Source organism: Chenopodium quinoa, unplaced genomic scaffold, assembly GCF_001683475.1.
Source record: "Chenopodium quinoa cultivar QQ74 unplaced genomic scaffold, ASM168347v1, whole genome shotgun sequence".
Classification (NCBI taxonomy): Eukaryota; Viridiplantae; Streptophyta; class Magnoliopsida; order Caryophyllales; family Amaranthaceae; genus Chenopodium; species Chenopodium quinoa.
Window position 1 is genome coordinate 3,790,221 of NW_018742345.1, and position 72,089 is coordinate 3,862,309.

Sequence of the window (72,089 nt, forward strand, 5' to 3'; positions counted from 1 at the left end):
ACTTGTGGTCACTAGATATATTGCTCAAGCTTTCTTGCATGAGATCCATTTGTTGTTGCTTCATAGGATCATCAACTTGGAGGGTTAAGGTCTTTAACGGTTTAGTAACACCAGCCATTTGCTTCTTGAGCTCATTAACTTCTTCTTGACTTTCCATTATCTTCTTAGCTTTCATTTTTTGAGCGATTGGTTTGTCAAAAAGTTGTACTTGAATGAAAAGGTTTTCTCTGATCAAACTCCCTTCCTTTCTTGACCACGCGCTGTAAATTAAACCATTTTTGTTTTAATGTCTTGACTCAAATTGACTTTGACTTTACGGGTTTATAAAGAAAAAGAAAAAAGCAAAAATAGGGTGTATATTTTTAGGAATAAAATATAAGGTTCAAACAAGTGGTTTAATTGGAGGATTAATATCCGAATTACCCCCCTAAAAAAATGACGGAAAATACGCGCATACAATACTCTCTTAGACATGGTTAAAGTGTATATACATATTAGTGTGTGCTTTAATTTGTGAGTGCAAGTGACATGATTTGACTCTTGTGTAAGACCATGGGACTTAGTGTCTAGACTCAAATAAGGACTTAAAAAAGGTACTGTTATTAACAAAATAATCGAAATGATAAGCAAACTATTTAATTAGTCTCGTCGTGATGACTCGAGCAAAATGTTGAACTGTCGCCAAAGCAACAGGACTGTCGCCGCACTCTGCAATGCAGCGCCAGTAGACAGAGTTGTCTCCAGGCGTTGCACAGCAGCGTGTGGCGTTGCAGCCCAAATCGTGCCGCCATTACTGGAGCGTTAATCTGGGATTGTTTTTAGTATTTTAATTCTAGGGGACATGCCTAAAGTCGTACTAAGTCAATTCCGATTAAATTATTATAGTTTAATTACTCGAATTAATTAGGCAAAGTGCTTTTAGTCATTAATCAGTTTATTTTAGTCTTAAATACAAGTCAAACAAATGGTTAGGAAAAACACATAAAATATGCACAACAAATAATGTACAATTAGGCAAGTAGGCACAATATGATGCATAGAGAGTTCAATCAGGTAGATGGAGCATGAATTCCTAGAGGGTTATGTCCATATGTAGAACACATATGGGTTTCAGAAAAGTGAGAAAACTCAATCAAGAAGTAGAATCGAGCAAACAGTGCAAAAACTGGTGAAAATTAGAACTCATATTTCTGGCTCAGTATTGGAAGAACTTGGCGCTAGCGAACAGAGGCTGTCGCCGCAATAAAGTTCTGTCACCTGGCGACAAAGTCATATCATCGGCGACAAACTCTATTTTCTAGACGCCAGTTCCTACATGCCTCAGCAGCTTTCTTTGTTCGAAAATTTTTTCCAGTTTTTCGCAGCATTATTTCGATCCTAGTTGTGAAAGATATTCCTCAAATTTCCTAAGTGTAAAAACCCTATGTTTTTAACTCATTACGGATGGTCTTTCCAATGAGATCTTTTTTATGCATACGACAATAATGTTAATCAAAATTACGCACATGAAATACTTAGAACTTTTCGAGTCTCATCCACTCATTCTAAATCATTGCCGAAATAAATTTCAGGGATTAAAATAGAAATCCTCCCCAGTGAAGTCGCCAAAAACTGTAGGGAATATTTCAAGCATTAACCTAAACTTGAACCCCACTGTGATCATACACTAAAGTACGGTGGCGTCCAAAGGGAAGGAAGCTAGAGCAAAAGAGTTCCCAACAAGTTTTACGAACTTGTAAACCGTTCACAGGGTGAAGGTTACACCCCTTTACGATCAAGAAGATCGTTAACTCCAATAGGTCTAGAACCATGACTGGAAATTCGGGGACGAAGGTACAAATCCAACCTAAAAGAGATTGAACCTGCCCTAAGAATAAGCCTCTAATTTATTCTTATCGTATTCTTGTGCGCTTTCTAACTAACATGAAATCAATAGGTTTACCCTAAACCTGTTTATCTATGTTGGTTGAATATTAATGAACAAATAAAAGTATTATTGACGATCACTTGACTTATAATCACATTAACCCTAAACAAGATTATTAATTATCTTATTAAGCGTGATTACAAGTACCAATTCCCTTTAAACATGCATAAAAGGGGTGATCAAGCAATAACAATGATATATATCATGAAACATAATAATAATCATAATAATCCAAATAATTATAATCATGTTAAAGCATAATAATAGCAAGATCCTAGGCATGGTACTAACAAGATTAATAACAAATCCTAGCATGTCACTAAGCAATAAAGATCAAAGTTTTAGCCCTAACATGAATATTAGGAAAGAAAATAGGAAGCATCATAGGAATCATAATAAGAATATTTGATATTATAACCTTTTTCCCTAAACATGATACTAGGAATCATTGTTGTCATTCAAAACATCAAATTAAGGAAAACATCCTAACATGATACTAGGAATAAAAAAAGGAACCTAAACATGATTTCTATATCATAATAACAATGCAAACAATTAAAACACTTACTTGGATGCCTCGTATCTCTTTCTAATAACAGAATACACACGTTAGTAACTTCAAGGAAAATATAAAACTAAAGAATTAAATTAAATAATTGAAAGAGAGATTTGGGACCAAACCATAAGAAATTAAACCTTTCACGTCTAGGGCAAAGGCAAATTCGAACTTGGCTAGGTGTGTCTAGATCTTGTGAATGCGGAATTTTATTTGACAAAAGCTAGTTTAGAAAAGAGAGAGAGAGAGAGAGAGAGAGAGAGAGAGAGAGAGAGTAATCAAGAATTTCTTGATGAGAGTTGGTGATAATTAGTGATTGAAAACGGAGATTTTAGGAGGCTATTTATAGAGAAAATTATCCGGATATGATAAAAAAAACGAATCAGAGTTTAGAAAAAAATAAAACATGACGCTGTCGCAAAACACTCGCCTGTTGCCAGACTTCAGAGCTGTCGCCAGGCGCCATGCGTGTCGCCAGACGCTAGGTCTTTCGCCGGGCGACAGACGTGTCGTATGGCGCTGCAATCAGTTTTCCAAGCGTTTTCATATTTTGATAAAATTTAAGCGTACGAGGGGGTAATACTGTAATTTCCTTAAAAACATTTCTTTTATTCTAATTAAAACTCCTAAAAGTCAATTTATCAATGCTAATCAAATTAGGATTCAAAAGAATCTTTTAGAAGATTGTAGCAGACTATAACCAATCCTAATCGCATTAGGAATGATAAATCAATAATAGGCCCTCCTCTAGATCATTGGGCCGCATGTAAAGATCAAACTAGGCCTAATTTAGTAATTTGGCCATAACTTCCTCACTATTCATCGGAATTGGGCTTATAATATATCGTTGTAAAGCTCTTTTTGAACCTGACCCAACTACACTATTACTGGACCCTTGCCATGGACCAAACCAAACTGGATTGGCTGTTTCCTTAAAATAGGTTTTCAAAAACAGAGAGAAAGAAAAGAAATAAAAACTAACCGCAACACTAGACTTTCCACACTTTCACTTCATTCGATTATGATTCGACGTAAAAGGTACTCATCACTGGGTTTTGTTTTGGGGAGACACAAATGAGTGTCTATAATATAAATATCAAATCATACAATAATAGTTTAAAGCAATAATTAATCCATTTGATTACATATAATAAATAATACAATTAAATTATAAACAAACAACTCTAAAATATTAATAGTGTGATTACCTTTTCGATGAATACAAAAACTATAATGAAACAGTTGAGAACCGAATATGAAACTAGTACTTTAGCATTCCAAGTAGAATGACGCAAATTACATTGAATGATGATCAAATTAATTTAATCAATATGATGCACGCACTCGAAACCCACTACTAAAGGATCAAAATAAAGGGTAATGGTGTGCTCCCATGAAATTTGTATCAAGGGTAATTAAATAATAAATGGTTGATGATAAAAGTTGGTTGAGTTCATGAATAATAATAATAATCAATATAGATTTAGAGGTATATGGTGCTGGTTGTTCCAATTCCAAAGGCAAAAGTGACGGGAAAACGGTAGAAGTAAGGCTTGAATCATAAAGCAACAAAATCAATTAAAACAGTTAGGGTTTAATAATACTTAGATGTTGATAAAAAGAGTCCTATTTAAATTAAAATAGGGTTTTAAAACTTTTTGAACTCTAAATAAAAAATATGAGATTAGTAAAGTTATTTAATAAATAAAAATAAACTACTTTCATATAAAAATGTATTATATAAAGTCATAAAATATTCGGGTATTGCAATTTATTGCAATGTTGCAATAATGTTAAAAAAAAAGTTTAATGTGTTGAATAAGCCATAAATTATTAATGGCTCCTTGACCACCGCCTTGAAGAAGAGTGACTAGATTATACTATGAATTAGTATATACAATAGTGGACTAAAGGTTAGAATTCAAAGCCCATTGTAGCCTATACAAACATGCAAGCGATTTCAAATTAAAAGTTTGTACTTGAAATTACTACCTCCAGTAATCTCGGTATAACTATTGGCACGTAGTTACTATGGGTTTAGAGAAATCTATAGGATGGTAGTATATTGTAATAAAAACAAATGAAGTTGATGAAAAGTGGGCCATGGTTTGTAACGGTACAGTGAAACAAAATGGGGGTTGATAAAAAGAAGAGGGAGTTGAAATTTTCCCTTTAGAAAAAGTAAAAAAATAAATAAAAGGGAGTGGAAGCTCATTCACTAATAATAGCAACTTCATTGTTCCCCAAATCATCTCCAAACCATGAATTCTAAAGACCAAATAGCAAAAGTTTTGTGTTGAAATCGATAATAGGGATGAGAAATCCTTTAGCACACATTTTGGGTGTGGATCTAGCTGTCGCTGCACCAGCGCACACTGATACGTGCTGTCGCCTGGCGCTGATGTCGGGTTTTTTTGAATAAAACTCCTTTCTTCTTCATTTTGTCGTGGCTGTTGCTGTTGTTTTCGCGATTTCGCTCAAAACTTCAAATTGCTTTTTCTCTCTCCTTTATCAACCAAATTTGCTCAAACTTCTTGCAAATCGAAGCTTATTTCATCTAGTTTCTCGATCCATGTAAGTTTTACTCAAACTTGTCTCAGTTTTTGCTGAATTTGCGCCTGTTTTTCTGCGGGTTTTTGAAAATTTCAAACCCAATTATGCTTGTTTTGCTTTGTTTGTTTAATCTTATGCTTTGGAATTGCTTAATTATGTTTATATATTGTCTTTGAGCATTTTAAGACTTGTTTTACTCAATTTGGTGAAGAAATGAGCTAATTGCTATTGTTGAACCTCTTGAGCTCATGAGAACAATGCGACTTGTTCATTAGGTTTTTGCTAGACATTCTTGTCCAATTTGTCACAATATTTGTCATAGTATTTCAAGAAATTGTTTGATTGCTGAAAATTGATATTTATGCATGTATTAAATTTTACTTTGTTTTTGTACTATTATAGACATCTACTTTTGGCCTCCTATCCCGAAAGGAAGTGCAATGGCTATAAATAAAGCCATCTTTGTTTTGGATCGAAGTGAAGAATGCTTATGGATTATTGGCTAAACAGCAAAGACACAAATAGACTAGCCTAACAAAAAACAAATACAAAACAAGGTCCAATTAACTAAACTCGATAATAATTAGGCTTAAGCCTGTGCTTAAGACCCAATAATGACATATTTAGAATCGCCTAGGTTAAAATTAAAGCCGCCGCAAAAAAATCCGCGCGCATCTCAAAGAGACGCGCTGATCTGGCGAGTGCAACTAATTCAGTTGTGCGCAACACCCAGCGCAACGTCTAGAGATGCGCTCGCGAAAGATTAAGAATTTTATAAAATATAGAATGGAATCTTAACATAAAACCGCGCAAAAGACATTCAGGGCAACGTAAATAAATCACTTGCGCTAGGATGCCGCGCGCAACTCATCTAAATGCGCGCGACACCTGCTGTGGCAGAATGCTTAATACCCTAATTTCACCCATTCCATATAAATAGGGGCTTAATATGAGGCTTAAAGAAAGAGAAATTAACCTAAAATCCTGTCTGAAACTCTTGTGAACTTGTGCTTCCAAACCTTATTATCCTAAACACTCACCCCTCTTAATCTTTGTTACTACGGTGGAGATTCCCAATTAAGGAGTCCATAAGTGTTCTAAACGAAGATCTAGCAAAGAAAAGTGGTAAATTCCCGAGCACTTAGAAAATCACATTTACTTTTCTTATTTAAAAGAACTTTAATCAACAAAATAGTGTTGCTTGACCACATTAAAAGAACATTTAATTAATTGATTCCACATAGTATCTTGTGTTAAATAAGATTATAATTGAATAATTAATTGATTGATTGATCACCTAAGAAAAGGCGAATCTCGTTTACTTTTTCTTCTTTCATGATTTTGAATTAAATAAAGAATAACGACTTTGCAATGTAATTCCTACGTGATTAATGGTTGTAAATAAAATCAACTAAATTTGTTTTAGGTATCACGTTGCATATATTGTTTGTTGATGAAATTGTAAAAAAGGAAGAGCTAGTAGAGGCCGCACTAGGGCTAGAATAATGATTCTCCTTTAAATGGAACGTTATTTTAGTAGCCTCGCTCCCGAACTCATTTCTAGTTTATGTAGATCAATTTCGGCATGGGTAAACTTATGATTTGTGCTAAATATCCCATGAACTCCACATGGAAGAAAGGCATGAACAAGGTTTATGGGTTTTCCCAAAACTCATTGGCGACACCTACTTGTTTCTTACAAAAAAGCTTGATAATAGAATCAATTCTAATTCAAGGTCCCCCAAAACAGTTAGGAATTCAAATCCTAATACACCCTAACAAGTGTAAAGTTCTAGGTTTTTAAATGGCCATGAGCATCTAAGGAAGGACCCCCTGTGATGGGATCACCCTCCTTACAGTGGCGACTCCACTGGGGACTTAGAGGTTACATGATTAGTTCTTTAATTATGGTCCAAGGTTTCCAAGACCAGGTTGCCTATGGGTTGTAACGGGAATTAACTTAGATAATCTCTAGTTAGAGAGCGAGACTTGAATGCATAATATATTCCTTTTGCACAAAAGTAAAAACCAAACAAGAACCATTGCATCATGCATAATCATAGCACACTTTAACCTTTGGGGATTGGCTCATTGATTAGGGGCTGCCAACACAAGGCTTTTATCCCGAAATCAATAACAATCTTCCCACCCATATTGTGAACAAAATGTTGAGAGAACAATTTCATGAGTCAACACGTTGAATGATTTATTTATGCATTGTTTCTTAAGATATGGTACCCTTAGACACCCAAGCCTTTGACCTTAGAATGACATTATGTGTATCTTGGCTTATGGTATGCTTATGTGATTACGTGACTATATGCGACATGTTAGGATAGCTTTCTTTTTTTTTCTTTTAGTTTGGTTTAGGTTCCCAATTACGAAGTTGTCTCTTCATAATTTTGAGTCATATTCGAAGGCTAACATAAAAAAAAATCGAAAAAAATGATGACAAATAAAAAAAACGCTCGAAATAAAAAAAAATTGCGAAAAGGTAGCGCGCTCAACTCAATGAGTTGCACGACCCCAGCTAGCACCAGTGATTCAGATGCGCGCGATAGCCGTGCGCAGCTTAGTCACTTGCGCGTGCCTACTGTTACGAGCCTTTTTGATTTTTGCAAAAACAAATTGGCTCGTTCAAACAATATCTTCATTGAAGAGTTGTTTAAAGGTGATGTTATCCATTTGAATACATTTTGCGTTCTTTATCCTTCTTTTTCTAAAACAAGCGTATCGATTTACTTATCCTTTCGTACTTATTTTCAGGCAAGTTCAAGCTTTGGAACGAAGACTCCCGGACGCTCGCATTCTACGTTTACCATCAAACATTCCACCCCTTTCAAACCACCTTCCCTCGACAACTAGTCCTAGTCCAACAACAACGTCAATCATTGAGCAACTCTAAGAAGAGATTGCTCGCTTGAGAGAAGAAAAGGCTCAAGAGGCCTAGGAAAGAAGAATTAAGAAACTTCAAAAGGCTGAAAAGAAAAATGCCGAGACCCTAGCCCTGCAACAAAAGATGGAACAATTATCTGTCAAGGAAAATTCGTTGGAGAAGCTCGTTCTTCGTTCTACCATGGGGAACAAGTAGTTTGACGAAGAAAAATTTGCTCCTCCCTTAGGACTTGCTTTACCGGAAAAGTTAGTAGCTACGGACTTGCCAATATTTAAGGTGACCAATAATCTACAAAACCACTTAACGTGTTTTACTGGCACCATGTCATTAAAGGGTGTTGATCCTAAGCTTTATGCTTTAACTTTCCCTTTATCTCTAGACCCAACCGCGAGAGAGTGGTACTATGGGCTAGATCCAAAATTCAAAACAACATGGGAAGATGTAGTTTCGGCTTTCATTACCCAATATGAGAGTAACGTAGAGTTCAAATTGACTCTACGTGAACTTGAAATGCTTAAGTAAGGCGGCGATGAAGGTTTCCTTGATTTCTATGGTACATGGAGAGAAAAGGTGAATCACCTTGCCTAAAGGCCACCTGAACTCGAGTTAGTACAAAAGTTCATAAAAAATTGTCATGAAAAGTACAACAAGCATCTACGTTACCTTGGTTTAGACACTTTTCAAAAGGTCTATTCTGTGGCTACTAGGATTAAAGATGATCTTGCTAAAGAAAAAGAAAACAAACCTTATCATCATCAACCTAGGAATAACTACAAAAAGGGGAATGATAATACGTCATCCTCTATTGATGTATTTGCGACTTCCACGCAATATAATAACAGTAATGATCCGCAAAGTAGATGGACAAAAGAAAGAAAATTTACACCATTTCATGTGAGCTATAAAAAATTATTAGAAAAATTGAGCAAAAAAAGGTCTACTTACACCAATAGGGCCAACACCACCCACTCCACCAGAAAAAAGGTACGCATAATGGGATGGTAGTGCTTATTGTGCTTATCATAGGGGCGTTGGGCATGATACCAAACATTGCTATGTCTTAAACACAAAGTACAAGATTTAGTAGACGATGGGAGAATTCCCACGCCTAAACCTTAGAACAATATATCCCCACTAGGGATATTTCACATTGATGAGGACCATATGGGAAATGATACGTTCATTTTTGGACTATATCACACCTATAGGGAAACCTCTAACCACAACACTCATAGGGGCAACTAATGAAGTGTGTGGGTTATGGGACGACGACTTTCAAGACTTATATGTCTCTAAGTATGCCGCCGTCCCACCTCCATCTTGTTTCCAAAGTGAAACAAATGGAGCGCTTGATTGAGATCATTTCTTGGGTAAGTCACAAGACTTATCGAATCTCTCCTTGGATGAACAATGACATCAAGCACAACTCATGAAAAATCTTGAAATGGAGGTACATTCAAAGCCTCTAGAAGAACGTTGGTTCACGAGTCCTACAACTAACCCAAACGAAATAGATCATCTAACTCGTTCTGGGCGAGTTTACCAAGCACTAGCAAATAGATCTTCGACCACACAAAATAAAACTCAAGGTCAAGTACAAACCCCAATACCACCTCCACTTGAGGTGGAAGATCCATTGGTCAAACAAATTTGCCAATACAAGGCGAATGTTAGCATTTGGGATCTCCTAAGTACTTCAAAGAACATAGGAATTCTATTATGAACGCTCTAACGGCTTTGTCTGTAAGCACAGACACAACCCTCCAGGATCTTGTTAGCTTGCTTACTAGAGAAAAATCCGAAAAATCAATCATTTTCACTAATGATGATTTGCCTTTAAAAGACACTACCCAGAATAATGTATTATACTTAACTGTGCAGTGCAAAGGGTACAATATCCCTCTCACATTAGTAGACAATGGGTCGTCTGTAAACGTGTTCCCATTATGAACTGCAAAATATCTAGGCCTTATTCCAAAAAAAATTTCATTCAACAACACAAAGCATTAGGGCCTATGACAATTTGAGGAGATCGGTGTGTGGAGCTGTTAAGCTGCCAGTCACCACAGGCCCAATTCAAAAGATGGTTGAATTTATGTCATGGATATTAAACCCACATTCAACCTTCTACTTAGACATCCTTAGATACATGAGCTTGGTGCAATACCATCCTCACTTCATCAAATGATTAGGTTGAACTATTAAGGGCTTTGTATGACTATACATGCTTCTCCTCTCAAAATAGCTATAAATGACTAATCACTTCTAGAAATAAACCATGATAATGATGAAGAGGACATGTGGGGATTAGCCACTGAGCCAATCTGCACAATCAAAATGGAAGAGAGCCTTGAAGAATCATTCAAGCTTGATCCATATTCCACCTGGATAGTAAACAACATCTTGTTTAAGAGTAGTAACTTTCCTAGGATGACTTAGGGAATAGGAATGAAGAAATATCTTTTTTTTTTCCTATCCTAAAGAAAAGTCTCCCTTTTGGATTAGGATACAAACAAACGAAGGATGAACTAGAGTCTCACGATGCTAAAAACAAAGCACATAGAGACAATAATAAAAAGAGGATAATCACTTTGCTCCCATCTTACCAACAAACCCTTAGTGGACAATTCATTTTGGAGGGAGAAAATTACCCTTGCTATGACTTTCTGGAACCATTAGTTCTGGGAGGAAACAAGAAGCCTAGACTTGAGATATTTCATGATTTCTACTTCTTGAATGACGATCTCAAAATTGTTGAATCAAAACACCCAACCCTAGGGTGCTATGATAGGCAAGCATTCAACTTGCTATTTGGACTAGAGCAAAACCATGTTGCTACCATGACTAATCAAAATGCCATCCAAGATGAAGCTTTTGACCCAACCTCGTTGATCACCCCTTCTAATGAAACCTTTGAGCATGGATGGAGGAAATCTTTTAAGTGGACTAATCATAAAGGTGACAATCTGGAGATTGCCACAGGAGAAGGGAAGATGTTTGAAGAATCGGATGATGAGTTTAGCTTAGACTTTAAGGAAGCTGAAAATTTGAGCCTTCTGGCTATTACTTAGTCTTTATTTTCTATTTCTAAGGACGAAGATCCTAAAAATGATTCTTCTCTTGATGTACTCCCTTTTTAATTCAATAATATGAGCTCTATTTCCGAGTATATGCCTTCTCACGAATCTTTCGAATGCTATAACAATTTATCTAATGAAGATGATAATATTAATAAATTGGTTGAACTAATGAATGAACGAGAACAAAGGAACCCTATAATTGAAGAAACTTAAACAGTCAATATAGGGACTAATGAAAACAAAAGAGAAGTTAAAATTGGCTTAACTTTGAATCTGGAAGAGCGATCGATTCTTATATCGACGCTCAAAGAGTTCGAAGACGTGTTCTCTTGGTCATACAAGGACATGCCTGAAATAGATAGGGAAATTGCGGAACATACAATTCCCTTGAACCCTACCTCTAAACTAGTAAAACAAAAACTTCGACGAATGAAACCTGATGTTGCTTTGAAAATAAAAGAAGAAGTTCAAAAGCAATTAGACGCAGGTTTCATTCGCGTATGTAATTACCCAGAACAGGCAGCGAACATCGTCCCAGTCCCTAAAAAGGATAGACGAGTTTGCATGTGTGTTGACTTTAGGGACCTTAACAAGGCTATTCCTAAAGACGAATTTCCTCTACCTCATATTGATATATTGGTAAATAACACGGCTGAACTTGCGATGTTATCCTTTATGGATGGATACGCCGGTTACAACCAAATCCTAACGGAAAAAGAAGATGAAGAAAAGGCATGCTTTATCACCCCTTGGTGTACATATTGCTACACAGTCATGCCATTTGGTCTGAAAAATGCAAGAGCTATGTACCAAAGAACTGCTAAGACTCTCTTGCATGATATGATGCATAAAGAAATAGAAGTGTATGTGGATGATATGATTGTAAAGTCCAAAGATAGAATGGGATACATAAAAGCTTTACGCAAATTTTCACTCGCATAAAAAAATATAAAATGCGCCTTCAGAGTAACTTTGAAAAAGCCACAAAAAAATATAAAAAAGCTAACCGTGAAGGGTTGGCGCGAGCAGATGGGACACCGCGAGTTTTAGAAAAAACTCGCTTCCATGATTTGGTGAATTCAACATTCTCGGATGTACCCTTTGTTGCTCAGAGCGTTCAATCAGGTAGATGGAGCATGAATTACCAGAGGGTTATGTCCAAATGTAGAACACATATGGGTTTTAGAAAAGTGAGAAAAAAAATTCAATCAGGAAGTAGGATCGAGCAAACAATGCGAAAAACTGGTCGAAATTAGAACGCATATTTCTGGCTCGGTATTGGAAGAATTTGGCGCCAACAAAAAGAGATTGGCGCCAGGTTTTAGCTATACCTCAAAAAGGTCTTTTTAAGGGTTGTAACGTGGTTAGGTGAAAGGTTATAGAAGAACTGGATAAAGGCTCAAGACCCTCGATAAGCCCCCAAAATGTGCAACCTTGCTTTTGAATATTTGTATTTTTATGCTTGAGTTTCTACTCTTTTTTTAGCTCTTTATTTTGCTTTAGCATTTATTTTTATTTTTATGAGTGTGGGCAATCCCGATCATGCGGTCTATTACTCACTTGGCATTCATGTTCTCAGGCACGGTACCGAGCACTCGATAAGAGACGCAATATGAGACGTGTTCTTATCAAAGATATTTTCATGTCAAAGACATTAAACACTTGCCCTTTGTTACACTTTTATTTATTTATTTATTTTGCTTATTTTTTTGCTATTTTAAGTCACTCAATCTTTTTATGAAATTGAAATTTGCATAAGTTGCACACTATCCTATCCCAAGGTTAGGTAGATATGGGTTGAAAAAAGAAAGGTCTATCGTTAGACAAGGCTCAAAGTGGTTTATGAAGAAAGGATTATAAATTAAAAGGGTGAAAGGAAATATGATGTGGCTACAAGGGGTGCCTCAAATCATTGGTATACCTTGTGCTTAATTCAACAATGAATTTTTTTGTTTTTTATTTTTTTATTTTTTTAATGTAATATAATGAAATGATCATATGTAAGAGAATAAATGCTCATTTTATTAAAAAGGGAAAAGAAAGAATCTACAAAATTAATCTAAGAGAAAAGAAAGTTGTATATGCTAGACTTATTGGGGAAAGGGTAAATAAAGAAAAAGAAAAAAAATGATGTCATGCAATCTCGTCGTTGAAGCTCGCCTCTTATCTTGTATTGTTTTCTTTATCATCACTCGCTCTTCTTGTTAACTGGAGGTATGGGAAGCTTGTTATTATCAATCAAATGTTGGATATCCTCCTTTAGCTTCCAACAGCTCTCAGTAGCATGACCCCTACCTTGCTGGTACTTGCAGCGCACATTTGGATTCCAACTAGGCAACCTCTTCTCAAGCGGAGGATCTTGAAGAGGTCCAATAGGAGTAATGATTCCCTTGCCATGAAGTCGATCGAAAGCATCATTGTAGCTAATTCCAATAGGGGTAAAATCCCTTTTCGGTTGCTTTCTAAATCCTAAGATCTCATTAAAGTCGAAAGTACTAACATTGTTGCTAGAGTAGGTGTTTTTGGAAGAAGAAGGATAGTCGTTCTTCTTTCCTTTACAGCCACTGTTTCTATCGTTACATTTTTCAGTAGTGTGACCGCGACCTTTATGGTATCAACAATAGGGATTTGAAAAACGTTTTTCAGATGGAGGATCTTGACTGGGACCAATAGAGTGAATATGACCTTGATCATGAAGACAGTCAAAAGCTTCATTGTAAGTCGTTCCTATTGGTGTGTATTCTTCAATGGTCCGTTTTGCCCGTGGCTTAGGAGCATTGAGTTCTTCATTAAACCCTTGGCGAGAATTTTATTCGATGGCCATCACCCGATTTGCTAATCCTTCTACCACATTCAAGAGCATGGTGACGACATCTTGCAGTTTTCGAACGTCCTCTTTTAGACTTGGCGAGTCTTCCCTGGTATTATCTAATAAAAGACTTACATCTTCCCCAATCATTGCTACTTCATCGAGAGAGGTTATTTAAGTTGTCTCGATCATGAGCTCTCTTACAGGTGTGATAAGAAGTGTTGAATCGAAGGGTGTTTGATCATCTTCGATGGCTAGAATCTCGGAAGTTTCATTGTTATCGATCAGATCTTGAATAGCTTCTTTGAGTTTCTAACACTCCTCAGTGTCATGACCCTTTCCTTGGTGATATTTGCAGTGCTTATTAGGATCCCACTTAGGTGGTCTGGCTTTTGGAACTGGATCTTTGATGGGCCCTATGGGCATGACTAGTCCTTTGTGATGTAGCTTCTCGAAAGCTGTTTCATAACTCATAACAAGTGGAGTGAACACCCTTTTTGATCTTTGGATTCGTGATTTAGAGGCGTTCGTGGTACGTACCTCATTAATGGGAGAGGAAGACTAATATCTTTCAGAAGGTCATCTTCAATGTCAATGCCTATATTATACACAGCCTTGAAAGTATTCAAGTTGTGTTGGTACTTTAAGTGTCTTGAATAATTCCCTTGGAGATTCTTGATAAACATCCACACAGATTCTTTTCGGTAGGAGCCTTGACCATATTAGCGGAAGTATCCCTCCATTTGTTGAAGAAAAACGTGAACCCTTCATTTTCTTTTTGTTTTAACATCTCGAGTTGTCTATGGTCTGTTTGGATGTTGCACTTGTATCTATCAATGAAAGCATTTACTATTGATTCCCAGGTAGAGGTTTTCTCTTTGTTAAGGGAGAAGAGCCATTGTTGGAAAACGGTCTCGAGAGATAGTGAAAACAGAGAGGGGAAAACCTTCTTATCGATACCCTTAATGCTCATTATAGTTTCAAAAGCTCATAGATGAAAGTAAGGGTTATTTGTTGCCTTGAATTTAGGGATGTCAATGGCGTTGAACTTATTTGGAAGAAGTTCCTTGTCCAGCGAGACCCCTTGTGAACTAATGCCCTGAAATTTATAGTCACTAGATAGCTTTCTCAAACTTTCTTGCATGAGGTTCATTTGTTGTTGTTTCACAGGGTCATCAATTTTGAGGTTAAAGCCTTTAACACCTCAGTCACGTCATTCAATTGATTCCTAAGTTCATTGACCTCTTCTTGACTTGCCATTATCTTTTTAGCCTTCCTCTTTTGACGAATTGGTTTATCAAAAAGTGAAACTTGAATAAAGTGGTTGTCCTTGATTAATCGCCCTTCTCTCCTCGACCAAGTACTGTGGAAAAGGAATTTGGGGATGTTCATTGTTAATTATTTGACTCAAACTTTATTCAACATGCAATGGATGGAGGAAGTGAAGAAAGATTGGAAAAGAATGTGAAGAAAAATGATGTAGATGGAGGGATATGAAGAATTAGGAATAGAATGTACCCCCAACTTAAATGACGGAAAAAAAACCGACTCATGCATGAACCTAAGACATGGTCATGGTGACATATACTCAAAGTGTGTGCTAAGACTAGTGAGTGTAGGTGATATGTTAAGACTCGTGTCATGACCATGTGGCTAGACTATGTGACTAGACTCAATTAATGACTTGACAAGGTATTATTGACAGCAAAAATTAACAGAATTAATTAGCAAACTGGTTAATTAGACACTAGGCGACAGAGCTGTCGGCAAAACGACAGGACTGGCGTCGCACTTTGTAGTGTAGCGCCAGACGACAGAGCTGTCGCCAGGCGCCACACTCCATAGAGTGGCGCTACAGTCCAGACTTTGGCGCCAATGCTGGAGCTTCAATCCGAGATTGTTTTCGGTGCTATTAATCAACAGGGGTATGCCTAAAGTCGTACTAGGTCAATTCTGATTAAAAAATTAGACATTATTGACTCAAATTATTTAATCAATTAATTAATTAGGCAAAGTTCTTTAAGTCATTAATTTATTTAATCTCAACACAAGTCAAACAAACGGTTAAGAGAAACATAAAATATATGCACAACAATTAATGCACAATTAGTCAAGTAGGCACAATATGATGCAATGAGTTTGCAACCTAACCATGGCTCTAGTTCTCTAAAGTTCGGGATATGGTTTAGTCAATAGAGGGTCCATGGTTAATTGTAGGGATGCACCGCGCGGAAGCATAACCGTGAAGGGTTGGCGTGAGTGGATGGGACACCGCGAGTTTTAGAAAAAACTCGCTTCTATGGTTTGGTGAATTAATCATTATCGGATGTACACTTTGTTGCTCAGAGCGTTCAATCAGGTAGATGGAGCATGAATTACCAGAGGGTTATGTCCAAATGTAGAACACATATGGGTTTTAGAAAAGTGAGAAAAAAAATTCAATCAGGAAGTAGGATCGAGCAAACAATGCGAAAAACTGGTCGAAATTAGAACGCATATTTCTGGCTCGGTATTGGAAGAATTTGGCGCCAACAAAAAGAGATTGGCGCCAGGTTTTAGCTGTAGCGCCTGGAGACAAGCCTATCGTCTGGCGCTACAGTTAAATGTCTGGCGCCAATGCTCTGGTCGCTGACGCTAATTCCTACATGCCTCAGTAGCTTTCTGTGCTCGATAAAATTTTCCAGTTTCGCGCAGTGTTCTTTGGGTGCTAGTTGTGAAAGATATTTCTCAAATTTCCTACGTGTAAATTCATTACGGATGGTCTTTCCAATGAGATCTTTTTTATGCATATGACAGTAATGTTAATCAAAATTACGCACATGAATTACTTAGAACGTTTCGAGTCTCATCCACTCATTCTAAATCATTGCCGAAACAAATTCAGGAAGTAAAAGAGAAATCCTCCCCAGTGGAGTTGCCAAAAAACTGTAGGGAATATTTCAAGCGTTAACCCCTAGCTCGAACCCCTGTGATCATACACTAAAATACGGTGGCGTCCAAAAGGGAAGAAGAAAGAGCAAAAGAGTCACCAACAAGTTTTTTAGGAACTTGTAAACCGTTCACGAGGTGAAGGTTACACCCCTTAACGATCCAAGAGATCGTCAACTCCATAAGGTCTTGAACCAAATAGGATTCGGGGATGAAGGTACAAATCCAACCTAAAAGAGATTGAACCTGCCCTAATAATAGGCCTCTACTTTATTCTGATCGTATTCATGTGCGCTTTCTGATTAACATACAAGCAATAGGATTAACCCTAAACCTATTTATCTATGTTGGTTGAATATTAATGCACAAATAAATCTATTATTGGCGATCACTTGAGTTATAATCACATTAACCTTAAATAAGATTATTAATTATCTTAATAAGAGTGATTACAAGTACAAATTCCCTTTAAACATGCATAAAAGGCATGATCAAGCAATAACAACAAATATATATCAAGCAACATAATAACAATCATAATCATAATAATAACAATTTTAATCATAATTAAAATAAACATGTTCATGTTAAAGTATAATAATAGCAAGATCCTAGGCATGATAATAGCAAGATTAATAACAAACCCTAGCATGTCATAAAGCAATAAGAATCAAATCTTTAGCCCTAACATGATACTAACATGCTACTAGGAAAGAAAATAGGAAGCATCATAGAAATCATAATTGATATTAAATTTACCCTAGACATGATACTAGGAATCATAAATATTAGGAAGAACATAGGAGGCATCATACTTTTAATCATACTTGATATTAAAGTTACCCTAGACATGATACATGGAATTTATTGTTGTCACCCTAAACATCAAATTAAGGAAAACATCCTAACATGATACTAGGAATCAAAATAACAATCTAAGCATGAATTCTATATCATAATAACAATTAAACTATTAAAGTACTTACTTGGATGCCTCGTACCTCTTTCTAATAACAAAATACACACCTTAGTAACTTCAAGGAAAATAATAATTAAAACAATTAAATCAAATAATTGAAAAAGAGATTTGGGACCAAACCCTCAGAAATTAAACCTTTCACGTCTAGGACGAAGGAAACTTCGAATATGGCTAGATGTGTCTAGATCTAATGAATGCGGAATTTTGTATGTATAAGGCTAGTTTAGAAAAGAGAAGGAGAGAGAGTAAGTAATCAAGAGAATCCTTATGAGAGTTGGTAGGTTGTAGATGAATGATAATTGATGATTGTTGATGAAAACTGGTGATGATTGGTGAATGAAAACGAAGTTTTTAGCACGTTATTTATAGAGAAAATCAGCCAAAAAGATAACATATCAAAATAGAGTTCTGGCGCACATAAAACTGAGTTGGCGCCAACGCTGGCTATTGGCACCAGACGCCAACATTAGCGCCAGGCGCCAATGCTAGCGCCAGGCGCTACAGCTGGCTTTTGGCGCTGATTTGGAAATTCACGCGTTTTCTTAAAATCAGATAAAAATTGCCGTACAGGAGGATAAAATCGTATTTTTCCTAAAAAATGCTCTTTGATTTTAATTAAAACTCTAAAAAGTCAACAAATGTCAATTTATCAATGCTAATTGAATTAAGAATGAAAAGAACCTTCTAGAAGAATCTAGAAGACTAAAACAATTCCTAATTGCATTGGAAATGATAAATCTATATTTGGCCCTCCCCTAGATCATTGAGCCGCATATAAGGCTCAAACCGGGCCCAGTTCAGTAAATTGGCCATAACTTCCTCAATATTCATCGGAATTGGGCTTATAATATATTGTTAAAGCTCTTGTCAAGCCCTATCCAACTACACTACTGTTGGACCCATATCATGGACCAACCAAACTAGATTGGCTGTTTTCTTAAAATAAGTTTTTAAAAACAGAGAGAAGAGAAAAGAAATTAAAACTATCCGCAACACTAAACTTTCCACACTTTCACTTCATTCGATTATGATTCGACGCGAAAGGTACTCATCACTGGGTTTGGTTTTGGGGAGACACAAATGGGTGTCTACACATAGGTGTGCAAAAATTAGAGGTATTTGGAGATTCTAATTTGATTATAAATCATATACTAAAAAAATGGAAAATACAGAACTCCACAATGATATTATACAAGCGCACCTAGAGCAACTCATCGAGCATTTTGAACATATTGATTGTAAATACCTCCCAAGGGATGATAATCAATTTGCCAATGCGCTAGCAAAATTAGCCTCAGTGATCAACATTCCAGATCATTTAAATATGATGTCATCATGCGTTGATAGAAGAGAAGAACCGGCATATTGCAACACAATAGAGGAAATAAATGACATTTAGGGAGACAATCCTTGGTATGATCATATCCTTTAATATATTACCCATGGCACATATCCTGAAAATACTTTATTGAAAGACCAACGAGTCCTAAGAACACTTGCGGCCCAATATGGTCTATTAAATGGTCAATTATGCAAAAAGGGGCCTAACGGCCAAAGCTTATTGTGTATACTCAAAAGGCGTTTGTGGTCCTCACATGAGTGGTAAAATGCTTGGAAAAATAATTTCACGACAAGGGTACTATTGTTCCACCATGGAACAAGATTTCATACAATATGTTAAAAAATGTCCAGAGTGTCAAATGTTCGCTAACTTACAACACCTTCTACCATCCGAATTATATAATCTCACTTCTCCTTGGCCTTTTTCGACTTGGGGAATTAACATAATTGGGAAAGTATCTCCAACAGGAGCAGGAGGGTACAAGTACGTATTAGTAGCCATCGATTACTTTACTAACTGGATCGAGGCCGCTTCTTACAAAATATCACTTTTAAACATGTCGCAAAGTTTCTCGAAAGAAACATATTTTTTAAATATAGAGTTCCACACAAACTAATTAGTGATCAAGGATCTCAATTAAAAGCTAAAGTTTAGACCCTCTTAACTCGTTATAAAGTAAAACACCATCATTCATCCCCATATAGACCTCAAATGAATGGAGCTGTAGAATCGGCAAATAAAAAATAACAGTCATCATTAAGAAAATGGCAGAAATTATAAAGACTAGCTAAATAAACTATACTTTGCTTTATAGGGTTATAGAACGTCCATACGAACATCAATAGGAGTAACTCCATACTCCTTAGTTTTTGGAATAGACGCAGTTCAACCAGTTGAACTGGAAATACCATCCTTACGCATCGTACTCGAAAGTAAGCTATCGGAAGCCCAATGGGTAAGAGCGAGGTATGAAGAGCTGTTATTCCTCGACGAACGACGATTGCATCATGTACAAGTCTACCAACGATGCATTGCGCGTCATTTTAACAAACGGTTACGATGCAGAAATATCAAAGAAGGTGATTTTGTACTAAAAGAGGTAAGAGGCCCACAAACCGATCCAAGAGGGAAATTTAAACCTAATTGGATAGGGCCCTACCACGTAATTGAAATTATACCAGGAGGCGCTGTTAGATTAATGGGTATTAGAGGTGATGAAATTCGCCAACTAATAAACATTGATCGACTTAAAAATATTACATATGAAATCCGGATAAACTCGTTCATTCATTAAATAAATCATTTTTTTTAGCATTCAATAAAAAGATTTTAAGTGTTAAGCAATCTACCGAATAAAACGGTAAAGTTCATAACACTTGGAGAGGTAATTTAAAAACAAAACATATGCCATTAAAGTGATCAGATTTTTTGGAACACCACGAAAAAACTCTTCACACTTGGGGGGTTATAATGCGAAAAACAATATTTTAACACTCGTAGCACAGGTGTCGCGCGCAACTAATACAGTTGTGCGCATATGTCACGTGCAACTTAATCGGTTGAAGAAAAATATGAAAAAAAATAATACAAACATTGGAAAGATCTACGCAAAGACCTGATTCTGTAATACGAATACGTAGGCAATATTTATGATTCGGTCATATAAAAAAGATATATATATATATATGTGTATATATATATTTATATTTATATACATATATATACATATATATATACATATATATATATACACACACACAAACACACACACACACACACACATATAATAAAGCTCATTTTATTTCCATTCAAAATTCAAAAAAAATAAAAATAAATAAATAAAATAAAACAAGAGGCATTGTTGAACTAGATAATAAATTAAAAAAAAAAACATAGTAGTGATTACACTTTAATCGAATTAAACTAATGACATATTGTGTAACACTATAAGGTTTTACTATATCCTCAAATGTCACAGTAGACGAAGGAGTAGTTTCCATCGCAGTAGTTTCAGCGACCTTAGAGCTTTCCTCTTCACTCTTCTTTTTAACCGAAACATTGTTCTTCAATTAAGGGATTGGGGCCTTTGAAACTTGTTTTCCTTTTCCTTTAACAATTGTTGGGGTCTTTTTACGAGTATTTGGTGAAGGTTCTTTAATCTTCACCCCTTTATGCGCATGTTTAGGAGGAGCCTTTCTCTTATGTTCCCTTGAATGAGCCTTAGGAGATGAGAAGTCTAATTTTCTTCTCACTCTTTTGTTTTGGCCACTAGAAGGAGTAGTGTTGGCTGAATGCATCAAAGGTTTGGGTGTATTGCGAGCTGAGGTGGCTTGATTTTGTGATCGAGCCTTATTTAGATCATCCTTGTCCGCCACATTCATCCAAGCCTTGTAGAAAGAGGATAACACAATGCTCGCAGTAAGACTTTGTACTACCCACCTAGGGAGACTTGACCAATATTCAATCTAACGAGGGATCCTTTCAGGTTTAAAAATCACATCATTAGGAGCATCACAATCCTAAGGGGGGATAACTTGTTTCATTCAGTATTGTCTCATCACCCTATAAGGAAAAAAGTAAGTAGTGCTAGATAGGTCTAAAAGCTTAATATAGGGACAATTAAAACTATTCCCAACCATATTACTTATGTTCCACCAAGGAATCACAAAGCGTATGTTGGGAACACCATGACAGAAATACGACGTCCATTCTTGTGTTTGTAGAGAATTCGTTGTCCAGGGAATGTTCTCACTCCATGAGCCTCAAAATTTTCTGGCTTTCGCTACTACAAAAAGCGTGTTTTTTGGACGCTTTTTAGGCATTTTTCGACGTTAAAAAGCGTCGAAAATATATTTCTCGACGCTGCTAAAGAGCGTCGAGAATACGTGAGTCGAGAATTTTGAGGGACACAAAAAAGCATCGAGAATATCGGCGCTTTTATGTGTCCAAACTAATATACGAAGTGTCGGAAAATACTTATTTTACGCATTATCCCAAATTTATGTAGTTTTTTAGCGATGCTTGTACATGTCCACATACTCAAATTTAGCGACGCTTTTTGTTGTCTTGCGTTTATTCGTGTCAGCCTATGGTATGGCGGAAAACTCTTGAAATGTAAAAATGTGCAAAATATGTAGACATTAAAAAGCGTCTACAAAATTTTTTTAAAAGCTTTTTTTTTCCTTTTATTAAATTACTACCATCATATATACATTATAGTTATTTAAATTTATCATAAATTACATTAATAACATTAAAATTAAAATAAACAAATATTTTATACAACTAGATCAGATTAAAAAAAAACAATAATTAATCAACAATAATAAGAGTGCGTAGTTAATTACCAAATTTATAAAAGAAAACATCAACATAATTATTAAAAAAAAGTCGCATATTATAGTAGCTTGTTCCTAAATAAATACATCACTAATATAAATAAGACTAAAAACCAAACTAGATAGATGACGGCGTTATAGACGATTTAGTCGCTTATTTTATGCTCAAGTGTCTCGGCCTATTCTCTTGTTGCTCCTACATTGCCTTTTCCAATCTTCAAAAAAAAAAGTACACAGTACAAATTAGTACATTTCACAATATAGGCTTATACACACACACACACACACACATACAAGCTCTGAATTTCAGACACACTCACAAGCATTTTGAATTTCACACACACACACACACAAGCATTACACAAATGTCTTTGAGAATGCTAACACTTACAACAACAATCTTATAAACGTCAGGCTGGAAATCTTATAACAACAATCTTATAACAGCAATCTTACACACACACACACACACACAGATACACACACAAGCATTACACAAACATCAGGCTGAGGGGAATTTCAAAGGATCGGGCCACCTCAGAAAAGAATTGGGGATTATTCGATGCAAATGGGAAGCAAGTCTATATCTTGCGTCTCACCGAGTCTGGGTCTGTTTTGTCTAATGATACATCAAACCAGACTTACTGTACTGCATGCAAGAGATGGAGCTAACAAGAGGATTATCCCCTTTATTGTAGGCTAGCCTTGCTATGAGCCTGATAATGTATTTGCTCATTCTACTTATGCTTTCAACACTTATTATCAGAACACAGGAAAAGCACCCAACATTTTAAGTAAAGTTCACATTTTTGCTTAGTAATTATACAAGTGCCTGAAGAAATATAAGAAGAGAATCTTAATCATCTAACGAGATAGGATACTATCAAGTAACATGCGCACAAAGATGACCTTATAGGACTTGAAAATGCTAATCATTCATATCATAACAGTTTAATCAATCATTAATTGAAAACTATATGTGCGTTTTATTTACAAAAAATCAAACTGCGAAGAAAGAAACATCAATGATTTCCCCCTGAAGACAAGTTAGCTGACATATTGGAAGCTGACATGTTAGCTAAACAAAGGGAAACATATTGGAAGTTGACATGTTAGCTAGTAAGTGTTGAGAAAAAATAGGACAAAACCATTTGGTTGGATTCAGGCTCTTTAGGTAAAGTATTCATTTTCCCTTAAAAACTAAAGATCTATTTCTTATGTAATAATTGAATCCCAAAATATCATTATATTGCTGATCTATTCTATGCACATTATCAGAGCGGCTCACAATATCTAAAGTTGCCTTGATCTTTGCTCTTGGTTCAATTCTATACATATACATATATGACATTCAATGGCAAGAAGACGTGGTAATGTTAATTACTTCCCTTACTAGTGAATTAATGTTAGCTAGTTCTAATGAAAAAGTGCTGGTAAGGTCACGTGCATAGGCCAATTGCATAATATTGTGATGAAGAAACCTAAAACAGGAAAACAACAAAGAAATAAGAAGGCTAAACAGCAGGAAGTAGCAATAACTAGCAAATAGAAAATAGCAACAACAACACAACAACATTATTGAGCAGCAATAATAGCAAGGTCGAGCGACAACAGTGTGGTCAGCATCCTACAACAACAACAACTTTGTTATAATTTTGATGCTATGGGTGTTTTGAAGAAATAAGGGATTTTTGAGAATTACCAATGAAAAAAGTGTATAGAACGGTAGAGAACCAATCCCAGGATAATACATGGGATATTTCATTCATATACCACACAATTCGTTTCTATTTCCCACTGATCTAGCTCATATTGAGTCATAAACTCATAAGTATACAAATAGCAAATTCAGAAGATAAAGTACAAGGGAAATAAAGAGCTAGAGAGAGCCAAAATGATAACATGTACATCTATAAAATAGTTATAGCACAATCTGATGACTACAAATTATATGCTAAATATCACGGTTCAAGCATACGACAAGATACAAAACACAAGTGAGATAAACTATGGATAAAAGGACCATCATTAGATGGATAATAGACCATGGTCAGCTAAAGATCGAAAAAAATGACAATGCTGAAGCTACTTTTTCTTAACTCTTATACAACACAAGCACATGAAGACAAAATAGAAATCATTCTAAGATCATCATGATACTAGACACGTCAAGGCTTCATGTAAATGATAAGGAAGACATATTCAACTTCATGGAATAAAGAGATTGCACCCATAAAGTACTATACAAAATTAAGAAAATCATACCAACAGCAAGACGATGCTTGATTCCTTTTAATACTGTTAGGATAAATACCTGAGAAAATACAATTAGAGATACAGGAGTACATCGTAGCAACTAGCAACTGCTATCAATAGAATTCTCCACTCTAACCTTGCACCATAAACTATTACTTAACTAAAAAAATATCTAGAGAACATATCCAACGTGAATTTAACCACTAAATCATACTTCGTAACAACTGTTAGCAATGGATCCTTAGAAGCATGGTTTGCTTAGTTGCAGATTATGTAAACCAAAAACTTATGGTTAACAATTACATAAATATATACCTTAGACTTATACAATTCAACCCTATGTGACTTGAACAAAATAAAAGGCAATTCAAGATGAGAAAAGACAATTCTCAAGCAACAAGAACTAGTAGAACAGAAATCATGAAATTGATTTATGCATTTTAATTGTTACAAAGAGAATATTAAAAAGTTTTTGTAGCATAAATTGCAACATAGTGGAATACTGGAATGTTTTTGTTCTAAATGAAGTATTTTTTCTGCAATGATACCATACTACTTCATTGATTCTATGTCCAAAAAACATAAAAATATCATTAGCTTAAGCAATTGCAACTATACTATTTGAAAATCTAATCACTAAGAATATTGAAGAATTTATGCATCGCAAGTTATTACACACAATCTAGGGTTAATATCGCAAATTGAACTAATAAATAATAAAATTCCAAAAGAAATATGATAATCAAATAAAACCATCATGAGGAACAGAGTGCAAACCTGAGAGGAAAATTGAATCAGGAGCTTATTGAAATTGGAATTTCAACATAAAGGATTAGATCTGGCTGAAATTAGGGTCTCCTTTCATATAATTTAGCCAAAACCCCTACAAATTAAGAATTCAAAACAAATAGCCATAACAATAATACAATTAAAACAAAATCTGAAATAAATTTGAAGAAAATACCTTTATTTCTTTCAAATTTTGAAGAAAATACCTTTATTTCTTTTGGAACTTTCTAGAATTTTATTTGAACGGTAGCACATAATTGAACTCAATAATCTGTATAAACAAACACTGAAATATCAATTGCTCATGAATCAAACCCATTTCAGACCAAATTTTCGTGAGATTATTGTAAAATAAACTCTATAAACAAGCTATAGGACTCGATTTGAAGAAAAAATGAAGCCCAAAAGGAAAGGATGTACCTCAATTTTATTAACAATGAGAAGACAAAATTAAACACCATTGAAGGCCGGCAGGAAGAGAAAATTAGGCAAGCAAAATTATTGATGAGCGGTGCCAAGGGAACGAAATGAAGATCTGACATTGAAATCCATGATTTTCTTAATCACTTTGCAGAATTTCGTAAGATGAAGGAGAGATGAATAGTTAGGGTTAAGATGTGACAACTCAGAGAAATGAAAAGGGTTTTAAAGTTTAGTACTATGGGTGGTTTTATTATTTCTGAAATTTTGAAATCGTTGGTAGAGCCAATTACACTCACGAGTCTTGCACGTGCTGTTCTCGACGCTTATTTATGTCTAAAATCAATCTAGGCGTCCAGAAAACACGCACATTATATTTACCACTTGATGCCCTTGCCTAAGCGTCGAGGCTAAAGCGTTGAGAAAAGACTCATTTTGTAGTAGTGTGTTCAATGATTCACAAGCGCTCCATGAGCCAAATCTAAAAAAACGAGGAAAATTAATTTGCAAAATTACACGAGTAGGTGGCGCGCGCATCAAAATCAGTTGCGCGCGCCAGCCACACGTATCGGAGACGATTGCGCTGGACAAGCCAGCGTAACTTTCCAACTTGAGCTGCTTTACGGCGAAAAAAACGTACGTGTAATAGGAGTGGACCTTCTGTGAAACCATTCTCGTTAGGGTCTCCTCTAAGGCGATTCAATCATAGAACGGTTTCCGCCAAAGCTAAGAGAGCAGGTGAATGACATCCCTCTATTTGCTCTACTATGGAAACCATGGAATAATCTCCGTATTCTTTACCTGTCCTAAGTAAACAATTGACAACAAGAAATAACATAAAGCAAGAATTTCAAAACGTTGTTTAGTCAAGTTGTCACGAGGTGTGACGAAATGTTCAATACATTTAACTAAATCCACGCCTTATTCTTTTCCAATGTTAACCATATCATTGTCACTCAAACCAAAAAATCTTTGATAAACAGGTTTGGGATCCGACAAGTTAGGGGCATATGTCACAGTGAGAGTATTTGTAGGGAAGCCTAGTAGAGCCTCAAACTCCCCGGGTAATGGGACAATTTCATCCCCTTTAAAAAGAAATAGATGGTGGTTCGAGTCCCAATGAGTGACAGAAGCATGGACAAAATAAAAGTTTATAACAAGTTGCATATAATTGAATAGAGGGTTAAGGTGGTATATTTTGAAGGATAGTTTATCCTCAATTGAAAGGGAAGTGACCCATTGCTTCAACTGTTGTTCAAAGGTTTTTGCCATTGATCAATGTGTAAAAAAAGGGGGAGAGGGAAAGAATTTAGAGAGATTAATTCTTTTTAATTCTTTATAACACTACTAAGCGAATGAATGCAAGATGATCAAAATCCTACACAAAACCACGCTTAAATAGACCAAAGAGGGGCAAATTTTTGGCAATTTTCGCTCTAAGGAAATTTCACCCGCAGGTGGCGCGCGCAACCGATTCACATGCGCGCAACAGCTACAAGCAAGACATACAGTTGCGCGCGTCTAGTATATCGCGATATATCGTTTTAATTTATTTCCGTATTTTGAACTCCATAGTAACGGAATATTGACAAGATCTTATGAATTATCATACGCTAAATTTTTGTTAACTCTTGTGTAATTTTTTATGCTTTATTTTATTTTATTTTATTTATTTTCTTATTTTCCTTTTCTCTTTCTTTCTTTTTTCTTTTTCCTTTCTTTTTTTTTCACTTTCCTTTTTATGTCCTTTTTTCTTTGTACCTTTTTGTTAGTTTTTCTAGGGGGTAAGTCGAGAACCCTTTCCCTCCCTCGGGATATTTTTTTGCTTTACTTAAAAAAAATCATGAAAACAAAAGAAAAAATAATGACATATATATGTAAAATGTGTGTTATATGTACAAAAATAATAATAATAAAAAAATTTATATGTACATATGTTTCCAAAAAATATATATAAATACAAAGGAGGTCAGGATGCTCAACGACTCCCAAACGGCTGATGTACATCCTGTAAAATCCAAACCAAAGATTAGTACACAAAACTATTTAATAACTTTGAAAAAGAAATAAACTTACCGCGGCCATCCGATGATCACGACATGATAAAGCCACGAGGGCTCTCCGATAAGCAGCTCGAAAAGCAAGTATAGTCCTCACCATACCGTTCACGGTCTCTCGCGGTACCTGCTCCAAATACAAGGACAGTCTCAGGAATATACAGTATGTCCTCCTCCTCCTCCGTTGTTGGGAGAATCACGCGAATTACCGATCCAAAAGCATTGGTATACGTGACCTCCGCTGTGGGAGGCACCCAACCACCTAGCTTGATTCGCTGAAAACACAATAAGAGATTCAAGGTTCCAAAAATAAAAGAAAAATATTAAAACATATGGTAAAATGCTAACAAGAAGAAAAGCTGGGAAAGGAGTCAGCCTGGATGCAATGAAAGCCTGGTAAGATGCATCCGACAGAACCAGCTGCTCCGCCGGATAACCAAGGATCGCCTGAGCTTGATCTTGGTAGACAGCAAGTCCGGATGCAACATCCGGATAGGAGGATCCTTAGGAACCATAGGCTCCTCGGATGAAGACTTCCAGAGAACACGCTCGTCTAAACAACAAGCGTCTGTCCTCTGGAGGACGGGAAGTCCCTGATAAAGGTCCCGGAAACGGCAACGAATCATGCCAGACCGGACAGCCTTAGGGACTTCAACGATCAAACTCCAAGGACGAAGATCGATTTATAAACACAGCCACATGAAAAATCATCAGAAAATAAACAAAAATAACAGAAGAGAAGATGCACATGTGGTTGAAATACTCACCGACGCACGAGTTGCCGAAAGGATCATCTATTAAAAGTCGCTGACTGAAGTGGCTCGTCTCTTCTTAATCGTGACCAATCGATGGCCGATAGGAAAACGAGCATCCCCGAGCATCCTAGGGGCTTATAAAGGCAAGTACGAATATCCCCAAGCCTATAAGAAGAAAAAAAAATAAGAAAAAGAAAACAAAAATGGTGATTAAAAGATAAGAAAAAAAGGATAAGAACGCACCTCAAGGATACGACCATGCCACGAAAGGGAGATCCGACGCACCTCAGCAGCTGCCGTGGAATTTATCACCCGGGTCGCCTTGCCCATCGCTGTAAGCATACGGGCATACGACACCTTCGCCCAACTCAAGTTACCTACCTGCCCCAAATAACTGAGGCAGAAAAGTAACCCAATAGCAAAACGCTCTCCCCGATCACTCAAGATAGTGACGGAAAGAACATGAGCAATGTATATCCGAGCTAGCTGTTCAGGTGTACACCGCCGATCAACCTCGTCAGCCAAACCGAGTACGGACAAGACTGCGCATACATATGAAGGGCCGCCGCAAGACGATCCCCCACGAGGTCACAGAGTCTCTCGTCTGAACCCTTAACGACCTCCATAACCATAGGCTCACCTCCAAAAGGAAAACCCGTAATCATAGAGAAATCGCAAGGGGTAACTAACAAAGGGTATTTTAGGTCGTTACTAAGACACCTCTATCAAATGATATTTGTGGTCCTAAACATGCAACTAAACGAGTATAGAGGCAAGTCAAGGGTCGAACACAGGGAAACGATTAAGCACTGCTATCTATCTCCTAAAGTTAATCTAGTTCGGTCAAGGAAAATAGTGGATGAATTAATGACTAAAGAGTATGTAAAATTAGTTAAAATAAATGCTAGGGGTAGGGGTCGAACATGCTATGAAGTCAATGGAGCTAGGCTTAGGGAAGTAGGTTTACATGCAAACCAAGCAACTTATACAAGGCAAAGTCAAGAGTACTCTCTAATCACCTATCGGGATTAAGAGCTTTCCTAGTTAACATGCACTTACACTATCGTCATAAGGCATGCAATACTAAGGTTAGACAATAATCAATCACCCAATGACTATTCCTAAATCACACTATCGTCATGATTTAATTCAAGTCACTCAACCACAACATGCATATGGCCATAAACATGGATTAGCCAAAAAGTATAGGCGCAAGGAAGATTTAATTGCAAGTATTCCAAACTAGCCTAGCCTATCATACATCAAATTCAAAGCATGTCTCCACCAAACCCCTAGAAATAAGAAAACTACTCACAATACATAACCCTAACTACAATTACACTAATCAACAAAGTAATTAAGAAATTAATGAGAGAGATGATAATTTCACCAATTAAACCAACAAAGATGGGAACTTTAAGCATATAACAAAAGAATAAAAAGAAGAATATCAATAGTTTCATTCAATACCAAGTGAGATGACAAACACCAATAGAGTTCCAAAATGCTTCCTCAAAATACCCAAAGTAGCTAAAATTGATAAATTGAAGATCTACACTAAGATCTATGGAAGAATTTCCAATATAAGAAAGCTAAAATCTATGCTAAGAATGTTCCTCTAAAGAGTATGCTGAAAGTTTCAATATGTGAATAATGAATGTTGCCTTCTCTTTCCTCTTCTCTGCTTTTTAAATATGATTTCAGGTAAAGGACAACAGCAGACAGGCGCGCCCGCGCTGCACAACGGCGCGCCCGCGCGCTAGATGGTGACGCAGCTGCTCCTCAAGAAGCGCACCCGCTCAAAAATGGGTGTCACAGGATTGGGCCAGCTCAGCGCGCGCCCGCGCCAGGAAGTCGCGCGCCCGCGCCCAAGGTGGCGCGCCCGCGCCTATAGTTGCGCGCCCGCTCCAAACTGCTGGTTCAATGCTTCGATCCTTGCTCTGGCTCCTTGTCAATTCGAACCGCAATCAATCTGCAATTACAAAATAGGAAGGCGAAGCGTAATACAACGAAGAGGGAGGGGAGCAAAGCCTACCTAAACCAAATAAAAACACATTACGCAACACATAGGTAGACTGCTTAAATTAGGCAAAACATAACAAAAGCACACTAGGATGAACCGAATTATTGCTAAAACTACTAGAAAGAACTACCCTAGGAGTGACATAAATATCACTCATCAGTAACCGTCATCTCTCCCAATGGAAAGTGAAATGTGTTGGTGGAATCCCACCAAAACTCCAACAATCCACGAAGGAAAGCCGACGACGCAGGCTGACTCGATAAATCCCAAAGAGCCGCCATCTAGGAGCTGATCCTCGAAAGCTCCACAACCTCATTTGCCACCTCGGGCAAACTCTCAAAACAACCTCGTAGATCACAAGAGCCGTATAGGCGCATGCTAGGCTCACTCTAAAAAAGGAAAGGCACAAAAGAGAGTAAAAAACTTATTTTGATAAAAAAAAGAAGGCGCAAAATACTCACGATGCCGCACCAACCCCTGATCGAGACGTGATGGTCTTTATTATTTTATTCTAAAACTAAGCTAACATACATGTTTTGGACCCATTTCGGTAGCATAACGCCTACCGAAAGGGAATAACACAAAAATCAAATGCCACCCATGCTAGGGGCTACAATACTTGCAGTTAAACTCAGTAAGTAGGGGCTTCTAACACCCATTAAAGCTATCCTACACCAGTTTCAACTAAGCATTCAAGGGATTATATTTCAAAATCTCAAAGAATCAACTAAGCCTAGGCTAATAATAGTAACAATGATGCAATTATCGTCTACAAAACAATCTTGAAGTTCGAACATGGCAAAAATAAGCTAAGTGTACACTTCGCGCCGATTTTCGGATTCAAAATTTTCAAAACATTGCTTATGATGATGTAAGTAGTTCTAATACTATAATTACTTCATAATCAATAAGTATAGCCAAAATGAGCAAGCAAAATAGCAAGAAACAATCAAAATTCGAAGGAAAGTGCAAAAAATGTACTCAAAAAAAGAAATGCTCATACAAGGTTCACTACTTAGCAATTTTTCATGAAATTTGTTGCAAAAAACTCCTTAAAAGTAGCGTAATAACATGGAACAAACAATTTCAAGAATAATGGTCTGAATAAAAAACCCACAAATTCGAAAATTTAGTTTAATGATTCGAAAAACGCCCAAATTCTGCCAAAACCAAACAAATTTAAACAAAAAACTTACATTGGATTATGGAAAATGTGAATTAAGGGTGAGATCTGCTTCCATTGGCTTTAAAAATCACAAAAAACCAAGAGAAAGAGACGAAAATGGCGAAGGAATAAGAAGAAGAAAGTAAAATGAAAATCCCGCTCAACGATTTCTTTTTGCTGACTTAAACAATTGTGCGTGACTGACTAGCGCAACTCAGAGCAATGCGCGCACCTAGCTTGCGCGACCCACTGAGTTGCACACGGATACTTGTCACTGAAACGACCGGTATCCAGATTTTGATCCGTTTAATTATTTTCCTATGGTTTTTGCTCGTTAGTAGACGTAATTGCACGCAAATTATTAAAATCTTTTTAATTGCTTTGCATTTTGTAGTTTGTTTTCTTCTTTGATTGTTTTCTGCATCATTTTGCATGCACACCGTGCTTTGTGCCTTCCCTAAGTATACTTTTTGAACGTTTTTCGTAAAAGTGTCTTAAGACGTTCCGTGGTGGTGCTTTACGTAAAAGCTCCCATAGACAGGTTTTTCATTTTACTTTACTGACATTATAAATGTCCGACTTTTCTTCTTTTTTCACGTCCACACCAAAAAGGAAGGCGTCATCATGTAGTGTAAAATTGTATGGCATAGGAGTTGCGTAAAATTTCACTTCTTCCCCAGCTTTGCGAAATCTTCATCTCGAAACTAAAAGGTAGATAATTTCTTTTCTTTAGGCATTAGCACATGAGTCGACAAGAACACCGAACCATTCACGAACATAAACTTCTTGATTGGAAGCAAATACGGTAGTTAGTGCGCTTACTAGCTTACCGGACATTAAGGATGTCGTCCACCCCCTGTATAAAGAGCGATGAGATAATGTCGCACCTATGTAGCCACGTGCCCCTAGTCCTAAGACACGTGTACTCATCTTATGAACAAAACTGCTGAGAGAGTTTCCGATTTTCTTCTCTCTCACTGGATTTGGATATACGCCTCCGGTCCTGAGACATGTATTTCTATCTTTTGGAAATCGAGTATTGCGTTTTGACAAACGAATTGACGAGAACTCTATTCCGGCTGCGAAAGCCGAAATGTTTAGGCTGCGAAAGCCGAACGACTGCGAAATCCGAAACATTCTTTTATCATCTTTTAAAATTTTTAAAATCAGGCTAAAGTTTCAATGAAATATCAAGGGACTTTAAACCAACAATGACATTACTAGGAGGACATCATCCCCTTTTTAATCCTTTTTAAACCGATCTCTTCTCATAACATGACATCACCCAGAACGCCTTTACTTGTAAAATTGTTCTACAATTTTAAGGGATCAATCTAGATTCTTTAGCGCGTTAAGGAAAAGAAAATATTTTTTCTAGCCTCAATAGCTACTTGTTTCAAACACTTAGAGAATCAAGGATCATTTTGACATCCTTAATATTTCTGAAAGATTCTCTATTCTTTGAGAATTTCGCAAAATAAGTATCGAATTTATTTTCTTGGCCACATTAATCCTCGTCTATCCTAGACTCGATCAAAGTGGGGGCTAACTGTAGACATTCACTTTTGGCCTTCCGTCCCGAAAGGAAGTGCAATGATGATTAATAAAGCCATCTTTGTGTTGGATCGAAGGGAAGAATGCTTATGGATTACTAGCTAAACTGCAAAGACACAAAAAGACTAGCCTAACCAAAAAAAAAATACAAAACAAGGTGCAATTCACTAAACCTGATCATAATTAGGCTCAAGCCCGTGCTTAAGACCCATTAATGACGGATTTAGAAGCGTATATGTTAAAATTAAAACCGTCGCAGAAAAATCTGCGCGCATCTCTAAGAGACGCGCTGTCTGGCACATGCAACTAATTCAGTTTTGCGCAACACCCAGCGCAACGTCTAGAGATGTGCTCACAGAAGATTCAGAATTTTATAAAATATAGAATCGAATCTTAACATAAAACTGCGCGCAAGACATTCAGTTGCGCTGCCCATAGCAGCGCAACTAAATCATTTAGAATGTCGCGCGCAACTAATACAGATGCACGCGTCACCTGTTGCGGCAGAATGCTTAAAATCCTAATTGTACCCATTTCCTATAAATAAGGGCTTAAAGACAGAGATATTAACCTAAAATCCTTGTAGAAACTATTGTGAACTTGTGCTTCCAAACCCTCTTGTCCTAAACACTCACCCCTCTTAATCTTTGTTACTACGGTGGAGGTTCTCGAACAAGAATGAGTCCATAAGTGTTCTAAACGGAGATCTAGCAAAGAGAAGTGGTAAATTCCCGAGCACTTAGATAAATAACATTTACTTCTCTTGTTTAAAAGAACTTTAATCAACAAAGTATTGTTTGACCACTTTAAAAGAACATTTAATTAATCGATTCCACATATATCTTGTGTTAAATAAGATTAGAATTGAATAATTAATTGATTGATTGATTGATCACCTAAGTCAAGGAGAATCTTGTTTACTTTTTCTCCTTTCACGAATTTGAATTAAATAAAGTATAACAACTTTGCGATATAATTCCTACGTGATTAATGCATGTAAATAAATCAACTAACTTGGTCTTAGGTATCACGTTGCATATATTATTTGGTGATGAAATTGTAAAAAAGGAAGAGCTAGTAGAGGCCGTATTAGTGCTAGAATATCGATTCTTCTTTAAAGGGAACGTTATTTTAGTACCCTCGCTCCCTAACTCATTTTTGGTTTATGTAGAATAATTTGGGCATGGGTAAACTTATGATTTGTGCTAAATATCCCATGAACTCTACATGGGAGAAAGGCATGAACGAGGTTTATTGGTTTTCCCAAAACTCATTGGCGACTCCTACTTGTTTGTTACAAAAAAGCATGATGATAGAACCAATTCTAATTTAAGGTCCCCCAAAAAGTCAGGAATTCAAATCCTACTACACCCTAACAAGTTTAAAATCCTAGGCTTTTAAATGGCCCTGGGCATCTAAGGAAGGACACCCTACAATGGGATTACCCTCCATACAACTACGTACTTTTTTCTTTTTTTTTTTTTTTTTTTTTTTTTTTTTGCGAACATAGAATCATGCGGCTAGGCAAACCTTAGATACTTTAGATCCTTAAATTACTATTATTTTGCATAATATAGCATGGCTAGACAACGCGATTCCGGATCTCGTTTTAGAGAGACTCATCGGGAGGACGATCCCGTTGATGCCGGCATAGGGGCCTATTATTCTGTAGGGGCGTTCCCAGAGTGGGATATGCGCACTCTGTGCTTTGCACCCGAGTTTCACATCTAAGAGCGCGTTCGGCGTTGGATCCACATTGGGAGAGTTCGTAGCCATACATGGTTCTGGCAACGAGATTATCGGCTCTTTGTACGACACTTTCTTTCACGACCACGACGGTTTGCGTCGCCTGTGGGAGTCTTATGGTTTGACTCCTCTGCTCCGAGCCACTCGGGCTTTATATTCTTTCGGGCAGAGTCGTTATGTGTTCCGAGCCTTGGTGGAGTTCTTCTAAGACACCACCAACACTTTCCACTTTCTCTAGGGTGAGATGACTATTACCCCTACTGACTTCTGTCTCATTACGGGATTGGAGTTTCGTTCGGTCGCCCTTCCGTTTGATAGCGAGATCACTGTATTTTCTCCAGAGCAACTAGAGCTGTTGGGCCCTATTACTATCGGGCTCGTAGTGAGGCTGAGCCGACCATCTTAGCTCTCGATATATCCGCTGGTCCACGCTCGTGGCGGCTTTTCAGGATGTTGCAACCACCTTAGAGCAGCTAGTGTGCATCTTTGCTCTTATCTTGCTGTCAGGGACCTTTTTGCCTGACAAAGGTAGTCGAGTCCTACTCTACTACTTTTCCGCTCTCCGCGACCTTCATATGTTCGGGTCGTATGATTGGGCCATCTTGGCCTACACGGACTTTATAGTCAAATTGCGTTTTTGTAGTCGTCATGGTTCCTTCGAGGGAGACATAGCGCTTTCCAGCTTTTGGAGACTCGTAGAGGTATACTTTATTTTCATTAAAGTAGCTCTAGATCTGTGTTAGCATTCATTGGCACTTCTTTATTCTCGTAGATCTGGTTTAACGAGTATTTTCCGTCTCTCCTGCTGGCAAGACCTTCACCTCGTGATCTCCCTTTTGCTGCCTATTGAGGAGGTCGTCATAGTGATCAGGCCACTACTGCTCGCGTTTGAGAGTTGATCCTCTCGGTATGTTTCTCGAATAATTGCCTTTTAGTACCTTTAGTAGGATTTTATCTTATGAATATGCATTTTATAGGAGCCTGCCGTAATGTTTCGGCCGTGGGCGATCTAGACATTTCAGCGCTTGCTACGTAGTACACTGCTTAGCGTCGGTATTTTCAGGGGACGTACGACGCTGCGGTGTATCTAGGCGAGAGAGTGGCTATTCAACACTCCTCGGAGGCTTTTGTTGTTTCTTCTCCTCCTCATCGGCATATCTTTGACAAGGCGAGATTGAGGACCTTGGCGAGCAGGTCACCAGCAGGCACACATTAGCGGACTCATGCCCGTTTAGAGCTATGCTACGCAGAGAAATTGCTGCCGCTTTTGGCTCCACCACCTGTTTTGCTAGAGGGAGCAGAGGAGGTACTCCTTATTTTCTGTGTTTGCCCTTTGTATAGCCCCCAAGTAGATACCGACTACTTAAATTATTATTTCGTGATGCACATGCGGAGTTTGTTGCTCCATCTATATCCATGACATATCAGGGGATGTATGGTCTAGTTGAGGAGATGATTCTCCTGGCTCCTCCGGATCATTGCTTTATTGAGCGGATACCTCGACACAAGACTTGGGTAAGTCATTTATTTGTCGTTTTACTCGTACATATATCTTTGATTGTTATTGACTTTTCTCGTGACAGTTCTCTCGCGAGGTAGTAACGAGGATGGCGAGGGGTTTAGACTCCTCTCGTTACCAGCTTGTGAGATTGAGGGATCAAGCCTCCTGTTGTCATGATGACACTGCTGCAGAGGTATTTCTCTTATCCATATCTCATGTTTTATTTATTTATTTATTTTGCAGCTAACATTATTTATTTTCGCAGGGACAACCTATTCGTCCTCCACATTCTCGGATGAGGCCCGAGGCTAGAAGAGAGAGATCTGGGTCTAGCTCGAGGCGTCGTCGTACCTCTTCCGGGGGTGAGGGTGGCCGGTGGAAGATGACTCCTGCTAAGAGATCGGAGGGTTTAGGCTCTTCGTTTGAGGTTGCACATGTTAGGCCGAAAGGCTAAGGAGGTGTGACATCGACTCCTTTATGGGGTGGCGGGACGTACGAGGTTGGCTTGTAGTCGCAGCAGCCGCCGCAGCCTCAGCCGTTGGCGATTCAGCATCAGGGTGAGCCTGGATGGGCTGGCCCTACTTTGTCGATCCTGACTATTGGTGATCCTGGAGCTCACGAGGGGCATACCTGCGATCTGCTTTGTTCTTTGATACTTTGGGAGTTTGACTTGTATCTGTATTTATTTTATTTGACTTGTAGGAATTTGCTAGTTTGTATTATATGACTTCTATATTAGACACACTGTGCATACAAACTTGTTATGCTTATTTTATCTCTTCATTTTTATTTTTTGTTTTATGTGCATGTGAGTGTGAAAAATTTGTGACTAATTTTGCGCAAAAATTTCTGTCATTTTTATTATCAATAGAGGGTATCCGACTTTCTCCCCCAAAAAGAAAAAATGAAAAAATAAAATAAACTTTGACTAAAATAAGCCTAAAATTAATTAAGCTTAAATTAATCAAAAACGATGTTTGGATAGGGTTTTGAGACAAAAACCGTAAAGTCAATGTACAAAATAAAGTCATAATAAAAAAATGTGGTTTGCATAGCGCGCTAAGTTGGCGTCGTGGTGGCTCTCTGTCGCTAGACATTGGTGTCTGTTTCCAGGCGACAAGCTTTGCCGCGAGGCGCTGTACCTATTGCCTGGCACAAAACCTTTTTCTTCAAATCCTTTCGGGGTTCAAACTGTACCAGTTTTGTACATCAATAGCCCCCAAATCTGCCGATTTTTGTATATTTTGAACATATTAAAATAAAGTTATAGCTTTAATTCTCGTTAAGCAATCATGTCTAAGAGCTTATGTGATTTTACTCGTGAGTGGTGCCGGTCCTTGATTGCTAAAAAGGGAAAAGAACTTCACTTTTTTCACTTGAAAGGTATTTATGGTGTTAAGGGGGTAGACATAGTTATAGATTTTATTCATATCGCCTTAGAATATTGGGTCCAGACACCCATTGCTTTAGAATGGGTTATGATGAAATTAGTCCTTTACCGGAAGAATTTGGTGCCATTCTAGGCTTCCTTTCCATAGATCTTGCGGTAATTCCTAATGTGAGCGAATATTATTATAAAGACTTTGAACGTTTCTTTAATCTTAAAGATAGGGATCTAACAAATATTGTAGATGGAAATGTAGTTAATCTGATAGAATTTGCATGCCATTACTTTGATAGACCATATTCCAAGTCTTTTCATGTTTATAGGAAGAGAGCTTTCCTCTTTTGCATGTTTAGCCAATATCTCCTCATTAGTGGAAATAATCGTGAAGGTCAAGCAATTTTAGTGTCTATCAAGGAACAAATTTAATCAGGGAGGAATACAATGACATTAATTGTTGGAGAAACTATGCTTAGTTTGGATAAAATAAAGAAAAATCCAAAAGCAGCTCTTTGAGGCTCTCAAATTTTATTATAGGTAGAAAAATAATATTTTTAACTACGGAAATAAAAAACATATATATTTTGTATAGTAATACTAATTATTTGCATTGAATTTTTATATATGTGGCTAATGGAAAGGCTTGATTGATTAGTCCTCCTGACAATATTGACAAATATACACCAAATTGCTTTGTAAGGTGAAAGAAATGCTTTTCCATAATGAGGGGCCGGCAGGAGTGGAGCAAAATATTTGCCTCTTATGATTTTACTATTAAGTGGTTCATTCCTTGGTGGAAAATTGAGAAGATGGTTGGTTTCAACAAACAACCCTTTTGTCGTCTTCCTAGCTTATCAAAGTTGACTTTTTATTACCCGTGTAGGGTAAAAAGACAGTATGGCCTTTCTCAAACCATTATTTAAGGTGATCTTTGTCGTCCTTATGAATTTCCTGTTTAACAAGACATGGAGAGTGTAGACACCCATTTTTATCTCCCCAAAACCAAACCCGGTGATGAGTACCTTTCACGTCGAATCGTAATCGAATGAAGTGAAAGTGTGGAAAGTCTAGTGTTGCGGATAGTTTTAATTTTTCTTCTCTTCTCTCTGTTTTTTGAAAACCTATTTTAAGAAAACAGTCATTCCAGTTTGGTTGGTCCATAATATGGGTCCAATGGTAATGTAGTTGGATAGGGCTTGAAAAGAGCTTTCCAACGATATATCATAAGCCCAATTCCGATGAATATTGAGGGAGTTATGGCCAAATTATTGAACTAGGCCTGGTTTGATCCTTATATGCGGCCCAATGATCTAGGAGAGGAGGTAATATGGATTTATCATTCCTAATGCAATTAGGAATGGTTTTAGTCTTCTAGATTCTTCTAGAAGATTCTTTTCATTCCTAATTCAATTAGCATTGATAAATTGACTTTTGTTGACTTTTTAGAGTATTAATCAGAATAAAAGAATGTTTTTGAGGAATATACGATTTTATTCTCCTGTACAGTCAATTTCTATCTGATTTTAAGAAAACGCGTCAATAATTAAGTTAGCGCCAAATGGCAGCATTAGCGCCTGACGCTAAGCATTGGCGCCTGGCGCTAATGTCAGCGTCTGGCGCTAACCTCGTTTTGCGCGTCAGAACTCTGTTTTAATTTTCTATCTTTTTGGTTGATTTTCTCTATAAATAGCCTTCTAAAAACTCCGTTTTCATTTACCAATTCTCTCTATTCACCAACTCTCATCAAGAATTTCTTGATATTCTCTCTCTCTTTTCTAAACTAGCTTTTCTCAAAATAAAAAATTCCGCACTCGCAAGACCTAGATACACCCAGCAGTCGAAATACAGATTAATCAACAGACCTCGATTGTCTACCTATCGCCATAGTTCGAAATTGCCTTCGCCCTAGACGTGAAAGGTTTAATTTCTTAGGGTTTGGTCCCAAATCTCTCTTTCAATTACTTAATTTAATTGTTGTTTATTATTTTTCCTTGAAGTTACTAACGTGTGTATTTTGTTATTAAAAAGTGATACAAGGCATCCAAGTAAGTGCTTTAATTGTTTACATTGTTATTATGATATAGAAATCATGCTTAGGTTGTTATTATGATTCCTAGTGTCATGTTAGGGCTTTTTTATCTTCCTAGTATCATGTTTAGGGTAACTTTAATATCAAATATGACAATTGTGATTCCGGCGATGCTTCCTATTTTCTTTCCTAATATTCATGTTAGTATCATGTTAGGGCTAAAGCTTTGATATTTATTGTTTAGTGACATGCTAGTGTTTGTTATTAATCTTATTAGTATCATGCCTAGGATCTTGCTATTAATATTATGCTTTAATATGATTTTGATTATTATTATAATTGTTATGATTATTTTAATTATGATTATTATGATGATTATTTATTATTATTATGTTGCTTGATTATATTTATTGTTATTGCTTGATCACACCTTTTATGCATGTTTTAAGGGAATTTGTACTTGTAATCACGTTTATTAAGATAATTAATAATCTTATTTAGGGTTAATTTGATTATAATTCAAGTGACCGCCAATAATAGTTTGTTTGTGTATTAATATTCAACCAACATAGATAAACAGGTTTAGGGTAAACCTACTTATTGCATGTTAGTCAGAAAGCGCACATGAATACAATCAGAATAAAGTAGAGGCCTATTATTAGGGCAGGTTCAATCTCTTTTAGGTTAGATTTGTACCTTCATCCCCGAACTACCAATCATGGTTCAAGACCTAATGGAGTTGACGATCTCTTGGATCGTTAAGGGGTGTAACCTTCACCTCGTGAACGGTTTACAAGTTCCTAAAACTTGTTGGCGACTCTTTTGCTCTATCTTCTTTCCCTTTGGATGCCACCGTACTTTAGTGTATGATCACAGCGAGGTTCAAGCTAGGGGTAATGCTTGAAATATTCCCTACATAGAGGTTTGTTAATTACTGGAGTGCTAGGCCTTTATGGGATATTGTTACCCAAAAGGTTCCTCCTTCTTTGTCTAAGGATGTGAAGCATTGGCTACTTGATAGACCTAAGAAGGACAAGAACAGAGTTCATTGTAAAACCAATGTGAAAAATCGTCTGGGAGACAAGAAAGCTCCTGTTAAGGAACGTCTAGATGAAAAGGTTGAATTTAAAACTCTTATTATGCCTAAGAAGTAAAACACTACTAAAGGCAAAGAGAAAAGATAAGCTGTCTCTACAGAAAAAAAAAGTGTGGGTAGAGAAGAAACATGGTGTGATGGCTAAAGGGGACAATGTCAACACAAAGTTTAATGCAGGACCTCTAAAGGATGCTTGCTAGAAAAAGTGATGGATGAAGAAGAAAAAGCAGACAAGAATTGGAAGAGGGCAAAGAAAGAAAAGAAAGATTAAAGCATTGCTTTACTTTCAATTTATTAGACAATTTTAGTTTTCAAGTTAATTTATTTTTAAGCTTCATTTAAATTCCATCAATAATGTAATTTTTACTTTATTTTTCTTAATGCAATATTCAGCTTTTAAAATTAAATCAACATTTACATTTAATTTCCACAAAGCAATGAAAACACTTCAATTATTTTTCTAAAAATTATTCGAGTATGCAAGTCAAAATTTTCAAAAACACCAAACTTTGCCAAGTTTAATGCAAAAAAATTGGCGCCGCAGTTTAAAGTCTGTTGCCAGATGTTGCTGTTCGTCGTCTGGCGCTACACATTGTAGCCAGACGTTGTGGTTGTCGGTCGACGCTGATGGCTGTCGTCAGGCGACAGCTTTTCTAGGATATGTTTGTCTTGAAATTTTTCGCGCCAATTGTACTGAGTTGTCTTATCGATGTTGGGATGAAAGATTTGTAAAAATTAAAGTGGCCGTACCTTACAAAGGTTGTGTAGATACCCAAATGTGTCTCCCCAAAACCAAACCTAGTGATGAATACCTTTCATGTCATTTATAATCGAACAAAGTGAAAGTGTGGAAAGTCTAGTGATAAGGATGTTTTTTATTGAAATATTTCTTTTTCTGTTTTTGAAAATATTTCTTTTCTTACTCCTATTTACGAAAAATAGCCAGTCCAATTTAGCTTGGTCGATAATAAAAGTCCAAAAATAGTGTAGTTGGATTAGGCTCGAAAAGAGCTTTCCAATGATATATTATAAGCCCAATTCCGATGAATTATGAGGAAGTTTTTGATTAAATTAGATTAGGCCCAAATATATTCAATATGGCCCAATGATCTAGAGGAGGGCCTGTTAAATATATTTTTAATGATGTTTTATTTAGAATAAAATATATTAAATCTGATTTCGAAAACTGCCCAGACGCATAATTACCTGCAACCAGTGTTTAAGGTTAATTACGCATGGAAAAGCGCGTTGACTTTTGAGCCAGAACGAGACAACAGAGTTGTCGCCAGGCGCTGACCTTCGTCGTCTGGCGGTGACTCCTGTCATTTGCGACAGGAGGTATTTTATTCCGAATATGATTTTCTTCGATCCCGTACTTTTTTTCTATGAATAGGGGTCATATCTCCCTGTTTTTAACTCATCTACAATCATCAATGTCTTCAATTCTCTAATTCTCTCTCTCTCTCTAAAAGCTAGAAACTTTCTCTCTTTCTTTTTTTTCTTTTTTCTAAACCTTCCCTTTCTAGAAATTTCTCATACATTAGCTTTAGAAACACCTAGCCAAGTTCGAAGTTGCCTTCGCCCTAGACGTTAAAGGTTGATAATTTATGAGAGTTTGGTCCCAAATCTCTATTTTAATTATTTAATTTAATTGTTTTATTACTTTTCCTTGAAGATACTAACGCGTGTATTTTTTTATTAGAAAGATATACGAGGCATCGAAGTAAGTAATTTAATTTCTCTATTGATATTTTGATTAGAAATCATGCTTAGATTATTATTTTGATTCCTAGTATTATGTTAGGTTGTCTTTATTGCATCCTAGTATCATGTTTAGGGTTAATTAATATTTCTAATATCAAGTATGATTATTGTGATGTTTCCTATTTCTTTCCTAATATCATGTTAGTGTCATTTTAGGGACAAAGCTTTGATGTTTGATGGTTAGTTACATGTTAGGGTTTGTTATTAATTTTGTTAGTATCATGCCTATGATCTTGCTAATAATGTTATGTTTTAACATGATTATTTTAATAATAATTGTTATGATTATGATTATTTATGATTATAATTGTTTTTATTATGTTGCTTGATGTTTTTATATTGTTATTGCTTGATCACACCTTTTATGCATGTTTAAAGGGAATTTATTCTTGTAATCACGCTTAATAAGATAATTAATAATCTTGTTAGGGTTAATTTGATTATAATTCAAATGATCGCCAATAATAGTTTTATTTGTGCATTAATATTCAACCAAAATAGATTAAACGGGTTTAGGGTAAACCTATTGATTGTATGTTAGTCAGAAAGCGCACATGAATACGAGAAGAATAGAGTAGAGGCCTATTATTAGGGCAGGTTTAAACTCTTTTAGGTTGGATTTGTACCTTTATCCCCGAACTTCCAGTCATGGTTCTAGACCTATTGGAGTTAATTAGCGATCTCCTGAATCGTTAAGGGGTGTAACCTTCACTATGTGAACCGTTTACAAGTTCCAAAAACTTTGTTGCGACTCTTTTATTCTACCTTCCTTCGCTTTCGACGCCACCATGCTTAAGTTTATGATCACAGGGGGCTCAAGTATGGGATGGCTTGAAATATTCCCTACAGGTTGGTTACGTATCCTTTCCTAAGGAATCAAGCCAAACGTAGCTCTCTTGAGTATCCTAATTAAGTAATTATAGGTAGTACTTCTTAAGCTGGTCAAGATTTGTAATGTTTGAGAACTCATTGTCATCCATATCAGTTAGTTTTGCAGCACCTCTTGATAGGATAGTTTTGAAAATATATGTCCCAGACCAATTGGGTCTAAACTTTGCTTTTGGATCCGAAGAATTTTTCCTTAATGCCTTTAAAACAAAGTTTCCTACTTTGATGTTTCTTGTCTTGACTTTCTTGTTGAAGTGTCTAGCCAAACGAGTTTGATAGCATTGAGTATGATGTAGAGCCTCTAGTCGCTTTTTGTCAAGTAGAATTAGCACTTCATATCTTTCTCTAGTCCATTCTACTTCATCGAAATTACTTTCCAACGCGATGCATAGGGAAGGTATTTCTAGCTCTACAGGTTGTACGACATCCATTCCATAAACTAAGGAAAATGGCGTATTTTATGTTGACAAGCGAATTGATGTGTGATAACCCCACAGAGCAAAGTGGAGTTTATCAGGCCAATTTCTTGTAATTTTCTGTCATCTTCTTGATGATAGTCTTTAAAATTTTATTAGCTGCTTCTACTGCACCATTTTCCTAAGGTCTGTATGGAGAAGAGTTATGATTTTGAATACCATACTTTAGACACCATTTGTGTCTCCCCAAAACCAAACCCGGTGATGAGTACCTTTTACGTCGAATCATAATCGAATGAAGTGAAAGTGTGGAAAGTCTAGTGTTGCGGTTAGTTTTTATTTGTTTTCTTTCTCTCTGTTTTTGAAAAACTATTTTATGAAAATAGCCAATCCAGTTTAGTTTGGTCCATGGCAAGGGTCCAATAATGGTGTAGTTGGATTGGGTTCGAAAAGAGCTTTCAACCAATATATTATAAGCCCCATTCCGACGAATAATGAGGAAGTTATGGCCAAATTACTAAACTGGGCCCGATTTGATCTTTATATGTGGCCCAATGATCTAGAGGAGCGCCTATTATGATTTATCATTCCTTATGCAATTAGGATTGACTATAGTCTTCTAGAATCTTATAGAAGGTTCTTTTGAATCCTAATGTGATTAGCATTGTTAATTGAGTTTTAAGAGATTTAGTTAGAATGAAAGAAGTGTTTTTAAGGAAATGCTAAAACAAAAAGAAAACAAAGGGTTAACCTCCTTCTTCAACAAATGGAGAGAAACTTCCATTAACATGATCGAAGTCCCTACTAAAAAAGAATCCGTGAGGATGTTCATCAAAAATTTACAAGAAAAGTATTCAAAGCAATAAAAATATCAACACAACTTGAATACTTTCAAGGCCGTCTATGACATAGGCATCGAGATCGAAGATGACATCGCAAAGTAAAAAGCTACTAACAATAGTAACCACAGTGGCTGGAAAGGAAAGAAGAATGACAATCCTTCTTCTTCCGAAAACGCCCACTCTAGTAACAATGTTAGTACCTTTGATCTCAGTGAAGTTTTATCCATGGATAACCAAGGATCTAAGAAGCAACTAAGGAAATACTTCACCCCCATCGGGATGAGCTACGATACTGCCTTCGATCGACTCCATACTAAGGGACTCATTACTCCCATTAGACCTATTCAAGATCTTGCACCTGAAAAGAGATTGCCTAGCTGGAATCCAGATACACATTGCAAGTACCATTAAGGTAGGGGTCATACTACTGAGAGCTGTTGGAAGCTAAAAGAGGCTATCAATATTTGATCGATAGTAACAAGCTTCCCATGCCTCCAGCTAGAAAGATTAGCAAGTGATGATAAAGCAAACGACACAAGACAAGAGGCGAGCTTCAACGACATGCAAGATTTCATGACCTCTTTTTCTTTTTCATTTTTTCCTTTCCCCAATAAGTCTAGCATGGGCACCTTTTAATTCTCCTTAGATTTATTTTGTAGGATCATTATTTCTTCTCTTTTAATAAAAATGGGCATTTATTCTCTTTCATATGATCATTGCATTACATCGCGTAAAAAAAAATCATTTTCGAACTAAGCACAAGGTATACCAATGATTTGAGGCACCCCTTGTAGCCACATCATATCTCCTTTAACCCTTCAAATATGAAATCCTTATTTGATATACCACTTTGAGCCTCGTCTAACGACATACCTTTCTTTCTTCAACCCACATCTACCTAACCTTGGGATGGTGTGCAACTTATGAAAATTTCAATTTCATAAAAAGCTAGAGTGACTTAAAAAGATCAAAATAAAAAAAAATATCAAAAATAATAAAAGTGTACAAAAGGGCATGTGTTCCATTGTCTTTGATATGAAAATGTGTTCGATATGAACACGTCTCAGATTGCGTCTCTTATCGAGCGCTCGGTACCATGCCTTCGAAACATGAATGCCAAGTGAGTGATAGACCGCATGATTGGGATTTCCCACACTTATAAAAAAAGGTTCAAAATAAAAAATTACAAAAGCAAAAAAAAAAAAAAAAAAAAAAAAAGGAAAGTGAGTTAAAAAAGAGCTAAAACCCTCAAGCCTTAAATTATAGAGATTCAAATGCAAGGTTGCACACGTTGGGGGCTTATTTAGGGTTTTGAGCCTTTATCCCCTTCTTCTTCAACCCTTTATCTTAAACACGTTACTACCCTTGAAAGACCTCTTTGCGGTATGCACACACTTGTGCGAGGATCGGCTAGAGCTACGTTCGGCCTGATTCCTGACGGATACGTAGGCAACATCACATCGAGGTGCGGCCGTAATAAAAATGCATTCACATTCACATTCACACATCTTGATCATATCAAGGGATCTCCTATGCTAATCCCTATCTACTTAGAGCTAGACTTGGGGGCTTGATCCTTACATCATTAGCTTACCTAGCCTAAGAGTAACCATTATTTGACTCTTTTAAAAAAAATATCATTCCACACACTTAGCCCTTGCGGCCTAACTTTAGTGTCACTATCACACATATCACAGATACATGACCAAATATACTTCCTTTATGAACCCTTTTGTCATGAAATCTTAACACAGCGATGAAGCATGCCTTGTAATATCAACATCACTCATCATTCCATCGTAAAGTATGAAGTACTTAGCCCCCACGCCTAAGTCACCTAAATACTTTCATTATCAAGTCAACTAGGATAGTCTAAGATGTTACAATCCTTGTACTGTGAGAGACAACGTTAACGGATTAAGCTCATTCAACATGAACTTTCAAAAAACTTCACTTCTTTCTTTTTTCTTATCTTTCTTTTTCGGAAGAAATTCGGTACCCTAAAAAAAAATGACGGAAATTTTGTTTTTCTGCATTTCGAGTCATATACATATCGAGCTTCATGAGTAAACACTATGCACACACAAGTCAACCTCGAGTTAGTCATCATTTAGTCAAGTTTATATCTTGAGTCGTGTCAAGTCAATGAGTCAAGCAACACTAAGTCTTAGGTCAACCCTAATTACATGAGCAAAGTCCTATAGTCCAAAATATAAATGTAGCTACATTACAAGCAAGAACAGTCTCAAATTTTTTCAAAAAGCCGCGAATGAAAACCTGACTCAAGCGTCAGATGACAAGGCTGTCGCTTGGCGACAGAGCGATAACACGACGACAATTTGTTCTGGTGAGCGCTGGTGCAGCGACGAGATACGTAGTCCAATATTGGATTATGCAAACCTCATACAACAATTTCAGGTTCCTTTGTATGCCAGTTAGCCCCTATAAGTAAATTTACATTATTAGTAGTCGGCTCGATTACAATCGTAGTAATTGATTGACCTGACGACGATCGTCTCACTTAGCTTAAGCACCTAAGCATTGGCTCATTACAAGCACCAACACATCGGTTTAAAAGCAAGCACTTATACGACAATTTTTCTAAGATTGGATTGTCATCCCCAACTAACAATATTTCCAATTATGGACTGTTGCGCATTCTTCTTAAAAGACAATTTTTCCAAGAGTTGATTGTCATCTCTGGCAAAGTTTCCAAGCGTGGATTGTCGTGCTCCTGCTCTGTTTGGCAATTTTTTCAATGTTCGGATTGTCATCGCTATCATTTTTTTCAAAATTAGATTGTCATGCACTTGGTTCCCTATGGAAAAATTTCCCAAAGGATTTTTGTAGGTCTCTATTACTTTTAGAATTTCGGCAAAAGTTCCTCAATGTGGATTGCCATTCATTTCAGTAAGTGGAAAATTTTCCCGAAGTGGATTGTCGATCGACTCTTTTTTGCAAATGTTCCAAGACACGAATTGTCAAATAGCATTGGCAAATTTCCAAGGTCGATTGCTTTCAAGAGTTATATTCCAAGATGTGGACTGTCGATCGTAGCAAATTTCTTATGAAAGATTATTAAGAAGCATTGGAAACTTTTCCCAAATTTGGATGTTGGCAAATTTTCAGGGATACGGATTGTCACTTCATCGTGGCAACATTTCCAAGGATGGATTGTTACGAAGCATTGACAACTTTCCCTAAATCGGATTGTCATACATCATACAAGAGTTGTGTTGGCAACTATTCCCAAAGAAAAGAATATTGTCATCACCCAAAACATCAACAACAAAGTTCAAGCGAGCTTTAAGGATAGAGAGGCGTTGATCTTTGGTAATTTTCTTTGGAACCTTATCGCAACAACTGAGGATGGATTCTGGTGAAGCAATCTTCGATCATATTCCCTGGCTTGCGGAAGATGGTCACAATGCAGTAGAAGGTCATTTCAGGCGAAGCAATCTTCGATAGTATTCTCTAGCTTGAAGAAGACTCTCACAACGAAAATTCAAGGCAGTTACAGGCGTAGCAGTCTTCAGGCGGTATCCCCAGCTTGCCGAAGATTGTCAAAAGCAGCAAGATAGCGTTCCCTAGCTTGTGGAAGGTTGTCACAACAGCAAATGTAACAAATCGGTAACCTATGGAGGCGTGTGCTCGACGGTGCAAGATACGCGTTTCTTAACTCTTTTATTTTTGTAACTAACGCTAGTTTGCAGGTATCACCGTTATAAGAGTGATTAGGGATCGCAGAACGTTCTGAATCATTCTCCGTCCCTATCGATACTTTTACTTTTGTTTGCGAAACTTGCGTTTCTCAAAACTCAGTCATAGTGGGGGCTTCTATAGACACCCATTTATGTCTCCCCAAAACCAAACCTGATGATGAGTACCTTTCACGTCAAATCATAATCGAATGAAGTGAAATTTGGAAAGTCTAGTGTTGCGGTTAATTTTTAATTCTTTTCTTTCTCTTTGTTTTTGGAAAACCTATTTTATGAAAATAGCCAATCCAGTTTAGTTTGGTCCATGGAAAGGGTTTAATAATGGTGTAGTTGGATTGGGTTCGAAAAGAGCTTTCCAACGATATATTATAAGCCCAATTCCGATGAATAATGAGGAAGGTATGGCCAAATTACTAAACTGGGTCTGGTTTGAACTTTATATGCGGCCCAATGATCTAGAGGAGGGCCTATTATGATTTATCATTCCTAATGTGATTAGCATTGATAATTGAGTTTTAAGAATTTTTATTTAGAATAAAAGAAGTGTTTCTTTTAGAATAAAAGAAGTGTTTCTAAGGAAATTACAGTTTTACCCTTCGTACGCTTAAATTTTATCAAAAAATGAAAACGCGTGGATAAACTGTCTGCAGCACCGCACTACAGGCTGTCGCCTGTGATAGGCCTGGCGTCACGGGGACATGTCTGTCGCTTGGCTACAGGGGCGTGTTTGGTGACAACATCGTGTTTTATTCTTTTCGAAACTCTGATTCTTTTTTATCATAATCCAGCTGATTTTCGTTATAAATAGCCATCTAAAACCTCTGTTTTCAATCACCAACTCTCATCAAGAAATTCTTGTACTCTCTCTCTCTCTTTGTTTTCTAAACTAGCCTTTTCTCAAATGCAAAATTTCGCATTCACAAGATATAGATAAACCTAGCATAATTTGAAGTTACATTCGCCCTAGACGTGAAAGGTTTGATTTCTGATGGTTTGGTCCCAAATCCCTATTTCAATTATTTAATTTATCTGTTTGTTTTATTATTTTCCTTGAAATTACTAACGTGTGTATTTTGTTATTAGAAAGAGATACGAGGCATCCAAGTAAGTGCTTTAATTGCTTTACTGATATTATGATATAGAAATCATGTCTAGGTTGTTATTTTGATTCTTAGCATCATGTTAGGATGCTTTTCTTAGTATGATGTTTAGGGTGACAACAATAAGTTCCTAGTATCATCTTTAGGGTAATGAATATAATGTCAATTATGATTTCTATGATGCCTTTTATTGTCTTCCCTAATATTCATGTTATTATCATGTTAGGGCTAAAGCTTTGATATTTATTGTTTAATGACATGCTAAGGTTTGTTATTAATCTTGTTAGTATCATGCCTAGGATCTTGGTATTATTATGCTTTAACATTATTACGATTGTTATTATTATTATTATGATGATTATGTTGATTGATATTTATTGTTATTGCTTGATCACGCCTTTTATGCATGTTTAAAGGGAATTGGTACTTGTAATCACGCTTAATAAGATATTTAATAATCTTTGTTGGGAATAGTTTCAAGCCTTTAAAAATCCCACTAGCTTGAACCCCACTGTGATCATACACTAAAGTACAGTGGCGTCCAAAAGGGAAGAAGATAGAGCAAAAGAGTCGCCAACAAGTTTTTAAGGAACTTGTAAACCATCACGAGGTGAAGGTTACACCCCTTAACGATCCAAGAGATCGTCAACTCCATAAGGTCATGAACCAAATAAGGGTTCGGGGATGAAGGTACAAATCCAACCTAAAAGAGATTGAACCTGCCCTAATAATAGGCCTCTACTTTATTCTGCTCGTATTCATGTGCGCTTTCTGATTAACATGCAATCAATAGGATTAACCCTAAACATGTTTAATCTATGTTGGTTGAATTTAATGCACAAATAAACTATTATTGGCGATCACTTAAATTTATAATCACAATTAACCTAACAAGATTATTAACTATCTTATTAAGCGTGGTTGCAAATACCAATTCCCTTTAACCTGCAATAAAAGGTGATCAAGCAATAACAATATTCAATATATATCAAGCAACATAATGAATAATCATCATCAATCATAATCATAAATGTTAGAAAGAACATAGGAAGCATCATATTCTTAATCATGCTTAATATTAAAAACACCCTAGACACGATACTAGGAATATCATAATAACAATATAAACATGATGTCTACATCATAAAATCAATTAAATCAATAAAGTACTTACTTGGATGCCTCGTACCTCTTTCTAATTACAAAATACACACGTTAGTAACTTCAAGGAAAATAATAAACAAAACAATTAAATTAAATAATAGAGATTTGGGACCAAACCCTCAGAAATTAAAACCTTTCACGTCTAGGGCGAAGGCAACTTCGAATATGGCTAGGTGTATCTAGATCTTGTGAATGCAGAATTTTGTATTTGAGAAAAGGCTAGTTTAGAAAAAGAGAGAGAGAGAGAATAATCAAGAAAATCTTGATGAGAGTTGATGAATGATAGATGTAAATCCGTCCCTCAAAACGGAGTTTTTGATACGATATTTATAGAGAAAATCAGCCAAAAAAGATAATTTATCAAAATAGAGTCTGAAGATCACAGAAACAACTTGGCGCCAGGACCAGTGGCTAGCGCCAGGCGCCAATGGCTGGCGTCTGGCGCCAAGGCCTGGGGTTGGACGCCAAACCGGCTTTTAACACGTTTTCGAAAATCTGATAATTTTACCGTACTGGAAGATAAAATAATATAATTTCAGTCGAAAATGCTATTTGATCTAATTAAAACTCTAAAGAATCCTAATTGAATTAAGAATGATAAAACCTTCTAGAATGTTCTAGAAGACCAAAACCATTCCTAATTACATTAGGAATGATAAATCCTATTAGGTCCTCCCCTAGATCATTGGGCCGTACTTAAAACTCAAACCGGGCCCAGTTTAGTAAATTGGCCATAACTTCCTCAATATTCATCGGAATTGGGCTTATAATATATCGTTGGAAAGGTCTTTGCAAGCCCCATCCAACTACACTACTATTGGACCCATATTATGGACCAAACAAACTGGATTGGCTGTTTTCCTTAAAATAAAGTTTTCAAAAACAGAGAGAAGAGAAAAGAAAAGAAATAAAACTTTCCGCAACACTAGACCTTTCCACACTTTCGTTTCATTCGATTATGATTCGACGTGAAAGGCACTCATCACCGGGTTTGGTTTTGGGGAGACACAAATGGGTGTCTACAGAAGCCCCCACTTTGACTTAGTTTGGAGAAACGCAAGTTTCGAAAAACGAAAGTCAAAGTAACGATAGGGACGGAGAATGATTCAGTTGGTTCTGCGATCCTAAATCAATCTGGTAATGCCGATACCTGCAAAACTAGCATTAGTTAAACAGATAAAAGAGTTAAGAAACGCGTATCTTGCACCGTCAAGCACACGTCTCTGAAAGTAACCGATTGTTTTGATGACCTCCTGCAAGCTAGAGAACGCCATCCCGCTTGAAAACCGCTACGCCTGTAACTGCTTCCAAATTTGGAAGATTGCTTCGCCTGAAACGATCCTCTTCTGCATTGATAATATTCCGCGTCCAAGGGAATACTATCGAAAATTATTTCTCTTGAAATAATTCTCATCCGCATTATGATCATCTTCCATGCCTTAGGAACTATGATCGAAGACAATTTCGCCCAAAATTACCTTCAGTTGTTTGTGACAACTTTCCGCAAGCTAGGGAATAATGTCGAAGACATCTTCTCTTGAAGTCATCCTCATTTGATGCGATAATCTCCCAAAGGAAAATACCGAAGATCCACGCCCGTCGATCATTAAAAGTTCGCCTGAACTTTGCTTTTTGCTATGCCTGTACGTCGGCGCTCTTTGCTCTTGAACCTATATGTCGGTGCCCTTTTTTTGCTAATGAACTTGTATGTCGGTGCCTTTTGCTAATGAACCTGTATGTCGGTGCCTTTTGCTAATGAACCTGTATGTCGGTGCCTTTTGCTAATGAGCCAATGCTTAGGTGCTTTAAGCTTAATGAAGCCGATTACCTAATCATGTCAAATTGCTCAGAGGGCTAACTGGCGTACCAAGGAACCCAAAATATATTGCAGAAGGCTAGCACTACCCCAAAAGGCGGCTGGCTGCTTTGGCGTCGCTGAAAATCGATCAGCGCCAACTTTATGGTATTAGCGCCATACGCTGAAATTTGCATGTGGCGCCAAGAACATAATGTGACGCCAATGCCTAGGGACTGGTGCCAGCACGGGAATCACTTTAAATTCCCGTTTTCAGTTCATTTCGTGCTCTGGTTTGTTGCGAACGCTGCTCGAAAGAAGTCGAAACTTCAATTGATTGTTGCTCATTCGTTTCTCAACCGAATTCGCTCAAATTTGTTGCAAATCAAAGCTCTTTTCATCCATATTACCGATCTATGTAAGTTTCCTTCCAACTCACACCGGTTTTATAAATTATTGGCATGTTCATTCACGAATTTCATGAAAATTCGAAACTTATAATGCTCAATTTGCTTTTTTATCAAGTTTTATGCCATCAAATTGCTTGTTTATGTTTTTATATTGCCTTGGGAGTAATTTGAGACTTGTTTGACTCAATTTAGCGAAGAAATGAGCAATCCGCCATTGTTGGACCTCCTAAGGTCGTGAAAACAATGTGGCTCGTTCTTGATGTTTTTTCTAGCAATTCTTGTTCAATTTGTCACAATAATCACTATAGTGTTGCAAGAAATTGTTTGATTGCTTGAAAAATGCTTATCATGCTCAATTCGAATTTGTGCTCTGTTTTAGTACCACGTACTCTGTTTTTTGCGAACATAGTATCATGCGGCTAGGCAAACCTTTAGATACTATAGAACCTTAATTTATGATGATTCTGCACAATGTAGCATGGCTAGACAACGAGGCTCCGGTTCACGGTCCCGAAACACTAGACGGGAGCATGAGCCCGTGGAGGACGACACTACACCGTCCACTTCGCTTGGTTAGTTCCTAGAGTGGGATGAGCGGACCTTTTTCTTTGCCCCTATCCACCACATTTCTGAGAGGGTGAGACGGGGAACCGAGCCGAGAAGGACACGACATCACGGCTCTGGCTGCGATGGTCTCGGCGATTTGTATAGGATGCATATCGCCAGAGATCGAGAGACGAGACTCCTATGGGAGTCTTGCTGGTTAGTTGCCCTATTTGAGACCTCCGAGGCTATGGTCGCCTCCATCGGGGGTCACCACGTAGTACGCGCTCTGGTGGAGTTCTTTTGGGACACCACCAACACATTTCATTTTCCATGGGGTGAGATGATGGTCACTCCTACAGATTTCAGTCTCATCACAGGACGACGGTATCGACGTCTTTTCTCCAGAGGTCGAGGAATTACTGGGGCCGATTGCTGTTTGGGCTCGTGCAGAGGTCGAGACGACTCAGTTTAGGGCAAGAGGGATTCGCCGCTCGACGCTGGCAGCGGCTCTTGATAACGATGCGACCACCCGAGAGCAGCGGGTGCGCATCTTTGTGCTGATGTTATTGTCAGGGACATTCTCCCCTGATAGGGGTAGTAGGGCATTGCTTTACTATCTCCCTGCTGTTCGCGATCTCCGGCGGATCGAACTTATGACTGGGCCAACTTGGCCTATACTGACTTCGTTCGTGCACTGAGGGACTCGTGTCGCCACCGGTCTCTTAGGACGAATGTCGCTTTGTCTGCTTTCTGGAAAGTTGTAGAGGTAAACATTATTCCCTATAAAATTTAGCCCTATATGTTTAGTTAACATTTACTCATGTTTTAGCCTTTTGTAGATCTGTTTCTATGAATAATTTCCTTCCATTGCGCCGGCAAGACCATCGCCGAGGGGGTATCCAGTGAGCGCCTCTTGGGGCGGCCACCATGTGGACCTGTCTACTGCACGTGTCCGGAGTCGGATCATCTCGGTGCGTTTTTTGGTCCTTATCTTGCTCTTCTGCGACGTTTTATACATGTCCTTATCCGATTGATATTTTTTATAGGGACCTGAGGTAGTATACCGGCCATGGGGTGGTTGGACAGTCCCTGGATTAGCCGCACAGTACTCTGCTGAGCGCCGTTATTTTCTGGGGACCTACGGAGCACTTGCGTATTTAGGAGAGAGAGTTGCTAGACAACACTCTTCCGATGACTTTGTCGTTCCTGTTCCTCCACCACGCCACATGTTCGACGAGAGAGAGTTGTCGAGCATGGCTGAGGAGTCTGGTTCTCTTTGGCGGTCCCATGTGATCCTTGGGCGGAGTTATGCTGAGGAGCTACTTCCTTTGTTAGCTCCAGCCCCCGTGCCGGCCGAGGATGTGAGGGTAAGATTCTTGGCTTTTGGTTTTTCGCTGAGTAGCCCCCAAGTAACACCTTACTGATTTTTTTTTCTTTTTTATCAGGATGGTCCCACTGAGTTTGTGCCACCCCGTATGTCTATCCACTACCAGGGGATGTACGGGCCGATCGAGGAGATGATTTCTCCGGCTCCTGAGGGCGAGCGCTTCGTGGAGCGGTCGATTCCTCGTCATCATACCAGAGTAAGTCTAGCTCTAATTCAGAATCTTGTAAATTATCATGCATTTTTACTGACTTAACTTTCCTTGACAGTTCTCACGTGAGGTGGTTTCGGCTATGGCACGATGCATAGATGCCTTCCGGAGCCAACTCGTCTGGATGAGGAATGGAGCTACCTGTCGTCGAGACGACGCTGTCCGAGAGGTAATTTTTCTTTACTTATTGTTTCTGCACTATGCTTCAGTCTTCACCTTGTTTCTGATTTATTTCTTTTGCAGGGTTAACCGATTACTTCTCACACCCGTACGAGGCCTAAGAGGCGAAGAGAGCCAGCGAGGTCTAGCTCGAGACGTCGTCACACTTCGTCAGGAGGTAGAGGTGGCCGTTTCGAGGCTGCTCGAGCCGACGTTGCTGAGGGCTCAGGGTCTTCTTCTGAGGAGGTTCCGGCTGCACCGTTAGGAGAGGCTACCTCGGCTTTCAGAGGTGGTGGGATGTACGAGGTTGGCTCGTCATCGCAGCAGCCTCCGCGGTCTCAGCCTCAGGTTGGCCTTGGCTGGAGCGGTCCTGTTTTGAGTTTCCCTCCTCCTACGGAGACTGGAACTGGTGCTGAGGCCGGAGCTGGTGGAGAGGTGACTCCTCGGACGGCGCAGTTTTATGGCATGATGGGCCTGCGTCCTCCGGCGCCGTAGTTTATTTCTGTATATGCATTTTATTTTGACTTTTTATAGAACTTTGCCTTTGACTTGTTACTTAGACACTCTGTTCTGTAAATCTATTATTATGTATTATTATTATGTTAGTGTATGTTATTGTGTGCAAATGTGATAACAATTTTGCGCAAAAATTCCGTCATTTTTATTATTGATGGAGGGTATTATCCGACTCTCTCCCCGAAAGGAAAAAATAAAAAGAGAAAATAAAACGGAGAGAAAGGCTGATTTTTGAATTTTAATAAAAAATCCAAAAAAGAATAAAAAAATTAACTTAACATAATTGCTATATTTAATTAATTAAGAAAAGGATAGAAAGATATTTAGAAGAAATTAAAACGGGGCCATAAAGTCATTAACCGACTCCAATTTAATATCAAAACGCAAACTGAGCACACGCGGCTGTCCTGCTGACTAGGCGCCAGCTGGCGCCAGCCTATGGCGCGTGGCGCCAGGCGCTATTGCTAGCGTGTGGCGCCAAGAGCTGCTGTGTGGCGCCAATTTTGGGTGTGTGACGCCAATTGACGCTGACTACGCATTCTAGTCAGGTTGAAATTCCTCGATATTTGTGCATAAATAGCCCCCTGCTCAGTCGATTATTCACATAATTCCAGCGAAAAAAATTATTCTTCTCTTTAGAAAAAATAGTAATCATGTCTTTAGCCACTAAAACCTTCACCCAATATTCTCATGAATGGTGTCGATCTCTCAATGCTAGAGAAAGAAAAGAATTGGATTTATTTCACTTGGGGGGAATATATGGCATTAAAGGGGTAGATCTAGACATAGACTTCATTCATACCGCTTTAGAATATTGGAACATTGACACACATTGTTTTAGAATAGGGTATGATGAAATTAGCCCTTTGCCAGAGGAATTTGGTGCTATTTTAGGCTTCCCTGCAATAGACCTGGTAGTGATCCCTAGAGTAGATGCATATTACTATAAGGATTTTGAGCGCTTCTTTAATTTGAAGGAAAGGGATTTATCAAGGATAGTGAACGGCAACGTGGTGAACTTAATAGAATTCGCACGCTATTATTTTGATAAACCGCTTTCTGAATCTCTTCACATATATAGAAGAAGGGCGTTCTTATTCTGCATGCTTAATCAATATTGTCTTAGTAGTGGTAAAATTAATGAGGGTCGATCAATTATAACCACTGTGCTAGAACAAATTGAGTCAGGGAGAAATCCGATGCCTTTAATAGTTGGAGAGACTATGATTAGTCTAGATGAGTTGAAAAGGGACCCAAAAGCACCTCTTCGCGGTTCTCCAATTTTATTACAGGTAGAAAAATAGTGTTTTTAATTACAGAAATTAAAAATATATTTTTGTATTGTAATATTGATTTATTTGCATTGAAATTTATTTATTTATTTAATTTTTTTTTTCAGATGTGGCTAATGGAAATGCTAGGATTAATTAGCCTTCCGGACGATATTGAAAGTTATACGCCCATTTGCTTTGTAAGAAGAAAGAAGCGCATCCCTAAAATTGGACGCCATGGGTGGAAAAAAAGTCTTTGAATCACGTGACTTTGCTATCAAGTGGGTCATCCCATAGTGGAAAATAAAAAGGATGGTTGGTGTTAACAAGCATCCTTTCTGCCGTCTTCCAAGCTTGTCTCTCATGACATATTATTATCCCTGCAGAGTAAAGAGACGCCATGCCATGAATTTCCCGAACCATTTGTTGTAAATGGCATACGACAACCAGGATTAGAGATTTTCTTGGATTGCTACTTCACTGATGAAATCCCAATTCCCGTCCATAAGGAGAAAACACCTCCATGCTTTGACTTTAACGTCATGGGATTATTGTTTGGGCGAGAAAAGAATGAGCCAGCTTATGAGGAAGACAACTCCTCACTCATTCAAACGGTCCTACAAAGCGAAAACTTCGATCCCTCGAAACTAATTACTCCAGCTGAAGGATTACTGCAAGGGTGGTGCAAGAATATCAAGGTGATCACTCCAAGTGGGAGGAAGATATCAATCACGACAGGACAAGGGACAGTGTTTGAAGAATCGTCAGGGTCAGAGTCAGAGTCTGAGTCAGAGTCTTTCCCTTTAGAATCTTCTAGGTCTTTAGCTATAACGCCTTCCCCTCCTGTTTCTTCTCCTAGGATAGTTAGTGATCCACTCCCTGAGGACATATCACTCTTTGATATAATGATCTCAGAGTATAATAATATCGCTCATTCTTCTTACTTCTCGTGTTCTTCCCTAACCCAAGATGACGAACATTGCTTAACTAACGATGAAAAAGATAAATAAATTATTAAAGCAATGGAAACACTTGAAAAGAAAACACCAGTAATTGAAGAGACTGAAACAGTTGACATCTCAAATGATTCAACTCATAAAAGAGAAGTTAAAATCGGACTAACATTGAATAAACAAGAGAAAACCGATTTAATTAACTTGCTTAAAGAATTTATCGATGTATTCGCTTGGTCATATGAAGATATGCCAGGCATTAACAAAGAAATAGCTCAACACACTATACCATTAATTCGAAGGAATGAAACCTGTAAAACAAAAGCTACGTCGAATGAAACCCAACGTAGCACTTAAAATAAAAGAAGAAGTTCAAAAACAAATAACTGCAAGTTTCATCAAGGTATCCAAATACCCCGAATGGATCGCTAACGTCATCTCAGTTCCAAAGAAAGATGAAAGGGTAAGGATGTGTGTCGACTATCGAGATCTAAATAAGGCAAGTCTAAAGGACGACTTCCCTTTGCCACACATCGATATTCTGGTAGACAACACAGCGAATCATGCACTCCTCTCATTCATGGACGGATACACAGGGTACAATCAGATTCTCATGGCGGAAGAAGACATGGAGAAGACAACTTTTATCACACCATGGAGCACTTACTATTACACGGTAATGCCATTTGGGTTGAAAAACGCAGGTGCTACTTACCAACGTGCAACAACTGCCTTGCTCCATGACATGATGCACAAAGAAGTCGAGGTATATGTAGATGACATGATTGTGAAATCAAAAGACCGTCCAGGCCATCAAGTAGCCTTAAGGAAATTTTTCGAAAGGCTAAGAAAATATAATATGAGGTTAAATCCCTCAAAATGCGCTTTTGGAGTTACCTCGGGCAAGCTCTTGGGATACATCATAAGGTCTAATGGAATAGAGATAGATCTAACCAAGATTAAAGCAATCATGTCAATGCCGCCGCCCAAGACCGAGAAATAGATTCGAGGATTCATTGGCCGGTTACAATACATAAGTAGGTTCATATCAAAACTAACAACGATATGTGAACTAATCTTCAAAAAGCTCAAGAAGAATGTACCAGTAATATGGGATGACGAGTGTCAAAAAGCCTTTGACCGGATCAAAGCCTATCTCGCAAATCCTCCCGTATTAGCGCCAGCACTTCCCGGAATACCTCTTAGGTTATATTTGACGGTTACCAAAGAGACAATGGGAGCCATGCTAGCAGAAGAGGTAGAAAACAAAGAGAACGCAATCTATTACTTAAGTAAGAAGATGCTCGAATACGAAACACGCTATACACCACTCGAGAAGTTGTGCCTCGCCTTGGTGTGGGCCACAACTAAGTTGAGACATTACATGTTAGTGCATACCGTTTTCGTGGTATCTCGATTGGATCCACTCAAATACTTGTTCGAGAAATCAACGCTTAATGGACGTATTTCAAGATGGATAGTTAACTTAGCCCAGTTCAATGTATGATTTATGCCACAAAAAGCTATTAAAGGATCTGTGGTGTCAGACTTTTTGGCACACTTTCCAATAGAAGATTCGACACCAATACAGGACAGTGAATTTCCAGATGAAGATTTTATGGTCACCGAAGATTATACTTGGACCTTGTACTTTGACGGAGCCTCAAACCAAAAGGGATGTGGTGTTGGAGTGCTACTAGTATCACCTAAAGAAGAACACGTCCCAATCTCAATAAAGCTTGATTTCGACGTTACCAACAATGCTGCTGAATATGAAGCACGTGTGATAGGCCTTGAAACAGCCCAGACATTGGGAGTAAGGAAGTTAAGGATATTCGGAGATTCCTCTCTAATCATCAATCAAATATCTAAAAGGTGGAAAGTAAGGAGTGAAAGCCTAGCCCCTTACCAAACTTATCTAGAAACTCTTACCGATCAGTTAGAGAAGGTAGAATACACATATCTACCAAGAGAAGAAAATCAATTTGCTGATGCCTTGGCAAGATTAGCCTCAATGGTTAGGATTCCCACGGATATCGAGCAAATGCCTCTAACTATCAAAGGCACAAACCAGCATATATAAAGGCTATAGAAGACGACAACCCAGTCCAAGACGAAGATGAAGTACGAGAAGAAAAACCATGGTACACAGACATTCTCAACTATGTCACCAATGGAGAATACCCTCCTCATGCTGACAAAAGAGAAAAACGAGCCTTGAGATTTTTTGGCTTCTCAATATGTACTCATAGATAATGAGCTACATAAAAGGGTACCTAAAGGTTGAGCCCTCCTATGTGTAGGGAAGGTGAATGCACAAAGAATAATGAGAATGGTTCACGAAGGAATCTGTGGAACTCACATAAATGGCAAAATGTTAGTCCAGAAAATAATGCGAGAAGGGTATTATTGGACTACCATGAATAGGGATTGCCATCAATATGTAAAAAGATGCCCTAAGTGTCAAATTTATGCCAATTTACAACACGTTCCTCCATCTTTGCTCTACACCTACACATCACCATGACCATTCTCTACATGGGGAATTGACATAATTGGCAAGATCGCTCCTCCAGGGACAGGAAGCCATGAATTTATTCTAGTAGCGATTGATTACTTTACGAAGTGGGTTGAAGCACAATCATATGCTAAACTCACTGCAAAACATGTAGCACTTTTTATCGAGAGAAATATCATTTGTCGATATGGAGTCCCACATGAAATGATAAGTGACAATGGAACTCACTTTCAAGCCGAATGTGAAGAATTGCTACATAAATATGGTATCCAACATCATCATTCGTCCCCTTATAGACCTCAAGCAAACGGAGCAGTCGAGGCAGCTAATAAAAATTTAAAGACTATCATCGAGAAAATGACAGAAAATTACAAGGATTGGCCTGACAAGCTTCACTTTGCATTGTGTGGTTATCGCACGTCAATCCGTACGTCAACAGGAAATACACCATTTTCTTTGGTATATGGAATGGATGCCGTACAACCTGTCGAACTAGAAATACCATCTCTACGTATTGCGCTAGAAAGTAAACTCGATGAAGTCGAATGGACTAGGGCACGATATGAAGAATTGATCCTACTCGACGAAAAACGACTAGAAGCTCTACATCACACTCAGTGTTATCAAACTCGTATGGCTAGACATTTTAATAAGAAGGTCAGGACAAGAAATATCAAAATAGGAGATTTGGTATTAAAAGCACTAAGGAAAAATGTTTTAGATCCAAGGGGAAAGTTAAGACCTAATTGGTCTGGCCCCTACATTGTCAAAACAATCCTGTCAGGTGGTGCAGCAAAATTAACTAACATGGATGGCAATGAATTCTCAAACATGACCAATCTTGACCACCTTAAAAAATACTACCCATAATTACTTGAGTAGGACACTCAAGAGAGCTACGTTCGGCCTGATTCCTTAGGAAAGGATACGTAGGCAACCCATTACGGGTGCAACCACTTTATTTTTCGACATCTCCGCATTCCAGAATCAACAAAAAGTCAACAAAAGTCGGAAAAGCAACTGGCGCCAGCAAAAGGCCATTAGCGCCAGACGACAGTATTGGCGCCTGGCGCCAGACCTCAATATCCGGCGCCAATTCGAAATTATTGACGACAATTCAGTAATAAAATCTGGGCGAATTTCGGCGTTTTTTTCGGAAAATTTTCGACTTCTGTACTCGAAGAATTTCTAGAAAATCAATTTTTTCGGTTTTTCATTGCTTTAATAAAACAAATTTAAAGTAACAATTTAATTGAAAGCTGAAATTTCATTAATAAAATAAAATTGAATTGTTAATGGAATTTAAATAAAGCTGAAATAAATTAACTTTAAATAAAAACTAAGAATCTAATAAATCGAAAGCTAAGCAATGTTCTAATCTTTCTTCTCTTTCTTTGCTCTTTTCCAATTCTTTTCTGCCTCCTCCTCTTCATCCATTACTTTAGCTAGTAGGCATCCTTTAGAGGACCTACATTCAATCTTGGAATGGATTGTTTCCCCTTCCGCTAGCACCCCATGCTTCTTTTCCACCCAAGTCTTCTTGTCTATAACTTTCCTTTTCCCTTTGTCTTTAGTAGAATTCTTCTTCTTAGGCATTATAGGTGTCTTGAATTCAATTCTTGCACCTAAGCGTTCCTTGGCCGGTGTCACCCTGTCACCTAGACGATTCTTCACATCAGTTCTACCCTGATCAACTGAAGACTTCTTCAGCAACCACTTCTTTACATCATTAGGCAAAGAAGGGGGAACCTTTTGGGTAATCACTTCCCATAAAGGTCTAGCGCTCCAGTACGTGTCAAATTTATCTACTTCTTGAGATATGGGATACTCATAGGGAGGATGAAGATCCCCGGAAGGAATGTTATGAAGCAAGCCATATTGTCTACTATGTAGACAGGCAAGTAAGGGTCGAATCCCAAGAGACTAAGGTTCAACTAATTAAGTAGACTCAAATTCCTACTAAGCAAGAATCAATAATGATCGATTAACTAAGGAACTAATGTATGGAAAATTCGAAAATAAACTAAAGAATATGAAGAAATCAAGTAATTAAAACATCCAAGATCTAGTATCACCACAATTACGAATGATGCACTTATATTTCTACACCTAACATACAATTCCAATTAAACAGGGAAAAGTAAATCCTAATAAATACCAAGGACCTCTCTCGAGTATCAATGGCTTCCCTAGCACACAATCAAGCCTATTCTCATGGTATCATGCATATTAGAGACATTAAACACATTACTCTCACTTCTCAATTATCAAACCCAGCTACTCTCGTGTTGAAAATCAAACCCTAAATTGATCTACTCAAATCCGTTTAAACCCAACTCTTGTTGTGATAGAAACAATGGAATAATCACAATACTAAGATTACGTCTAACCTAGTATCGGCATAATCACAATCAATTTAGCATAGCAATTACAAAAGTCATTAGAGAATTTAAAGATTTAATTCATGCATCAATCATAATTGGGCTACCGTAGATCTTGGAATAGAAAATCTACTCACTCATAATGAAATAAACAATAACATTCATAATTATAGAAAACATAATTGAAAAGTAAAAATAATTAAAAGAGAACGAGGTAGAAATAAATACCAAAGATTCTTCAATTGAACGGAATTAAATTGCTGAAGAACAATGCTCAAATCTAATGGAAAGAATTAAAATTGCTTCAAAGTAATAAACTAGAACACTAGAGAGAGAAAGAGGACTAAAGGAAAATTAAAACTCCTTTCTATTGATAATTACAAGGGGTATTTATACCCTTAATGACCTAAAAATAAGAAAATAATAATACGGAGTGTCGCATAACTGTGCCCGGTCCAACCGGGCAAGCACTTCCCGATCGGGCGGTGAGAGTACGGAGTTTCTTTCCTTCGTAGCACTTCTTCCACCACGTGCCTGGTCCAACCGGGTGGACCTTGCCCGATCAGGCGCGTGGGGCGGTCTTCATAAATTGCTTGCTACCTTCAAAAAAACCAAAAATCATCTAAATCCTATGTGCCCGGTCCAACCGGGCGGGCCATGCCCGATCGGGCACGTAGAGGCTGCAGCAAATAGTTTGTATTTAACTCATCTTAAATCAGTCATAACTTCATATTCGGAGCTCCGTTTGAGGCGTGTAACATATCGTTGGAAAGGACTTCAAGTCTACTTTCCAATGAAATTTGAATCACTCCATTATAATTTGTATATCAAAAGTTATGAGCATAATAGTGAACAGGTGTCATATTTGTCAAGTATTTCATCAACGTTTTGCTTCATTTTCACTCAAGTTCGTCTTGAACACATGTTTTGATATTCCATGATTATTATACTCAAGATTAGCTAACCATACTCCATTTGCATATAAATCACCTGAAATTCATCAAAACACACAAACGAAGAGTAGTAGAGCACAACTTAAGCAAATAATGCAAATTTGCACTAAAGATCTCTAATTTTGTATTCAAATGAGCTTAGATACCCACCTAAAACATGTGCAAAATAGGACCTATCAAATTCCCCCAAGCTAAACTCTTTCTTGTCCTCAAGCAAGACAATCAATGATAATCAACAACCAAACAACATACTTCACCCCATAATGCAAATATAGAACACAACTCAAAATCGAAATCAAACAAGCATGCATCCTAGCCAACCAATCAAATTACTCAAACCGTTGATCCACCTAATCAATCGTCAAACGAGACCAACCATGTATATTTCAAGAATCGATGACTAGAGTATCTCACATCGGTGGTCACTCAACACACTTTTTATGTGGCGAGCTAAGAATGAGCTCGATCTCTGACCATCCCCACCAACAATGTAATCCCCCCATCTCACAACACTCGCGTGTTTAGAGGGTTATAATATCGCTCAACCTAGTCAATGTCGACTCAAAATGCAACATATACTCCAGCATTTTGACAAAAGACTCGTTTCACATGAACACAACGCTATGCACGAAAATCGGAAGGACTTATGAAGCTTGTAACGTAGGCCGGGAATAAGAATGGGTAGGAATAATTTGGGAAATGTCGGCTATATTAGTCTAATCGGGGAGCTATCCAATGCAATGATTCACACCTCGATTCACCATTTTTCAATCAACAAAACACAAACCCAACTACAATAAAAGCACCCATTACTTCTTCATATTTCTTTCTAACTTCAAGCTTCCTTTTATTCAATTTTTTTTTCTTTTCATCAACATTTTTTTCTCTTTTTCTTTCTTTTTTTTCCGAGAACAAAGACATTTTATTTCATTTTAAGTACAAGATTTTATTTCCTTGTTCTTTGATTTATTCTCTTTTTTTTTCAACAAACCTCCATGCTAGTCTTCCTTATTTCTCTCTTTTTTTTTCTTATGCCTCTCATCAATTGCAACTTGAAATTAAAATCACACAAAATACTGCATAATATAGCTCCCCCAAGCTAGACTTGGGAAAAGTAACCAAATTGGGGCCAAGGGGTAATTTTTTGTGAAGTTTATGAAAAATATAGTCAAGCTACAACATGGGTAAGCAAGAAGGGAATTGATGTTCTAATTTTGTCTGGAGGCTACCTAATGAACATGGTCTTCGTCATTTCAACGTGCACGTGCAATGCATTACGACACACTACTAAGAGTCTAAAGTCAAAACTAAGATCAATGCTACACCAGGAACTAAACACACACAAGAATGAATATATAAAGCTCAAGCCTCACGGTTAACACAGTCAAGCTCCTGAATCATACATGGTTAAATAACTTTGACTCCTATTAGGGATCAACAAATTCAAGGTCAAATCATGATCTTTTAGTCTACAATGCAAGCCTTTCAATCAACATTGAAACAAAACCTTTTTATCATTAAGGGTAGGGGCACATGGAAGTAGTTCAATGGTCATTAATTGTCATGATTCTCGTATTTTCAAGTTTTTTTTTTTTTTTTTTTTTTTTTTTTTTTTTTTTTGAAATACTTAGAAATATAACTGCATCATTCGTAATTGTGGCGATACTAGATCTTGGATGTTTTAATTACTTGATTTCTTCATATTCTTTAGTTTATTTTCGAATTTTCCATACATTAGTTCCTTAGTTAATCGATCATTATTGATTCTTGCTTAGTAGGAATTTGAGTCTACTTAATTAGTTGAACCTTAGTCTCTTGGGATTCGACCCTTACTTGCCTGTCTACATAGTAGTGGTTAGTTAGGTTATATTTTGTTAGGTACGCGACACGCCTACCAAATTTTGCCGCCGTTGCCGGGGACTAACGGTTTTCATCTAATTATTTGTGATTCGTTTTTGCTAAGCTTATTTCGTTGCTTCGACTATTCTCTCTTGTGTTTTTGATACTTTTTCTCTAGTTTTTCTTGTGCATGCCCACACGACGCTCAGGTTTAGAAGATCTTGAACCATTTGATTCTGAGATCGAGGCAACTATAAGAAGAAGGAGAACAAGAAATCGACGTAGAAGAAACATGGTAGACCAACCAACGAAATCCCTTTTGGAGTACGGTATTCCTGATACGACTACCGGAGTCCTTTCTAGCATCATAAGACCACCTGTAACAGCTCAGCACTTCGAGCTCAAGCCGCAATCCATCCAATTCATCTCCAATGATTCATTCGCAAGGCTACCACATGATTGCCCAGTAAATCATATTGATAGTTTCTTGGAGAAATGTGATACTATGAAAATGAATGGTTTTATAGATAATGCTATCAGACTTCGCCTTTTCCCTTTTTCACTACGGTATAGGGTGAAAGAGTGGTTGAGAGATGAAGACACTGGCTCGTTCGATACATGGGACAAGCTAGTGAAGGCCTTCTTAGTGAAGTTTTTGGGACATGAGAAGACTGCCAGGTTGAGGAACGAGCTATCCACCTTCCGACAGTCAGATGACGAGTCTCTCTATGAGGCTTGGAGAAGGTTCAAGAGGTTACAGAGACAATGCCCTCATCACGGTATCCCAGAGTGGCTGTTGATTCAAACCTTCTATAATGGCCTAACACATGAGTTCCGAATCTACATTGATGCTGCATCAGGGGGTTCTCTCTTGACAAAGAACCCAACTGAGGCAAAGGAGCTGATTGAGAAGATGGCGTCCAATGATAATTATCATCCAGGAGGTCGTCAGAATGTGAAAAAAGGAGGTAAGCTTGATGTAGATGCTTTGACTATGTTAGCCAGTTCTGTGCAGGCACTAACAAGCAGGTTTGATAAGTTCCAATCTGGAACTTCTACTAGCCCACTAGAGGTTTGTCAAATGTGCAATGTGCACGGCCACATCGCACCGGATTGCACGCAGAATATGAGTGAGATGTCTATTGAACAAGCCAATGCTTTCTACTCTTCGAACCCCAAACAGCCTTTTGATCCCTACTCCAATTCTTACAACGAAGGTTGGAAACAACATCCCAACTTCTCTTATAAGAACACCCAAGGACAACAGAATCCACCATCACAACCATCCCTATCCAACAACTACAACTCACCACCCAGTTTCCAACAAAGAACACCTATGAACCAACAACCAACGCAACTACTTTCCTAAAAATCTAGCCTTGAGTTGATGATGGAGAGCTTCATTACCACAACCAATAGTGCCATCCAACAACAAGGTAGCTCCATCCAACAGTTGCAAGCCCATAGTAAGCTCATGGAAAGCCAAATAAGCCAACTTTCACTACAGGTGAGTCGCCTATCAACTCTTCAAGATCAAGCAAAGGTTCAAAAAGAACAATGCAATGCTGTTTTCTTAAGAAGAGATGAAGCCTTTCCGAGGAAAATTGTTGAGAAGGTGTGCAGTGAGGAGTCTAGGAAAGACAAAAAGGGCAAAGATGTTCAAAGCTCCAAATATGTGGCTCCACCTGCTTATGAGGAACCGATGCCTTTCCCGCAACGGTTGTCAAAAGCCGTGCTCGATAGACATTTTGGCAAATATTGTGAAGCCCTCAAGAAGGTACACGCTTCTACTCCCTATTCTGATCTTTTAGTTCAAATGCCTCAATTTGCAAATTTTCTAAAGAATATTAAAGATCAACATGAGGATAAGGAAGTAGCACATAAGAAGGGCCCTACTCTCTTATATGATAACCTACCACCTAAGCTGCATGATCCTGGTAGTTTCACTATTCCCTGCACGATAAACGAGAAATTTTTCGATAAGGTTTTGTGCGACTTAGGTGCTAGTGTTAACTTAATGCCTTTTTCATTGTATGAGAATTTAGGTTTGCAAGGACTTAAACCTTCCTCTATTTCTCTTCAAATGGCTGATAAAACCTCTAGACTCTCTAAGGGTGTGGTTGAAGATGTATTAATTAAGGTTGGTGAACTTATTTTTCCTATTGATTTTGTTGTTATGGACATGAAAGTAGACCATAAGATCCCGATTATATTTGGTCGTCCATTCCTTGCCACAAGTCAAGCTCTAATAGATTTTCCTAAAGGACAAGTGACCATTAGGGCCCAGGATAAACAAGTCATATTCAAGCTCTTTGATGAACATAACTCTAAATTTGATGGTGGTACTTGCTTAAGAATCGATGCTACTAACCCTTTTGTTGATAAGTATGTATTTGATAGAAATTTTGTGAGAAGCAAGGACAAAATTCCACCCAATGATGTGTTTGGCCGCATGAAGGTAAGTTTGGATACGAGGCAGGATAATTATAAAATGAAGGAGTCACTTGGAGGCAATCATTCCCATGGGCGACATTCAGAGTTCCTCTTCCGTGTGGTGATCCCGGTTGAGCCAATGAGTATCAATATGGTCAAGCTAAAGACCTTGAAAAACAAGCGCTTTTCGGGAGGCAACCCGCTTTTCGTTTAATTTTTTCAATTTATTTATTTTTTTAGTTTTATCTCCCTTGGTGTCTATATGCCATTTTTGTGTTGTGTTTGTTATTTTTCAGAGAACATCGGTATATAGGAGGAGCGAGATACCGAGAGATTTCATCAAAAGTGGAAAACAAGGCGTTTTGCTCGCTGCCCGGTCAGACCGGGCAAGGCCAGCCCGATCGGGCGCGAGCAATAACGTTGGAAGAATCAAGTGAAGATTGGGAAATCCTCTCCGCCCGATCAGACCGGGAATAACCAACCCGATTGGGCGCGAACAACAGCAAGTTCTGACGATGATGTTGTTGACGATGATGATGATGATGGTACTGAGCTTGAGTTCGAGTGAGAACTCCGGTATTTCCTACTCCCCACTTTCTGCAATGAGGACATTGCCAAGTGTAGCTTGGGGGAAGTTTGTGCATAGTAGCTTAGGTATGTTCTCTGAGTTTTCATTGCTTTGGTTTGTTTGATTTTATTGCTTTTGGTGTGTTTTATTTGCTTTCATAGGTTAGTTTTAATTGCTTTGATTAGTATTTCAGAAAAAAATATAACCTAACTAACCACTACTATGTAGACAGGCAAGTAAGGGTCGAATCCCAAGAGACTAAGGTTCAACTAATTAAGTAGACTCAAATTCCTACTAAGCAAGAATCAATAATGATCGATTAACTAAGGAACTAATGTATGGAAAATTCGAAAATAAAATAAAGAATATGAAGAAATCAAGTAATTAAAACATCCAAGATCTAGTATCGCCACAATTACGAATGATGCAGTTATATTTCTACCCCTAACATACAATTCCAATTGAACGGGGAAAAGTAAACCCTAATAAATACCAAGGACCTCTCTCGAGTATCAATGGCTTCCCTAGCACACAATCAAGCCTATTCTCATGGTATCATGCATATTAGAGACATTAAACACATTACTCTCACTTCCCAATTATCAAACCCAGCTACTCTCGTGTTGAAAATCAAACCCTAAATTGATCTACTCAAATCCGTTTAAACCCAACTCTCGTTGTGATAGAAACAATAGAATAATCACAATACTAAGATTACATCTAACCTAGTATCGGCATAATCACAATCAATTTAGCATAGCAATTGCAAAAGTCATTAGAGAATTTAAAGATTTAATTCATGCATCAATCATAATTGGGCTACCGTAGATCTTGGAATAGAAAATCTACTCACTCATAATGAAATAAACAATAACAATCATAATTATAGAAAACATAATTGAAAAGTAAATATAATTAAAAGAGAACGAGGTAGAAATAAATACCAAAGATTCTTCAATTGAACGGAATTAAATTGCTGAAGAACAATGCTCAAATCTAATGGAAAGAATTAAAATTGCTTCAAAGTAATAAACTAGAACTCTAGAGAGAGAAAGAGGACTAAAGGAAAATTAAAACTCCTTTCTAATGAAGATTACAAGGGGTATTTATACCCTTAATGACCTAAAAATAAGAACATAATAATACGGAGTGTCGCGTAACTGTGCCCGGTCCAACCGGGCAAGCACCTCCCAATCGGGCGGTGAGAGTACGGAGTTGCTTTCCTTCGTAGCACTTCTTCCACCACGTGCCCGGTCCAACCGGGCGGACCTTGCCCGATCGGGCGCGTGGGGCGGTCTTCATAAATTTCTTGCTACCTTCGAAAATACCAAAAATCATCTAACTCCTATGTGCCCGGTCCAACCGGGCGGACCATGCCCGATCGGGCACGTAGAGGCTGCAGCAAATAGTTTGTATTTAACTCATCTTAAATCAGTCATAGCTTCATATCCGGAGCTCCGTTTGAGGCGTGTAATATATCTTTGGAAAGGACTTCAAGTCTACTTTCCAATGCAATTTGAATCACTCCATTATAATTTGTATATCAAAAGTTATAGGCATAATAGTGAACAGGTGTCATATTTGTCAAGTATTTCATCAACGTTTTGCTTCATTTTCACTCAAGTTCGTCTTGAACACATGTTTTGATATTCTTAAGCAATATGTTTTCATACTCCATGATTATTATACTCAAGATTAGCTAACCATACTCCATTTGCATATAAATTACCTGAAATTCATCAAAACACACAAACAAAGAGTAGTAGAGCACAACTTAAGCAAATAATGCAAATTTGCACTAAAGATCTCTAATTTTGTAATCAAATGAGCTTAGATACCCATCTAAAACATGTGCAAAATAGGACCTATCATGCAAAGAGATGTCCTTTCATCCTCTTGGATTAAGGAGACTTCTTCGTTAAAGCCCCATAGGTCTTCATCATCTTCGTCGTGCTCCACGTTGATGATTGGATTCTCTATTGACTTGATCCTCATTGGCGAAGCATCCATCGTGATGGGGATTCCTCCAAATATAGCTTTCACTTGTTGGTGGAGAGATGAAGGGACGACCTTTAGATCATGGAGCCAAGGGCGTCCTAACAACAGATTGAATGAGGCTTTGATGTCTACCACTTGAAAAGTAGTAGCATGTTCTATTGCTCCTGCCGTCACATTTAGGGTTATTTTGCCAAGAGCTTGACGTCGAGTATTATCGTAAGCTCTTATTCCTTGTGTGGACGGAGTTAAATCCTCATTCTTTATGCCAAGCATCCTCGCAGTCCTAAGTGGACAGACGTTAATAGCCGATCCATTGTCTACAAGTGTCATGGGAACATTCATTCTCTTGCAGACTACTGTGAGGTTTAACGCTTTGTAGTGCTTGTAACCTTCCAGGGGCAAATCTTTATCAGAGAAGGTGATTAGATTAATTGGACTAGGGAGATCACTCGTGAGGAAGTTAGCTAGTCCCTCAGGAGTGGTGTCAGAATCTATCCCGATTTTATCCAAGGCATTCATCACAGCCAACCTATGTTCTCGAGATGTTTCCAGAAGCTTCCATATATTCATCTCCACTTTTGTCTTCTTGAATTGTTTAACAATATCATTGTCTTCGATGATAGGTATGGGAACTTGTTGTACTGTAGGCATGGGTTGTGTTGAAACAGGAGGTTGTATTCTCCCGGATCTTGTGAGGACGTCTATTGATGCATCTTCTTCAGCCCAAATGTCGTCTGTGGTGTATGATATGGAAGGTGAAGGTTCTAATATGTCTTTTAGATAGACATCTTCTTCATCACTGTCCCATACTCCATTAACATTTATGTCCTCTTCTTGTTGAACTTGGACTAATTCTTTTCTATCAATCATTTTCTGCACCAAATCCTTGAATTTGAAGCAGTTTTCTATGGTGTGTCCTCCTGACTGATGGTATTGACAGTAATATCCATCTGTCCTTTTTAATGATTCAAATGGTCTCGGTTCGAGAGGTTTGACCTTGCCACTCTCGGAGAGCATTTTAAACATTTGTGCATACGGGATCCCAATTGGAGTATAAACTTTATTGCTCTTCTTGGGT

The 72,089-nt window shown here is 37.7% G+C and overlaps 2 protein-coding genes and 1 long non-coding RNA gene across 3 annotated transcripts; 2 read left to right on the forward strand and 1 right to left on the reverse strand.

Moving 5' to 3' along the window:
- Positions 1-22,446: 22,446 nt before the first annotated feature.
- On the reverse strand, positions 22,447-26,111 carry LOC110694298. Its single transcript, XR_002505817.1, has 5 exons — positions 25,874-26,111; positions 25,660-25,724; positions 25,442-25,547; positions 24,674-24,722; positions 22,447-22,623 (listed from the first exon to the last, which is right to left on the reverse strand). It is a non-coding gene; the product is annotated as an uncharacterized LOC110694298 (long non-coding RNA).
- A 40,193-nt stretch (positions 26,112-66,304) lies between these two features.
- Positions 66,305-67,381, forward strand: LOC110693850. The gene has a single exon (XM_021871014.1). It carries the CDS (start codon positions 66,305-66,307, stop codon positions 67,379-67,381), a length of 1,077 nt encoding a protein of 358 aa, XP_021726706.1.
- A 21-nt stretch (positions 67,382-67,402) lies between these two features.
- On the forward strand, positions 67,403-69,013 carry LOC110694915. Its single transcript, XM_021872120.1, has 3 exons — positions 67,403-68,470; positions 68,742-68,750; positions 68,912-69,013. The coding sequence occupies exons 1-3, from the start codon at positions 67,403-67,405 to the stop codon at positions 69,011-69,013; spliced, it is 1,179 nt and encodes a 392-aa protein (XP_021727812.1).
- Positions 69,014-72,089: the final 3,076 nt, after the last annotated feature.

What these genes read in the sequence shown, in the direction of transcription:
- LOC110693850 (XM_021871014.1), top strand. Translation starts at nt 66,305, where the DNA reads ATGGTAGACCAACCAACGAAATCCCTTTTGGAGTACGGTATTCCTGAT.
- LOC110694915 (XM_021872120.1), top strand. Translation starts at nt 67,403, where the DNA reads ATGGAGAGCTTCATTACCACAACCAATAGTGCCATCCAACAACAAGGT.